The sequence below is a fragment of the Phascolarctos cinereus genome, unplaced genomic scaffold (genome assembly GCF_003287225.1).
Source record: "Phascolarctos cinereus isolate Bilbo 61053 unplaced genomic scaffold, phaCin_HiC Scaffold_2;HRSCAF=192, whole genome shotgun sequence".
Lineage (NCBI taxonomy): Eukaryota > Metazoa > Chordata > Mammalia > Diprotodontia > Phascolarctidae > Phascolarctos > Phascolarctos cinereus.
Window position 1 is genome coordinate 123,242,215 of NW_027555625.1, and position 72,089 is coordinate 123,314,303.

At 39.9% G+C, this 72,089-nt stretch overlaps 1 pseudogene; it reads right to left on the bottom strand.

The window, feature by feature from the left end:
- Positions 1-31,572: 31,572 nt before the first annotated feature.
- On the bottom strand, positions 31,573-42,316 carry LOC110207540 (eukaryotic translation initiation factor 1A, Y-chromosomal-like; annotated as a pseudogene).
- Positions 42,317-72,089: the final 29,773 nt, after the last annotated feature.

Here is a 72,089-nt window from a genome sequence, read left to right on the forward strand (position 1 = left end):
AAATTAGCTGATTCAGCTCCTCTGACTTGAGCCAACTTGGAATCACCAATCTCACTAGGGGAAAGAGAAGAAATGTTTTGAGGCATCATACAAAGCAGAGATTCTCAACCTTTTGTGTATCATGGGCCCTTTGGCCACTAATCACACCACGTATATGGAGCCAATCCTGTTGCTAGAGTTGTCTAAAAATAGGAGGAAATTTCATATTTTTCATCTTTCTCCTTGAATGAGCTGAAAGGCCTCTTCACTGTGCATTCTTCACAATTTTTCTAGGTAAAAAGTTAAAAATAAGAGAAGGAAGGAAGGCAAATGCCTAAGGTTACAAAGCAAGTTAGTGGCAATATCAGATAACTTATTCTCCTTAAATTTTTTCAAGACAGTGAAACTGAGACAAGGGGAAGGAAAAATTACAAGTCAAGGTTCACAGATTTAGCATGGAAAAGAACTTAGCAATGCAACCCTGTCATGTTACAGAAGAAGAAACTGAGGCCCACTGAGGTTAATGACTTGCCCAAATTCCCACAGGAACTAAGAGAGCTAGGATTCAAATCCAGGTCCTCTTCCTCCAAATCCAATACATTTCTCTACTATACCATACTGCTTCCCAATCAGTCAGTCCAAAGACATCAATGGAGTGCTTCCTTCGTGCAAGGCATTGGACTTGAATGCCTATAAAGGATACAAGACAGAATCTGCTTTCTAGGAGTGTACAGTCTAAGTAAGAAGAGGATATACGTGTAAAAAGATGGATAACAACACAAGGGCATTTATAACTTGTGCCAAGTGAGTGATAAAGATGGGCTTGTAGGTATTTAGAGAAGGAAAAAGAAAAATGTGCACTTTGAAATGAGACTCAAAAAGATTCCTGTAAGTGAAGAGAAGGTATCAGGTCATTTCAGGCAGAAGGAGTGGCATGATCCAAGGCAAGCAGTGAATATGTGAATAATCAATTCTGAGAAATTCTGGACAGACCAGATTGAGGTGAGCAAAAGAGTTTTGAGGAGGAATAGTTATAAGGATACTTTCGGTGTTTTCTTTTTTGTTTTGTTTTCTGTTTGTTTCTCCTCCCCCCCTCCCCAGGTGATATACCTAAAGGAGTACCTGATATACAGGGTACTTTAGGACTACGTTGGAGACAAGAACCAAACCAGCCTAGTTTAAGGAGTGACAAGTTCCCTCTTAATCTGATTCACTGAGAGTAGCTTCATGATTCTATCCTGCTGCCTTTAGGAAGACAAACCAATTCCCTGTTAGGGATCTTTCTATCTTAGGAAGCATTAAGATGAGACCCTGCCTACACAAAGGGACAGGTTATGAAGAAGCCTCAGTGGTTCATGCAAGCAGGTGATGGGGGAGAACTTGCAATACTTTGGGAGAAAGGCACCTGTCTCTGTCTAATGGTCTTGCCAATGCTTCTATTCATAGACCCACCAACCTTTCTCAGTAATAACTTTCATGGAGTGAGCAAAGGTAAGTAGCTCAGTAAGAATAGTCTTAGGCCGTACCTGCTCTTGATTTTAATAGGGTCTTGTAAGGAAGACAAAGTCGTCAATTGTGAGGCCTTTCCACCTTCATGGTTCTTGCGACTCTTCACACGGGTGAAGAGTCACTGACCATCGTAGTAAAAGAGGTTGGAAAGGGAGGTTGGGACTAAACTGCTAAGGTTTTGTTTGTGGTGAATGCATCTAGTTTATCAGAGAACATTCCTTTGTTTTCTAAGAAGCGTACAAACCATACGTATAATAATCTGCCTTAGAATTTTGTCAAGGATCTGGAATACATCCATTCTTCCTAATAAAAACTGGGGGGGGGGCAGCTGGGTGGCAGAGTGGATAGAGCTTCATCATCGGAGTCAGGAGGACCTGAGTTCAAATGTGGCCTCAGATACTTGATACTTACTAGCTGTGTGACCCTGGACAAGTCACTTTACCCCAACTGCCTCACCAAAAAAGCAAATAAAAAAATAAAAAATTGGGGGCATTTGCCTGTCTTTGGTCTTCTGACTCCTGTGCATGATTTCTTAAAGGGTGCATACAGTGGTTTTGCAATCACACCTACAATTCCTTTGTTTGCTGAGATACAATCTAGGCTAGAAGACAGAAAACCATGCCTTCCACCATCTAGTGTTAAGTTTCCAGCCTTCTCTCATGCTATCCCTTTCCAGATATTCTTTGCTTCGGAACAATTGGACCACCTGCCATTTCCAAATCCTTTTTAAAATCATTTTCTACCTCTGGACTTTTGTTCATACTATTTCCTGTACTTAGAACACTCCCTTTTCCAATTCCCGACTTTAGTTCTAGAAGAACATCATAGCTATAATGCTGGAAGGGAGCTCACAGGTCCCCTATTCCAACCCCTTCATTTTTTAGATGTGGAAACTGATGCCCAGAGAGGTTAATTTATTGACCCAATGCCATATAGGTAGTAAGTGCCAGTGGTGGGTTTTGAGCTCAGATCCTCTTACTCTATCTAGACCAGTTAAAATCCTGCTTTTTTCTTTAAGATCCAGTCAAATGCCACCTTCTTTGTGACACCTTCAGTAGGAAACTGTTTCTCTTGCCTTAGATGTCACATAGCACTTTGTTTATACTTACATTACATTTTGTATTATAAGTATTTGTACAAGTGTACCACCCCCCTCCTAAATTATAAATTTCATGAGGAAAGAAACCATGTTTAGTTTTGGGTTTTTTTGTCTTTCTGTCTCCCCCCAGGATATGTGGAGGTTGGATGGGAGACAGGACAAGCTTCCTTTCTCTCACTTGGCAGTTCAAAAGAGTTCTTGCCTCATTCAGAGCCAAGTAGAAAATGAATGAGATCAGCCTATCATCCCTTTTGTATGTGAATACAGTTCTGGCTCAGAACCTCTCAAGTCATAAATCTTTTCAGTTCCCTAGCCAATTAGAAGGCTTTTTTTGTCATCACACGTGTGGTGGGTGGGCTTGTTAAGCCTATATATAACCTGTTTTTTGACATTGACCTGAAACAAAGAAAAAGAAGTTTACTTAGCAAGAAATTAAAAAAGGATGTGGTAGCACTTAGTTTCAGTGGCAGACCCTTGCCACCCCTACCCCCCCTCCACTTCCATATGGGAGCTTGTCTAGTAAGCAGGGCCAGGTATGATAATAAGCTGTACCAAGTTTGAAAGACATTGACTTCAGTTGGTGAGCTTTTTTATGCTCTTAATTGACCAAGAGACCACTGGGCCAATCAACTCCATAGACAGTTTTGATGCCTTTGAGAGAAAGAATAGCCTAACCCCATGTTGAAGGCAGAGGGGGAACCCTGAGAGATAGTCCTCCTATCACAACTTAGCACCACCCCCTCAGTCAGGCATGACTGAAAACTGGTTCCCCAAAGTTCCACGTGTTGGACTGGAAACAAACAAGGAATATCTATATATCTATAACCCCTCAGGAAGGGCAAATGTAACAATGATCTTAGGACTGGGCCCTCATTGGCCAACCCCCCCCCACACACACACACACTACACTCCTCACATAGATGCCTAATGAGTGTTGAATTGAATTGGGATCATTTGTGACTGTTTGTTAGAATTTCATTTGGAGAATCTGCCCATTCTTTTTAGAGCTGTCTTCCTTTTTAGAGTCTTAAGTCATGGAATCATTAGTAGGCTCATAGAATCTTAGACTTAGAGCTGAAAAGACCTCAGAGATCATCTAAATCTAACTCCCTTATTTTATAGTCAAGAAGACGGAGGGTGAAAGTGCTGAAGTGACTTGCCCAGAGTTGTGTAGATGGCAAGTACAGAGCCTGTATTCGAACCAAGTCCTAATGCCAAATCCAATGCTTCTTCCCCACACTACCTAGGTCTAGGTTTGCCCAGTAATGCTTAGAATCAAGGTATTTGTTGACTTCAACTGAAAGATGTCAAAAATTCATGAATTTGTCTTTTTCCATGGCAACAGAGTTTGGAGCACCTGCTACAAGTGTCTTCATGGTATTATCTTTGCTCACATTCGTAGTTATTACTACAAAGAGGTAACAAATTGTCCTGAAAACTTGCTTCTGATTGCCTTGGAGAACACAATAAAATCAACTCTATCAGCTGTGCTATTTGTGTTGCTGAGAATCTATGGACTATCTTTTAATTCATCTGCAATTCTTTATGTCATCTAGTTTCATTTGTACTGAGAGTATCAATTACAGGTGTTTTCCTCCAGTGCTGTATCAATTTGCTTATCATTAGACAGAGATCATATCTTAAGAGTACCAATAGTAAACGAATGTAAACAGTTTAATAGCTGTATGATTCCTAGGCTCCCTTTCCAGGGGAAGAAGTAGCAATGCGTTACAAATCATTTTGTATTTTTATCTGCTTCACTGGTCACCATGGCCAAAATAATTAACCACTTGGTGGCCAGCTTCCTGGGGTGAGTCTCTTTGTGCTTGGCTGAACTGTTCCTGGCAGCACACACAGCTTGTAATCAAAGTCTGACCAGCTTGGTACAAATTACCAAGGTTTCTGGCACAGTTTCTAGTTTCCTTTCATTCCAAAATAAGGCACTGGAAGGGAACTTTTGTTCAGAGCTACTGTTCCCAAGATGTGAATAATATGTGTTAGGTTATACAAAAGACATCATGGCACAGGAATAGGATGCATGCAGAACTGGCCTTGGGGTCAGGAAAACTTGGGTTCCAATTCTTTCTCTGACATGTACTGGCTGTGTAATTCTGGGCAAGTTACTTAACCTCTAAGATTATAAGCTGCAGAAAAGGTAATGACTTTCATTGTCAATCACAGGATTGGTGGTTTTATATGGATTTTATATAGAAAATATACATATATGTTATACATGAAAGTGATTTAAAAGTAAATTGGTCTCAGTTAACTTAAATTAATTTTATTTGAGCCAAATCTATCTTATCAGAATTAACCCTCATGTTTTGAACTCTGCTCTTCTAAAATCGAGGGTTAATATTGGGCATCCACTACCATGGCTACTACAACTTTCAAATTAGCATGATCACTTTCTCCCAAGGGTTCCTCTTACTTCCCTGTCCCCATGACATCACCAGGATGAGGATGACATCGTGATCCTAGTAGTGGTAAGGCTTGGGACTACATCATCATGTTTCCTATCACAGTCGTGCCTCTTTATATTTGTGCATCTTATATATGCCAAAGTATGTGCCTTCTGTCCTCTCTAGTCTAGTTGGGGGCATTAAATATTTCCATGGTAAAACTAATTCAATTCCTAGACTAAATATCGAGAGACCAGGGTTCTATTCCTTCCTCCAACACCATGTACTGACATAACTTTGGTGGATTACATAGATTATACTCTTCTTCTTGGTCTGTTGAGACTACGTCATAAAATAAGGGCAAGAAGCCTCTAAGTCATCTCTCCATTGTAAGGAGGGGATAAGGGAAAGGTTGAAGAGAATCTCAAAGCATTTGATAATATCTCATGTTACCCTCCCCATCTACCTCCTGCATTCTTTCACTTTGAGAACCCAAGGAACTCTTCAACATGAAGGCAAACATGAGGCTTTCCAATGAGGGGTCAGTGGTTCTAATATTGCTAAACTCAGACCTATAGGAGAGGGCTACATGGGGCTTATCCCCTAGGCATAAGAGTTCAGTAGAAAAAGTTTATGCCACAGAGGATCAGTTAAAGGAACTAAGAATGATTGAAGAAGACAAGGTGAGACATAATCACTCCTCAGGTATTTATTTGAAGGATTGTCCATGAATGAATCAATGACCTAGAAATTAATTTTTTAAAAGCATTTGTTAAGCACTTACTATGTGTCAAGTACTGTGCTCATAGAAGGACTGCTCCGAAAGGCATAAGTAGGAATGGGTAGATGTTGTAGAGAAGTCAATTTGAGTTTGATATAAGAGAAAACTTCCTAACAATTAGAATAGTGCAAGAGTGGAATGTGATGTGATACTGCAGGTGGTAGCAAATGTCCCATCGCTGGTGGTCTTCAAATAACAGTTGAGTGACCAGTTGTCAGAGATGATGTTGAGGGAATTTGGACTAGGTGGCGAGATTAGATTTAAGGAAACACTTCAAATTGTCAATTGGATTGACAATTTGATTCAGCCAAACAGACATTTTCAAACTTTTCCTTGTTTGGATTTTGAATTTTGAACCTTTTACATATAACCTTTTATCACCATCATCCATTGTTACAATTTCAGACAAATAACTAGACTAACTGTGCTATACTACTAAAAGTTGCTTATTCATGTGGAGCTTTCCATATTAGCAAAGCTTCTTCTTTGGCCAAAGCTTTCCATGGTATACCAAAGCATTATACCACTACTTCTCTCCTTACCAATACCAATACCAATTCCAATTCCAATTCCAATTCTAAAACCTGCTATTCCCCTCCCCCGTTTCAGCCCCCTTGTTGCTCTCTCCATGGTCTCTGCTATAGCTCCCCTCTGATACAACCCCCTGCTGCACCTTATTCTGGCCCCTGAACCTATCTCCAGAACTATCACTCATGGGCTAAATACAAACCATATGCCAAGCAGAATTATACTTCAATCCTCCTCCCCAATCTTCCTTTGGAACCCAACTTCCCTCTGTCTTTTAGTAGTAGTGATGATCCTTCTTTGGTATAATTCTTATGAAAGACTTCTTTCTACTGAACTGCTTCTGTGCAGCCATCTTTTCACTAGCTGAAACTGCCTTCATCCCAAATAACGAGTAATCAGTCTCTAGAATGTTGCTATATGCTCATCCAAGCAAGAGTAGAGGAGGTAACAGAATAGTTATAATATCTTACCTGAAGCCATCAGGTACATTACAAGACTTTATATCTTTGGACCTAAGCATGTTATTATTATTGCCCAAACCCTTCCTCGCTCACACTAGCCTTCCAGCCAATTTAATCCTTTGGCCACTATGACTTAATAAAGCCCCAGGAATCTCTTCATTAGCAGTGTGAAGGAAACTGGTCTAGTTATCCACACTGGAAAATGAAACGGTTAAAAAACATGTATCTATGACCTTATATCATGAAACTAGGAAATCCACTTAAATAATCCATCACTATGTATATTTTGCAAAAGTATTGCTTTATGAATAATAATTGCCTAGAAGATTAGATCAAGTCATACTTGGGAAGTTGTACAATGCTTTAGAAGTTACCAAAAATCTCGTTGCAATAGAAACCTATCTCTTTAACAACAATATTTTGGTGATGCTACATAGCTGTGAATCATGAAATACCATGATCTCAGAAGAATTAAAATTAAAAATAACCTAAAGAGCAATAGAAAGATGCATGATGGCTATATAGCAGCTAGGTGGCACAGTGGATAGAGCGCTAGGCCTGGAATCAGGAAGACCTGAGTTCAAATCCAACCTTAGGCACTCACTGTGTGACCCTGGGCAAGTCACTTAACCTCTGTTTTCCTCAGTTTCATCATCTGCAAAATGGGGATCATAATAGCACTTACCTCTCAAAGTTGCTGTGAGGATAAAATGATATATTGTAAAGCTCTTTGCCAATCTTAAAGTGTTATAGAAATGCTAGTAATTATTGTTGTTATTATTATTATTACTACATGTTAAAACTACAACTTATATAGAAGTGGTATATAACATAGTATTGATGATTTGGGATGAAAGAATCTTATGTGTATGACCAGAATGGAAAATGTATGAGAAAACTGGGGCAAAAATCACAGAGGTTAAGAAAATCAATCTCTTTCAATTGGAGAGAGTAACTACATGGTCAAGTCACTTAACCTCTATGTGCCTCAGTTTCTCTCTCTCTTTTTTTTTGTGGTAAAATGAAGGATTGGCTTAAATGACCTCTCAGGTTCCTTCCCGCTCTAAGTCTGTGATCATAGGATTCTATACCTATGAAATCATATATCTAGATCCCAAACAGATGTGTAAGTAATGCCTGGGTCCCCTGGGGGCCAGCTACATTGGGTTCATAGTTTTCTAGGGCTCTGCACTTCGGAAGCTATAGTTCATGAGTCCCCCTGGCATGTTTGCCTTTAACAGTCAGCCAAAGGACACAACTAACTCAAAGCAAGGCATTTATTCAGGTGGCAGGGTAAGAACGATAGCAATAAAACATTTAACTGGGTGTGTATTCTCCCACAACCATGCAAAGCATCAATGGGAAGAGTGAGCCCACACAGAGTAAGCTAGTAGAGGACCACACTTACAGAACATGGGCAGTGAAGACAAAACATACCTCTAGCCCTGCAAGACCTCAGGTCCTTTTCCCAGGCATATTCTTTGTCCTGGTCAGGTGTCCCAGCTGGCTCTGGGCCTGTTCCTGTCCAAAGCTTAACTTATGGGGCAGCTAGGTGGCACAGTGGATAGAGCTCTGGCTTTGGAGTCAGGAGGATCTTAGTTTAAATCCAGCCTCAGACACATAACACTTACTAGCTGTAAGACCCTGGGCAAGTCACTTAACTCCATTGCCTAGCAAGGGGGAAAAAAAACCCAACAAAGCTCAACTTATAGTGCTCTGGGTTGGTTCTCTTTACTGCCGGAAGTCATACTCCTCAGAGCTGTAGCCTACCTCAAATGATTCCAGGTGATTAGCTTTGCAGCAAGGTGCAATAGCCATGCATTGTCTCATTTGATCCTTACAACCCTGTCAGGTAGGAACTCTTATTATACCCACTTTACAGATGTGGAAACTGAAGCTCGTAAAGGTTGAGTGCCTTGCCTAAAGTCACAGAGCTAGCAAATGTTGAGACAAGTTTTAGAGACAGGCTTTCATTACTCCTAGTCTATCACTCTTTTCAACTAAGCTATGCTGCTCATGAAAGGATTGAAAGACAACAAGGATTCTGAAGGTTAGAGATGTGGAAGGAGTACATACAGAGACAGGCTGTACAAACTTATGGAGGTGAGATTTAGCACACCAAATTTGCGGAATAGCTAGTAGTCCGTGTTGGTTAGAATATACAGTATGTGAAAAAAGTAGTGTGAAATATGGCTGGGAAGGTAGAGTTGAGCTAGACTTTGTAGTCTTTAATGCTAAACTAAGGAGTTTGCATTTTTATCCTAGGGATGGTAGGGAGCCTCTGAAGGTTGCTGAGCAGCGAAGTGATGGTTAGACTTTTATCTTCAGCAGTTTTTTTTTTCATCTCTGTGAAGGATGGAGTGGAGAGGGGAGAAACCAGAGGCAAGGAAGTCAACTAGGGAGCTTTTTAGGTGAGTCCTGATGAAGGTCCAAATGAGGATGGTGTCCATATGAATGGAAAGGATGAAATGGATTGACAGATATGACGGAGGTAAAATCTATTGGTTTTGGCAAATGATAAGATATGGGGGAGGGAGGAAGAGAGGAAGAAGGAAGAATGAAGGGTTCATCTCAGTTAATGAACTTCAGTAACTGGAAGGATGGTAGTGCCCTTCATAGAAATAGAAAAATTAAGACAAAGGGCAGGTTTAGGGGAAAAGAGAATTAATTCCCTTTGTGACATGCTGTAATTGAGGTACTGGCATGACATCCTGGTGTGAGATAATGAACAAGAGAGTAGATACATGGAACATGAATCAAGATTAAAAAAAATTATTAGGGCAGAGATTGAGAGTTGTGAGTCACCTGTGTTGAGATAATTTAACCCATGGTAGCAGATGAGATCACCAAAGGAGGTACCAACAGAGAGAAAAGAAGGCCTAGGACAGTTTGGCGTGACACCCTTGCTTAAGGGGCAGGAAATGAATGATGAACCAGCAAAGAAGACTGAGAAGAAGCTGTCAAACAGGTAAGGGAATAGGGAGGGCAAAGCAGCGTGAAGCCAAGAAAGAAGAAAGTGTCCAGGAAGAGAGGGTGATGAGCAATGTTGGAAGTTACAGAAAAGTCTGAAGATACGGAATAAGAAAAAAGCCTATAGTTTTAGCAGTTAATAGGTCACTGGCAACTTCTGAGACAACAGTCTCAATAAAGTATTGTAGTCAAAAGCCAAATTGTAAGTTTGAGGAATGGGTAGATAGTAGGTGGAGGCAGCTAAGTGGTACAGTGGATAGAGTGGTGGGCCTGGAAGCTGGAAGACTCTTCTTGCTGAGTTCAAATCCAGCCTCAAACATTTACTGACTGTGTGACCCTGGGCAAGTCACTTAACCCTGGTTGCCTCAGTTTTCTCATCTGTAAAATGAGCTGGAAAAGGAAATGGCAAACCACTCTAGTAGCTTTGCCAAGAAAACCTGAAATGGGGTCACAAAGAGTTGAACACGACTGAATAATAACAATAAAGTAGAGGCAATGAATACAAATTACTTTATACATGTACACGTGTTTTATATATAAATGCAGATGGATATCTAGATAGATAGATAGGTAGATAGATAGATACATATATACATACATACATACATACATACATACATACATACATACATACATACATAGACTGGTTCCTCAAATCGTTACTTCTCCAGCAACTTTTTTTGGGGAGAGGGAGGAATAGAGGGAACAGACAAAATGTCAGAGACAGTGAAAGAGACAGAGAGAAAGGGACAGGGACAAAATTATGAAAAGCATCTGTGATTCTGTCAGTATAGAGAACTCTGGGTATAGAAATTCTTTCTACCAACATAGATTTTTTATTTAGTAGAGAAGCCCTAGGGAGTTGTCTCAGACACACAAAGGTAATAATGATTTTCCCAATATTACACAGCTTAGTAACTATGTCAGAGGCAGAATCAGAATTCAGATTGTCCCAACTCTAAACACAGGGCCCTGTATACTATGTCATGTTAAATCTTGGGTTTTTTTTGTTGTTTGTTTGTTTGTTTTTTAGGCAATTGAGGTTATATGACTTGCCCAGGGTCACACGGCTAGTAAGTGTCAAGTGTTTGGTCTGAGACTGGATTTGAACTCAGGTCCTCCTGACTTCAGGGCCAGTACTCTATCCACTGCGTCACCTAGCTGCCCCATCATGTTGCATCTTAATGTATACGTAATATATGAATATATGATACATGAATATATGATATATAAGTTAACGGGCCATTGATCAAGTGATAAGCTTAATTCATATGCATGTATATATGTATATATACATACATAGATACATATAAGGCAAGTGTTGTTTTCATTACAGAGCACTTTAAGGTTCTCTGAATTTCCCTCTTCTGTTTATTAGGTGGCAACACTTACACTTTTTGCTTTATGGAGGTCTTTGATTGAATCTGGGAACAAATGTGACATGACAGAGCAAGGACGACAGTGTAATTTGGAGAGGGCAAGGGAATTAGAGTCAGAAACTCTATTTTCAGATAAACCTAAAACATAGGGAGGGAAGAATAATCTCTAATTTCAGGAAAAATTCATCTAATTGTGAAATAATGTCCCCAAATCCTAAGAAAGTTTCCATGGAACACACTTTGAAAAACCCTGGTATAAGCAGCACTGACATTTTCCTCTAACCCATCTGGGGCTGCGTCCACAGCCTCCTGCTGAGTGATGTCTGAACATGTTTTCTCAGAACAAATTTCTTGCTGATCAAACTGGCATTGCATTCTGCACTTCGTGTGTATGGCCTTTTTGCCGGGTCAGACTATATAGGCTGCTTCAGCTTTAAGAAGCATCTCTGAGGTTTCATAATATCTTGCATAACTGGCTTTGGGTCCACTGGCATTAAGGTTCCAAAATAGGGCTAGATCAGTCTCCTTAATGCCCTCAATTTGTTAGACTGGTGAAACGTGCAGCTGTGCATGTCCTCTGGAATATACTATTCGAGGCTCCCAGAGAGGGGGGTTTTGGAAGGAGGGGGCTAAGACAGTTGGTTTTACCAAAGCTCGTTTCTCTTCAGCTGCCCTTTCTCTGCACTGTAGGAATCCCTTTCTGGGTTGTGCATTCTTGGGATGGGAAAATGTTTCCTTTAGAGCTCAATTTAACTAACCAAAGCACAGGGGCCTCCGGTTGTCACTGCCTTTCCAGTAGTGGAGTGCAGAGTCTACTTTCACTATGAAGTAGGAAAATGATTGCTTTTTATGCTCCCTCCCTCCCTTTTGTTCATGGCTTTCCCTTTCCTCCTCACTTCAGGGCTCTTTTTCCTCCACATACATTCCCCCTAGATATCCAGTATACTCCTGCAAATCCTGGTCCACCAGAAAGAAAAGGGCTGATAAACTTATCCGCCCTAAAGCACTCAGAACTTAATGTGTTATTCCTTGAAGGTAGGGCAGGTCCTCTTACCATTTGGGGGGAATTATCATCTATCATTACTGTGTATATAGATTATTTTTCTACAATAAACTTTTTTTTTCTAGATCAACAATTTCCTCGTCTAGATCTCTGGTGCGGAAATTCCCCTTGCCAATGCAGATTCAATCCATCCTCCGCTTGGCTGTCAAAGTGATTACCCTAAGCTCAGGCCTAACCATGCTGGGTTTGATCATCTCTATGTAGGTGCTTTCCAGATCTCTACATCCAGCATCAACCTCTCTTTTATGCTCCAGTCTTGCATCACCAACTGCCTTGAGGTCATTTCGAGCTGCATGTTCTGTAGGCCTCTTAAACTCATCATACCCAAAAGAGAAGTCTCTGTATTTCTCCTAAAATTCTTTCTTCCTTCAAGCTTCCATTTTTCCGTTGAAGGTGTCATCATCCTTGCAGTCACCCGCGCTTGAAACCTTGGTGTCATCTTTGACCCCTTTCTTGCACTCGCCTCACGTGGCCAGGCTGCCAAGTGTTGCCATTTCCACCTCACTACAGATGCTGAATACATCCCACTATTCCCACTCACACAACTGCCACTCTGTTTTGTGCCTTCACCATCTCACAGCTGGACTGTTGAAATAATCTTCTTGTTGGTTACTACATAATTTGTACTAATGCCAAACTAGCCTTCTTGCTGTTCCTCATACTGCATCTAGCTGCCCCCCATGCCTGGAATGCTCTTCTTCCTCCCTTCTTATAATCCCTGCAGGACTCTGCTCACTCACCATCTTCGGCTTGAGGCCCCAACCGCTAATGCCTTCCCCCTCAACAATGACTACTATGAATTTGCTTTGTGTGTTTTTCATACGTATCTATATATGAGCATATTGTCTCCCTGTTAGAATGTAATCTCCTTGAGGGCATGGACAGTCATTCTTTCTTCTTGATTTGTGTTCCCAACACTTAACACATGGCCTGGAATATTGTAAATGCATAATAAATGTATGCTGACTTGACTTGATTTTTCCTTGGAGGGGAAAAATCAACTTTGTCTCTCCTAAGGGAACCAGGGACTTGTCTAAATTGAGGCCAAAATAGCTAGGTGGTCAGAACACCCCTAGAAACCAGGATTTGCAACTTTCTTATTTCTCTGGACAGAGCCAGGTGAGCTTTATCAGATAATAGTAATGATTTTTAAAATAATAATAATAATAACTAGCATTTATATAGCACCTACTATGTGTCAGGCATGGTACTAAGCATTTTACAAACATTTTCTCATTTGGTCCCCATGACAACTCTGGGAGGTAGGTACTATTATTAGCCTCATTTTGTAGTTGAAGAAACTGAGGCAAAAAAAAAAGTTAAATGATTTGCCCGGGGTCACATAGCTATTAAGTTTCTGAGGCTAGATCAAAGTAAAAAATTTAGATCCAGGAGAACTGGGGACGGCTGCCATTGCTAATCCTTTTTGAAGAGGAATGTTCACTCACACACCTCTAGGATCATTTATATTTTAAAACCCGTGCATCTTTAATCACACTTTCCCTATGGTTGTAATGCTTTCCTTCCTCTTATGCCAGCTAAATACCTGTTCATCCTTTAAAGAGCAATTTGAACACCAACCTCTCCAAGGAATCTTCCTTCCCGTGGTATTGTACTTCGCAAATTTTTAATAGACTGATCATGTAATGTTGTATAGCATAGCTTTCTGCCTTTGCATCTTATTGCCCAAATAGATTGTAAGCTCCTTGGAAACAGGAACCATGTCTTACCATAGAGGTACAAAGAACATTGCTTTTTTAATCAGGCAAGGGACCTGCTGAAAATCCTTCCTCTGCTCCTCCCACCCTTTGTGACATTGTCTCATATCTTAAATAAGGGTGTTATATAAGGGTGTAGATCATCTCTAAGGCCCTTTCTTTTTCTCTGTCCCTATGTGTTACATAGAAAATAGGCACTTAATAATGTTTATTTAACTTAAAAATAAGCCTGGAGGGAGCAATGCTAAACCCAAAGGAATATATCTCTAATGGCAAAATTTCAATCATAGGACATATTAGTGGGAAAGATTTGTGGGAAAAGGGCCTTCCCGGAAACCTTAAAATTATATCACGTAGGCAACAGTTAGCTCCACTTATTACTGAATGAGTTATAACACCTTGTACCTTTCATCTTGTTAATCCAAATGCCAACCTGTGGACTCAGAATAGGCAAAGGTAATATTTAGAAATTTCTACCTTTCTTTAATTCAAGTTGCAATTTCAGTGGTTGCTTTTATCTAGTTATGTGCTCAGACTTTTTGATATGTAAATATTACTAGTAATAATTATTATAATACCTAAACCCTACCATTTATAATTATTGTAATTATCACATAGGAACAATGTAACTAAGTTCCATCATCACTGAAATGGAAAAATCACCTATGAATCATGGAACACTACGATCTCACAAAAATTAAAAAAATAACACAATGGAAAAATGTATGTTGGGCATAAACAGACTAATGCATCTTGTTATCACTTACATACAAATAAACAGTGGCAGGAAAAAAAAAGTTACTGATCATATACCAACAAGAAAAGACAACAGATGAACAGACAACCCAATTGCTATATTGGTATTCTTGAAATATTGAAAAACCCAGAGGAAAGTCTCTAGCAAACAAGGTAAATCTTCTATGGAAGATTTATGGGAAAGTATAGATAACAATCACACACGTTGGGAAGGCACGGAGAGGTTATAACCTATGGAGAAAAGAAAGGCAATCACCAAGGAAATCACAGGTCTACCTAAATGTCAAGGTGAAATGGGAATCCTAGTTTATGTTACCCTGGGATCAGAAATATATATAGTGCAAAGGGCTGAGTTCCTTTTGAGATTGGTCACTCTCTTATCAGCTTCAGCCCCATCCAAGAGTCTTGTCTAATTGCCTTGCAAGGGAGCCTAGGACTGACCTGCAAACAGGCAAGGTTCTCTCCTGTTATCTGCCTATATAAAATCCCAGCTCCAGTACTTACTAGGTAAAAGACCAGGGGCAAGACACTTCCCCTCTTTAAAAGCCTTATTTCTCCTAATCTGTAAAGTGGAAAGAATATCTGTATTACCTACCTCACAGAGTTGCTGGGAGGAAAGCAGTTTATAAGCCTTAAATACTCATATATTCAAACACACCTTTGATCTCACTTATATGGCTTTTCCCACCAACAATGTAGATTGCAACCCATCTATGCCATTCTTATCCATAATCTCCTATGAATTCATCACAGGCAATCAACCCAACCGGCTGGTTGGGATCTTCCTTGCTTTTCTCTCTGTCTCTGTCTCTCTCTCTCTCTCTCTCTCTCTCTCTCTCTCTCTCTCTCTCTCTCTCTCTCTCTCCCTCTTTTTTTTTACCACTGTGAAGATACCAGTGGAGCTCAAAGGCTGACTAGCCCATCTCTTTTTCACATCATTTCTTTGATGAGATGTTTTATTCTGTATTTCCTTTGTAATTCCTTGTTGTTTTTCTGCTTGTTCAAACCTACGATGTACTTTCCCATTCTCCTTTGGGTAATCATCCATTTCAGTTCTTCAGAGGTTGTTATGTCCTATGATTTGCATCTATACAATAACACCAGAAGAAGAATATTGGAATTAAAAAGATAGAATTTCATTTCAGGAATCTCAGAAGACATTCCCAAAGGTAACCCTGCCTGCTGTCCTCCTGATCAATTCTTGGCCTAAGTACTATAGAAATATGAGGAGTTATTATTATCATCATTATCATTCTCAAGCCAGCTGAAATTCTACCCCCCAATAAAGCCTACAAATGTCTCCAGACAGCAAAGATCTCTTTCTTCCCTGATAGCCATAGTATTTTGATACTTGATTGTATTCAGTTTAACACTTATTCTAACTTTTTTATTTTCCCTTGTTTTATTTTCTCTTCATTCCAGTTGTACACGTCTTATCTTCCTTAGGAGGTAAGAAGGAACTTTACAGAATTGCAGAAATCCAGATTTAGAAGAATCATTACTGACAAGGGATCTTTTTTATAATAACTTACAAGTACCCAGCCATTGTTTAGAGATCATCATTCAACTTTGGAATGGCTCTAACTGCTAGTTCCTAATGTGAGTGCAGAGACTCATAGCCTTTTTATCTCCTCATACTACAATTAGGCAGATATCAGGCACTTAATTATTTTTGTTTGAATGAAATTGAATTGACATAGTTGATTCACGTTGGGACTCTGGCCACTAGCCTAACAGGCACAGAAGTTCTTCCATGTAATACCTGGGCAAACATAGTTAAAGGCTGGCATAGACCCCCATGCCTCCAGTGGTAGTAACTATAACTATACAGTAACAACAATAGCAACATAATAGTAGCTAGCATTTACACAGTGCTTTAAAGTTTGCAAAGAGCTTTACAATATTATTTCTTTTGATCCTCACAAAACCCCCGCAAGGTAGATACTATTATCATCCCCATATTATTGAGGAAACTGAGGCTGAAAGTGTTAAATTGACTTGTCCAGGGTTACATAGCTAATGAGTGTCTGAGGTCAAATTTGAACTCAGGATCTTCTCGACTCCTGGCCCAGCACTCTGTGCACCATGGCCCTACCTAGCACTACTGAGCAACCAAGCAGACAGTGTAAATTTAGTATCTGTCTCTGCTGGATGACCCAGACACAGTAGCCCTACTTAGTGATTTCCCTTTCGATGACCTTAAAACCTCTGTTGAGTTTACAAGTCCAATTTTCTCTTTATAACTTTATATTTGATTTTCCAAACAGACAACACTTCACGAAAGACCTTTACAAGTTGAACAAGATCCTGGTTTGTCCTCTGTGTACTTTGAGACCTAAAGCACTAGCTCCTCAGGGGTTGTGAGAGGGACCATGATATGCAGGAGAAACCTGAGAAAACCCTCTAGGGATTAAGAAGTCCTGAACAGGAAATTAAAGGACTTGTGGGCACAGATGGTGTTTTTCATCATTGTTGATGATTGAAGGCATGCACCTTTTTTTTTTTAAAGAGGAAGAGCAATGTTAGAAATGACCAGCTGTCTGAGAAGATGTTCTTGGAGGTCAGGATTTGTTTTTCTGGTCTATGGCCTACTATACAGGAAGAAAAAATTATTGATCAACAATACGTTTCACCCTCCACTTACCTGTTTATCTGTTTTCTTCTAGCTGCAAGCTATGAATCCTTCCACTTTCTCCAAAATTACTCACTTTCTTTCATATTCCAGATTTGGGGGGGGAACAGAATATTACATAGGGACCTCAAAACTATAATTGAGTAAGTATTGTAGAAGTCACATAAACAGCTGTAGGTAAGGAAAAAAATTTGTCCTTTTTAAAATTTAAATTTTTTAAAATTTTCCCAATTCCATGTAAAGACAGTTTTTAACATTCATTTTTTATTAAAAAAAAAAAGAGTTCCAAATTTTCTCCCTGTCTCCCTCCCCTCCCCCTGCCCAAGATGGTAAGAAATTTGATATGGATTATATATGTGCAGTCACATAAAACATATTTCCATATTAGTCATGATGTGAGAGAAAAACAGAATGAAAGGGAAAAAACATGAAAAAAATAAAGTTAAAATAGTATGCTTCAATCTGCATTCGGACTTCATCAGTTCTTTCTCTGGATGTGGATAGAATTTTCCATCTTGAGTCCCTTGGAATTGTCTTGGCTCATGGTATTGCTGAGAAAAGCTGTCAGTTACAGTTGATCATTGCACAATGTTGCTGTCACTATGCACAATGTTCTTCTGGTTCTGCTCACTTCACTTTGTATCAGTTCATGTAAGTCTTTCCAGGTTTTTCTGAAATCTACCTGCTTGTCATTTCTTTTTTTTTTTAGCTTTTATTTAGTATTTTATTTTTCCCCAGTTGCACATAAAACAATTTTTAACATGAGTTTTTAAAACTTTGAGTATCAAATTCTCTCCCTTCCTCCCTCCCCACCCCCTCCTCATTGAGAAGGCAAGCATTTCAATATAGGTTATACATGTGTAGTCACACAACACATATCCATAACAGTCATGTGAAAGAAAACATACACCGAAAAAAAACCCCAAACCCTCAAGAAAAAGAAAGTAAAAAAAGTATGCTTCAATCTGTATTCAGATACCATCTGTTCTTTCTCTGGGGATGAATAGCATTTTTCATCATAAGTCCTTCAGAGTTGTCTTGTATTGTTGTATTGCTGAGAATAGCTAAATCATTGATAGCTGATTGTCTTACAATATTGCTATTACTTTATATGCAATACCTTTCACTTTGCATCAGCCCATGCAATTCTTTCCAGGTTTTTCTGAGAGCATCCTACTTATCATTTCCTATAGTACAATAGTATTCCATCATAATCACATACTAAAACTTGTTCAGCTATTCCCCAGTTGATGGGTATCCCCTCACTTTCCAATTCTTTACCAGAAAAGAGCTGCTATAAATGATCTTTCACATATAGATCCCTTTCCCTTTTGTTTTTTATCTCTTTTGGGATACTGACCCAGCAGTGGCATTGTTAGGTCAAAGGGTTTTATGGTTTTATAGCCCTTTGGGCATAGTTCCAAATTGCTCCATAGAGTGGTTGAATTAGTTCACAACTCCACCAACAGTGCACTAGCGTCTCATTTTTCCACATCCCCTCAACATTTGTCATTTACCTTTTCTGTCCCAGTAGTCAATCTAATAAATATGAGGTAGTATCTCAGAACTGTTTTAATTTGCATTTCTTCAATCAATAGTGCATTAGGGTATTTTTATATGGCTTTGGATAGCTTTGATAATTTTATCTAAAAATTTGTCATATCTTTTGATTAGTATCAATTGTGGAATGACTCTTATTTTTATAAATTTGACTCAGTTCTCTATATGTTTGAAAAATGAGGCCTTTATCAGAGAAACTTGCTTTTTGAAACATTTTTCCAGTTACTATTGCTAATTGTATTTCCATACATCCTATTCCCCCTATTTATTCTATTCTCTCTCTACTTTCACCCTGTCCCTCCTCAAAAGTGTTTTGCTTCTGATTACCCCCTCCCCCAATCTGCCCTCCTTTCTATCACCTCCCCCCCCCCCCCCCCGCTTCTCTTATCCCCTTCCCCTCCTACTTTCCTGTAGGGTAAGATAGATTTCTATACCCAATTGCTTGTGTACGTTATTTCCTCTTTGAGCCAATTCTGATGAAAGTAAGGTTCGCTCACTTCCCCTCATCTCCCCCCTCTTCCCCTCCACTGTAAAAGCTTTTTCTTGCCTCTTTTATTTACCCCATTCTACCTCTCTCTTTCTCTTTCTCCCAGTGTATTTCCTAGTATCACATTTTTTCAGTTTATTTTTTTTATTTTTTCAATTAACAAGCTTTTTAAAAATTAAGTTGTCTCTTCCACTGTCTCCTACTCCCTCAACCATTGAGCAAATTTGAAAAAAAGAAAAGACAGGCAGCTAAGTGGCACAGTGGATAGAGCACCAGATTCAGGAGGACCTGAGCTCAAATTCGGTCTCAGACACATAACACTTAACTATTTGTGTGACCCTGGGCAAGTCACTTAACCCTAACACCTAGCCAAAAGAAAAGAAAAAGAAAAGAAAAGAATGACAGAAAAAGAAAGCCCTCAATACATAGCTGCATAGTTTGGCAAAACAAATTCTCACATTAGCCACGTAAGTCTCTTTTGGCATTTTAAGTTCATTACCTCTCTGTCAAGAGGCAAGTACCATGTTTCATCTTCATATTTTTTTTGGACTCAGTTTCTCATTTCATTGACGAGTATCTGAAGTCTTTCATAGTTGTTTTCTGTGTAATATCATTGTATAAATTGTTCTTCTAGTTCTGCTCATTTTGCCTTGCATCAATTCACAGAGGCCTTCCCAGTGTTCTCTGAAACTGTCTATTTCATTATTTGTTATGAAAGAGTAACATTCCTTTACATTCCTATGCCACAATTTGTTTAGTCATTCCCCAACAGGAAGATACCCTCTTAGATTCTCATTTTTGGCTACCATGGAAGAGTTGACATAAATATTTTTGGATAGCAGATCACATACTTCTCAGAGCTATGGAGATGAATTCCCATCAAACAAGAAATAGAGATAATTACAAAAAATAAAATAAATAACTTTGATTACATGAAACTGAAAAGCTTCTACAATGACAAAATTAATATACCTAGGATAAGAAGGATAGTGGTCAAATAGGAAAAAAATTTTCTATCAAATTTCTCTGAGAAGGATTTACTATCAATGATATAGAAACAATTAACAAACACATAAGACAGGGCAGTTCAGTCTTATTAGCACTACAAGCAAAGACTTACTGATCACTTGTTGGGTTCATTGTAGAATGGACTGGATGCCTCTGAGATCCCTTCTATTGAAGATTCTGTGATGCTTGTGCAAGGAACTTTGATACAAGCTAGAAATATGATGATAGAATGATATAAACCCTGCCCTCAAAGAGCTTCTATTCTTCTTAGTAGTTGGAAATACTAGTATGACACTTCAAAGAAAGGTCAAGATTGAAGATAAGTTTAGGAGAAATGATAGTTACGGAAATCAGGTATCTACGTACAAAGGATGGGTGATAAAATGAAATTTAGGTTTAACTTAATGATCATAGGACTTCAAATGTATCATTAAATCTCTATGAGATGGGAAGAATAATTCTTTCAAAAGAAGTAGACCTCTAATGGGGCAAGAGGACAGATTAGGACTGTTGGTCATGAAGACAAGCAAATCTTGGAAATAATGAAACTGAGGGAAAAGTGTGGTAGAAAACATTTGGGTAAGATTCAAAACAGGGAAAAATAAACTCACGTATTTAGGGAATATACTCCAGGCTGTTTAGCTAAATAAAGGAAATAGAAATAGTATTAAGTTCATGATACAGATTACAAGGCTGGAACAGAGATAAGATATCCTTATGATGAGAAACAGCTACCGTTCAGACATATTGGAGGACCCTCCACTAAAAGCAGAGAATCTTGTACTCTTTTTTCCTTTCCTTTCATTCATCATTCGCTGAACAAACATTTATTAAACACCACATACCAGGAACTTATATGGTAGCCCAACTGCATGGTAGCCAGCAATGTCCATGTTTGCACCAGTCTTTCTGTCTGGCATCTCCCATGGGAGTGATCTGGGCATGTGCCACTCATTACACTGATGATTTCCTTTTTGGAGGGGAGGAGGGAGGAGATGTAAAGTAAAAGACCAGGAATGCCATTATAGTTGTCATCCAGGATTAATGGGACTCTGATAGAAGAGGGATTAGATTAGTTTTGCCTATTCCCAGGGAGTATAACAAAGGATAGTGGATTAAAGTTAGGCTTTATGTGAAGAAAAACCTTTTTCAGTTAGAATTCTCCAAAAGTAGAAATGAGTCATCTTGAAGCATAGTGAATTCCCCTTTACTGGGCTCCAAGTAAAAGCTAAATGTCCGCTTGTCCAGGATGTGATGGAGAGGATGCCTGTGTTCAGGAATGGTTTGGACAAGATGACCTCCAGGGTCCCCTCAAGGTTAGAGACTCTGATTATGCGCTGGTGGTTTCGTTGGTGCTGCGTCTCCTGTTGGGTGTTATCTATTGGGTGCATGCAGTTGGTCACGTACCATGCAGGAGCTTATAAATTTAGGCTCAGGAGTGCAGCAGACGCGAAAGGGAAAAAGCCCAGAGGGACATCCACAGCAGAGAAGTCCCCAAAGCAGCTGGTTAGCAAGTGACATGTGGGTCTGTGTTGGGTGACATCCAGAGGGCAAAGCATAGCAACCAATGTAGGCCAGAAGCATTAAGGATGAGGAGACATGAATTTGCATTCCCTCCAGACTTTTAAGAAAGCAAAGAACTAAAAATGCCAAAAGCCACCCTTCACATCCTGTTTGATTTTTGAATCCAGTGAGCTGTAAATTTGAAATAGTCACTTCGCAAGAGAATTCAGCTCAGGAGTTCGGTTTTTTGAAAGCTTTTGGCTACTTACCACTGGGCTTCCTTTCACCATATACAAGTCATTTTTACTGCTCAAGGCCTGTTTCCTCATGTATTAAATAGGAATAATAGTATCGCTATACCTTGGAGGGATTTTACAAAGATAGTAAGAGATAATGAAGGTAAAATTACTTTGAAAGGTTAAAAGTCCTATACATATGGATATTATTCTGTCCCCACTGACTTCATTATCATTTAAGACATGCATTTAGAAATGTGTCTTTAGAAATAATCTTCAACTAGCAGATTTTTGTAACCCTTTGGCTTCCTGCTTCTCAATAATGGTAGCTCACATTTCTACAGAACTTTAAGGTTTACAAAGCATCTTCTCCATAACAAATCTATGAAGGAGGTAATGCAGATATCATAATTGCCTATTTTATAGCTGAGCTAGCAGAGGTGAAGAATTTGTCCAGCAAACATTGAAGGGTATTAGGGGGGATGGCCGTTAAAGGAAACTTGTGGGAAAATCAGTTTGCAAGTAAAAAATTCTTTCATTATATTCCTATCATGAAATATTTACCTATTTTCATAAATACCTGCAGTTAACTCCCTGTTTTAACAATTAAACAACAGTAACCTGGTATATTTGATTTTCACCTATAGAAAAACAAGCACAACCTGACTCAGCGTCACCTATACATTGCCCCTGGTCCTCAATTTCCCTGTAGCCTGAGATCTGCAAGGATGCTTACCTTTCCATTAGCTGGAGCCACCACTATGAAGATGTGTGCCTGCAGTGCAGTATTTAACCATGTTTAATTATGGACATCAGACTAGTTAGGGGGTCAGTCAAAAGACATTTTTAGGATACAAAAAAAGGCAAAAACCCCAGCCTCAAGGAACACGCATTGGGAGAGACAATATGTAAATAACTACAGAAGTGTATATATATATACATATATATACACACACACACATCTATATACATAGATATATAGATAGAGATAAAATAAATAATGTAATTATGTATAGTACACATATTAAATTTAAACATTATATACATTATATACAACTTCCGTATTAAAAATACATATGTGTAAAATTTATTTGCATGTTGTCTCCCATTAGAGTGTGTGTGTATGTGTGTGTGTGTGTGTGTGTGTGTGTGTGTATACACTAATTGTATCAAATAATAATAATCAATGGAAATAGTTCAGAAGGAAATGGCAAACCACTTTGGTATCTTTGCCAAGAAAACCCCAGATGGGGTCACCAAGAGTCAGACATGACTGAAATGACTCAACAATGACAATAATCAATGGAGGGAAACACCAGTGGAAGCCTACAGTCATGAGAAAGCTACTTGCTCCCTTTCCGCCTCTCCCCAGTGCCTTAGGTCTCTTAGACCCCGGAAGGGAGGAATGGTAGTTCCTCTCTGGGGACATCTCTTTTGGGGGACTGAGATCAGAATCTTTGTTTACATAAATATGCAAGGTCAGGAATGCAGTTAGAAAAGAGATAGACAGTGATTTTGCCCTCTAGGGATATAACTAGTTCAAATAATTTAATTATGATATTATTGTTATTCATTATTATAATTGAATAATTAATTAATTAGCTTACTAAGAAGTATAGCAATAAACAGTTTCTCCAATTAAACTGGGGTAAACTCCTCCACAAATATATATACTTTTAGTGTGAAAAGTGGATGTAAGGAGGGAACACAGGTCATCAGAATGCATGTATGGAGGAGGCAACTCATGCCTCGTTACTTTCACAGCTGCTTCCTTCTGAGTCTGTTATTTTGCTGCTCCTATTGGGCCTGGTTCCCACTGGTCTCAAATGGGGCACATGGATGTGTAGTCTCTGTTGGACTGAGTTGCTTCCTGCTGACTTCACATGGCTGTTGCTTAGAGTTGCTTCACTGGTCCAATGGCCAAAGCATCAAAGGCTCATGCATGAGTTATAGTTTTAAGTAGAAGCAGACCTACAAGGAACCCTGAACCTAGATGTCTTTGTCTGATGTACCCATATGGGTTGGAGGCTGTCCGCAGGTCCTATATATAAAGAAATTAAGACTCAGAGAGTTTAAGTCAAGGTCATATAGGTGGTACATAGCAGAGGACTTGGGTCTTCTGACTACAAATCCAGGTCTCTGTCCCTGTGTCTTTCTACATGAAACCTTCTCTGATACCTCTTGCCAGTAATGGTCTCTCTCCTCAGATCTTATATGTATAGCACTTTTGTTGTGCACCTCCCTACCATACTTACAATGTAATATTATACTTCTGAATGTTTGTTGAATTTAATCTGCATTTGTATCTTATTCCCCTACTAGACTGTACTATAAGCTCTCTAAGGGCAGGGGTTGAATCTTACTTGAGTTCTGTATCTCTCTTATCAACTAGCAGAGGGATCTAAGTATAGTAGACATTTAATATATGTTTGTTGAGTGAGTGAATGAATGAATGGATGAATGAATCTGATTTTATGGGAAGGCAGGTACTCAAAAAGGTGCCTAAGGCTTTTTAGGACTTGGGCTGAATCAGAATCCATTTAATTCAATAAAAATGTATTAAGTTATGTGCCAGGCACTATGCTAAGCTCTGGGGATACAAAAAAGAAGCAAAATACAGTCCCCACCCTCAGGGCTTACAATCTAACAACATATGAATCAGACAAAAACATTATCTTAAAGGTCCTGACATAAAACTTTTTTATCTACTCTTCTATCCATAGTTCTGATAGAAAATGTCATGGGGGGGGGAAAGGTTATCCTATTATTCAACCAGGCTAAAGCCTAGGAGATGGATCTGAAGAGAAACAAGTTGTGAATAGGAGGACACCCATCAATCAACAAGCATTTAGTACCTAGTATGTGACAAGGGCTGTGCTGGATACTGGATCAATCAGTCTGTAAGTCAGCAAACATTTATTAAACACCTACTATATGCCAGGCATTGTGCTAAGTGTCAGAGATACAAAGAGAGTAAAAAGTCCCTTCTCTCAAGGAGTTCACAGTCTAATGGGAGAGACAATATACAAACAATTCTGTAAGAACAAGGTATGTGCAGGATAAATCAGAGATAATCAAGAGAGGGAAGGCCCTAGCATTGGGCAGATTGGGAAAGGCTTTCTGCAGGATATAAAATTCAAAGAATGAAACAATTCCTATTTTCTAGGATCTGACATAGGCCCTTTAGCCCTGTTACCAAATCCATGTGAACTCATGGGAGACCTTCTGGCTAGGAAAGAGAACACAAGTATATGGTCATTGAGGTGCTCAGTTCTGATCCTAGTGGTTTTGCCTTTCTTTATATTCCCATAAATGGTGGGGAGGGGAGCCAAGATGGCAGAATAAAGAAAGACACTTGCTTGAGCTCTCCCAAAATTTCCTCCAAACAACTTTAATGCCTTAAAACAAATTCTGGTGCAGCAGAGCCAACAAAAAGATAGGGTGAAACAAATTTCCAGTCCAAGACAACCTAGAAGGTAGGTAGGAAGGCCAAGCATAGTCCAGTGGAGTCCTATACAGGCAGCAGCTTCCAGAACTCTCAGCACCCAGAGGGTGAGGGCGTCAGATAACTCATCAGAAGGAGATTAAAAGGGAGCCTTTACTGGCATCGGGCGCTAGACTCCGTTATGTTGTCTATATACAGTTCAGGGTTACAAGGAGGAACACTAGCGCGCTAGAGCGTGTAGGCATAGGGAAGCAAGGACCCTAGTCACAGGTCCAGGGAGTAAAAGAATGCTTGTTGTCCCTCATGGACCAGAGCAGAGGCCAGGAGAGCAATGATCACACCTCTCCGAAGATAATACCCCCTTGGAAGAACTAAAAACTTACAGCCCTCAGAACTAGCTCTGAATATAGCAGCACCAAAAATGTGAAGCTTGGGACAGTGCCCGAGCCCAAATTTAACATCAAGTTAAAGTCAAGAAATAGGCTGGGAAAAAATGAGTAAACAACAACAGCAAAAGAACCTTATCATCGAAATTTATTACGGTGACAGGGAAGATCAAAACACAAACTCAGAAGAAAACAAAAAAGCATATTCTCATCGATTAGCACAGTGTCTAGCACATAGAAGGTACTTAATAAAAGCTTGATGACTTGCCATAATCCATCACCATAGGGACCTGTTGGTTATCTAAAGGCATTAGGCGTGTAGTAGAAACTCCTTTGACACATTCAGAGGGCCATGAGGGATTGTGCTTTACCCCATCAGAGGAATTAAATCCTCATTTAGTGAGTAAGCATTTACTGTATGGTCATCGCTTTTAAGCATAATGGGAGAATTGAAAAAGAAATGGGGGTGCAGGTATAGCTCCAGACTGGGAATTCTTCTTCCATTATAGAAAGAATGCTGGAGTTAGAATGCTGGCTTTAAATCCTCTGATACTTCCCAGCTGTGTAACTTCGTGAAAATCATTTAACCTCTCTTGGCCTCAGTTTTATCATCTGTAAAATAGAGAAAATGACATGTGTGATATCTACCTCTCATGGGTGTTGTGAGGTGAAACAAAATTTGAGGGGAAGGGTCCAGATTCATGATTTCACTACCATAAAGAATTGCAATAAGAAAAATTCCTCTACACAGGCCAAATGGCAACAGTTCTGTGACTTATAGTCTTATAGAGTTAGCTACTGAGAAGTGAAGTGACTTTGCCTGGGGTCACAGAGCCACTGTGTGCCCAACCCAGATCCTCCTAAATCTGAGCTCTCTTCTCTTGAGGTATTACCCATGAAACATTTTATAAACCTTAAAGAGCTATATCAATACCAATTATTATTTATTGTTTTTATTGTTATGGTTGCACAGTACTGGCTCCAAACAAGGTCTCAGGCATCTGCAATTATATTTCACCACCATTTTTTGTATATATATTAAAGATGGGATTTCACATTCATATGGCTCAGAGACAATGGTAACAGACCACACACTAAGCTTGACATGATCTTGTGGCTTCTGAGATAGCCAGTCTTCAGTCACCTGCTACTTCTAGGCCATTCCTCTAAACTGAGATTCCTGTGGTCTTAATAACCTTCTAGCGTCTGTGGTTTGCTACCACACTGTCCTGCTGATAATTCATTATAATTTACATGTCTAAACAGGGGGGAGGGATAGATTTCTTGAGATTCCTTCTACTTCTACAAAGTGTGGTTCTATTGATCATGTGTATATCATTTAACATCTGTAGGTCTATTTCCTCATCTGTGAAATAAGAGTCATTTGAACTGTTATCCTCTCTTCCTCACAAATTAATTAGATAAGACCTACAAAATATATATATTTTTTTTACTTTTTAGAGGAAGGAAGGAAGGAAGCATTTATTAATCACCTACTATGTGCTAGGCACTATGCTAAGCCCTTGACAAATATTATCTCATTTGAGCCTCACAACAATTCTGGGAAGTAGGTGCTATTATTATCCCCATTTTACAGATGATGAAATTGAGGCAGACAGGGATTAAATTACTTGCCTAGGGTCATATAGCCAATAAGTATCTAAGGCTAGATTTGAACTCATCTGCCTGAGTCCAGGTCTAACGCTGTATCCACTACACCACCTAGTTATCTCTAGGTACAATATGAATTAAAGCAGTGCTGTCAAACCTGCTAGCTGCATACAGCCCAAGTGCTATGAACCAGATTAAAATGCAATTTGGAAATATTTAACAACATACTTTAAAATACAATAAAATATAAGTAATGTTAATATGTGGCTTTCTGCATCAATATGCATCTGGCAAAGATCCTTACATACAGTTTATTGTCTCCTGTTTCTATTTGAGTCTGATACCACCCAACTAAAGGATTATTTCCACAATGCTGTTTTTTTTTAACTCTCAGTGTGTGACATGACATAACATGATAGGAGTGAGCTGCTTATTAGTGACCTGCTATAATATGCTGTGTGTCTTGAAAACTGTATACTGACCAGCAGCAAGATGATAGGTGATATGTGATCATCTCTTACAACGAATGTTTTCCCATGGTCCTCAAACTACATGAATCAAACAAGCCAAAGTCAAAAGGTAGCTCTGCTGGCCATACCTGATATAAGAGGGATTTATTAGTCATACAGCATTGCTTCATCCTGTAAAATTCTTAGTTCGTAAGCCAACAGGTTTACAATTAAAATAATACAGGTGAGGGCAGCCTTTGGAAATCCCTAGAAAAATCCCTTAAAAAATTTCTTTCTTATTAGTAAGATTTGGCCAGGGAACATGGGTGCCATCATCTGGGCAAGAGATATGGAGGGGATCTTACAACACAGAATGATAAAACAAAGAGCCCAGGGTTCTCGGCCTTTGTCCTGGAAGATCCAGGCAAAGCAAGGCAACAGGCATTTATTAAACTCATGCTCTGTGCCAAGCAGTGTGCTAACTGCTTGGGTTACAAATGCGAGCAGAAAGAAGATAGTCCCTGCCCTCAAGGAGTTTACATCCTAACTAGGGAAGACATGTAGACCATGATGTCAAAGTTTAGAAAGTCAGAAACAGAGGTAAGAAGGGAATGGAACAGGGGTTTGGAAGGAAGAGACTTCAGATTTAGAACAATACATAAAATGTTTAAGTTGAACTGGACCTGGAGGGGTCTTAAACTTCAATCCTCTTATTTCACAGATGAGAAAACTGAGGCCAAGAGACATGAAGCGATTTGCCCAAGGTCACTCAGGTAGTTAGCAGCAAAGCCTGGATTAAACCCAGGTGCTCTGAGTCTAAATTCAGTGCCCTTTTAACAATGTCACATTGCTGTGTGCTGATTGTTATCATTCCTGGGCCTTAGCCTAGGTTGTCCTTCAACCATGAACTCTGTGCTGGGTCATGACCTGGACACAAGGCATACAGGCTGTGGCGAAGAGGTAATGTAGAGCAGATCTGAAACCTCTATTGCTCAGCCTGATTCCCATTTATTAAAAGCTTTGCTTCAGCTAATGGCAAGAATCCTAAGGCTTCTGTCTAATATGCCTATTGGGTAATCCATCACTATTCATGTCTTGCCTCCTCTCTTCCCAGGATTGGACCAAGAGTCTAAAGCAGAGCCAAACCTATAGACTGAGTTTCATTAGCCCCAGATATGAAGTTAGGGAGTTTCAGTGCACAGAGCCCAGCAAAAGGTAAAGTAATGTTCATTGGATTTGCTTATTTTCTCCTGCTAGAGAAGAGGCTTCAAAGGTAGAAAAACTCATTTATCTTGCCGATTTATAGAATCACTGCAGTGCCATCCCATGTTCATAGGATAGACAAGACTAAGTTTATTCCATTAAAATGGACTTTCTAGAAAAAATGAAATGGATGATTTGTAAGAATTGTGTTGAATATGTATACTCTAAATGATAAGAAACCAAACGTGCTGCAGGATATCTGCTGGGGGACTGTGCTAACAAAAGAGCAGCTAAATGATTATTGATTTGACTTGCTAATAATTTCATTATTCAGAAGGTAGAAGAAGCAATGAATTGAAGGATACCTGGATGTAAGTATCCTACATGTCAATAATGGTCATAGTCAGATACATGTCCATGACTTTAGAAAAACATTTTAAAGTGTTCAGATAAAAAATAGATAGGACCCTATGACTTAAGACACTAAAAGGAAAAATAAGTTAGATGGATAATTCCTCACTATTTTGCCCTCAAAGACAAACCCTCTGCTGGAACAAATCTTTCTCTTTTGTTGAATGCAGTCTTCAACACAGAAGGGAAGACTTCCCCAGTTTTTAGTCTCCTATAAGAGATGCAGTTTTCCCTTATTGCAAGGGATGAGATGGCAAACTGGTGATTTGCCCATCTGAGGCTATCTCCCTTTTTCCACTAACGTCTGGTGACGTCTGGAATCAATCATGTTCTCCTAAGGAAGGGAGCAAGGCTTTGCTATTTTCCTTCTCTTCAAGAATAACCATCAGCAGCTCCAGGTTGAGATATGGTAACTAAAAATATCAATGTCCTTTCTTCTTCTGACTCGTGAGAAGGGAGTTCTCCACCTGAGAACTTACTACCTGTGTAGCTGGGAGCTTATAAAGCTTTCCATTTCCTCCCTAAATCTCTCTCTTAAATTCCAAACAATCAGTCTGAACCAAGGGGATGAGATTATTCAAATCATTTTTAACTGTTACTGGCTTTAACTAATATGGAAAATGCAAATGAGAGAATTTTCCTGTTCCTTTAGTGTCATTCTGTGAACAGGAGAGGAGGAAAGGTCCCAGTACCATATACATAGGCAAATGCCCTGATTTTCAAAAGGGGAGGTAGATTTTTCAAATGATAGCCTATTGAGCTTCACTATGATTCCTGAAAACAGTATACCATACGGTAATTTTTGAATGCTGGGGAAGGGAATTAGTAATCACTAGGAACTTATTAAGAACAAGTCATACCAAATTTCATTCCCCCTTTTGACATGGTTACTTGACTAATATGTCACAGAGAATATATCCTCAGAGTCAATTTGGATTTCATTGAGGCATTTGACAATGTTAAATGTGGGCTAAATAATAGTACAGTTAAGTGGGTTCAGACCTAACTGAAGGATAAAAGCCAAAGAGTAAGTGACTAATAGATAAATTTCAACCAGTCTCCAATGGAATATCCCAGGGATCTATCCTTTGCCCTGTTTTGTTGAACATTTTTTCACTTGTATAAAAGCATATATGGTGTATTTATCAAATTTGTTAGCAAATACAAAGATGGGAAGGATAACTAAGCATGTTTGATGAAAGAATTGGGGTCCAAAAATTATCTTGGATCAAATCAGATGATATTTAATAAAGATAAATGTAGTCTTGCACTCGGGTTCAAAAATCAACTATTATAAGTACAGAATGGGAAAGGTATGGCTTCATATAAAAAACAGAGCAGGGTTAAGGGTAATGAACTAAAAGTTCAATGTAAGTCAATAAAAATATGATGTAGCAGTCAAAAAAATTAATATGATCTTGGACTGAAATGTTAGAAATATAGTAACCAGATAAGGAAGGTGATTATCTTATTGTATTTTTTCCTGACATATTGGGTAGGTAAATGAACAGAGACTGCAATATTCTCAATACTTACCACATATATTCTATTGCCATAATGCTTATAAATTTCTTTTTTAAAGAATTATAATCTATGATAATCATAGGGCAATTTATTCAAAACATCAATTTGCTGGAAGTGAGGTGGTCAAAATAGGAAAGGCAGTAATGCATTTAAAACAACCACAATAACAACAACAACAACCAACCAACCAAATAGATGTTATGGGTCTTTACCCAAACTTTGAAGATCTAATTCATCAGAGACAAAATGGGCTTAACATTTTGCTTAAGGTAATCCAGCATTATCGGTTTTTTTAAAAAAATATAAATATTTTTTAAAAACATTGAAAATAAATCACTCAGGTTGAACAAGCTGTACTCATGCTAATGAAGTTTCATTCTTCTTAACAGGATGGGACTTAGCCAAAACTCCAAATGAAAATATCAAAGTAGAACAATCCTCAGAAAATTGGAATGTCAATGTGGAATTCAGTTTAGATAACATCAATGTCTTCATCATCATCTCCAGAATCATCAAACTGGATTTCATCGTCATTCCCAGGACCAAAGGTGTCTATTTTGTTGGTTTCGGCACGCTCTTGAAGTTCTCTATATGCCTTTAAACTTCCTGCTTCATCTGCATTGTACTTCAGTATGACATCAGCTTTGTTAACCTGGTAGTCTCAGAAATCAACCAATGTAACCTCCGATGTATTTATCCAAACCTTTTTTCTTAATTTTCTTATGATGTGATGTAACCTCTTCACAACATCAAAAAACAGATTGCTTCTAATCATCCATTTCCCAGGATTTTGATCACCTGGACATATATTCTTGTTCGTCTTCCTTGAAAATCAGCTTTTTTTTTTTCAGATTCATTTTCATTCTTTCTTATGCGCCTAATTTTTTTTTTTACCTCCCTTACCTTTATGCTTGGGTATGGCTGTGGCAGCCTCTGAGGGGTCTCAGGGCCAGGTAGAAGGGATTCACTTCACAGGGGAAGCAGAGAGTGAGCTCTAGGTCATGAGCTGGACGCTCTGGAGGGCACAGAGTGTGTCTATAACTTTCAAATATTCATTTTGACCTATAGGGAAAATTCCATGTAGGGATTTGTTCCAAATTAATTAACCAACACCTGCCTTTGAGAATTCAGTCACCTGATTGACAAAGAAAGGTTGAACTGTATCAACAAATAGGCAAAGGTCCAATCTGTTATTGCCTTAGCCCTAGGAAAACTCTAAGACTCAGTTCCATAGAGTAATGAGGTAACCATTCACCAAGCTATCACTGGCTTTTGTAATGTCTGATCTTAAAATCCCTGCAGTCCCATGCTAACTGCAGCTCCAGAGATTTGTGAGCTTGAGTCCAGAATGTCTGGGGAAGAATTCTTTCAAGAGCTTTTTGAGATAAAAAGACCATCAGCCCAGTGGCAAGAGCCCCTACTTTACGCTATGAACTGTATCTTTTCAACGTCACTAAAACTGCACATTTGTTTTATTGCATCCCTCTTTGTATAAAAAGCTTCTCAATACCTCATCAATGTATGTTTATTTTCCTATAGCCTCTAAAGATCAGGAACTTCTCCATTGCACAAATGTTGCATACTTGTTTCGCTATAGCCTTTACAAACCAAAAAACAAGTGAAGCTTTTCAGCACCAAATGAACGGGCAGGCTAATTAAATAAAAAGCACTTAGTTTGTGCCAGGCTATACTAAGTACTGAGGATTAAAATACAGGCAAGCAAGACAGCTCCTGCCCTCAAGGAGTATGTATTCGAATAAGGAAGACTACATAGCTGGAGGAGGAAATGGCAAACTACTTCAGTATCTTTGCCAAGAAAATCCCAAATGGGGTTAGAAAGAGTTAGACACACCTGAAACTGAACAACACATGCATATGGGAGTGGTAGCCAGGAAGAAAAGTATTTTTGATAGGGAAGTCAGAGAGATTGGCATTAGAATGATAGAACAATTGTTTGGGATATCCTTGCCAGGAATGGAATATGGATTTCATCTGAAGATAACTGGAGGGCAGAATGATGGGTCTGGATCTTGGCAAGACAGGGTGAAATCTTGCCAATCCAGGGTCCAGTATCCCAGGGAGGAAGGTGGTCTGCCAGAGTGAAGGGAGCCTGGCATAAAGAGAGCAAGAGAGCAGCACATGTTTCATTATAAGCCTGAAGATGTAACTGTAGCTATATGTATGTTTGTTTGTTTATATTTTTGTCACTAATGAATGGTTTGGAGATTTGCAAGTGAGTCTGCCCATTATTTTCAAATTAGAAACAAAAATAATAGCGAGTGAACTCTTGGTTAGACACCTCATCAGATCACATCTGGAGTATTGTATTCAATTACAGGTGCCATATTTTAGGAAAGACAGTGACATGTTGTATCCAGAGAAGGGGAATATGATGGTGAGGGAATTGGGACCTGCCTTTGAACTATCCATTTTAAAAAGTAGGAATGTTTAGCATGGAGGAAAACAAGACCCAGAGGGTATTTAATAATTAATATCTACACAAGGCTTTAGGGTTAGGAAAGAATTTTGCATAAATTATTTCATTAGAGCCTGGCAATAACCCTGAAAGGGAGGTATAGCTAGCTATGTATTCTACAGATGAGGAAACCTAAGGTCAGAGAGGTTAAGTGATCTGTCCAGAGTCACACAGCCAGTAAGTATCAGGGGTGAAATTCGACCTCAGGTCTTTGTAGCTCCAATGCTGCCTTTCCAGAATGTGATAGCTGAGACATGACTCTTAGCTAACTAGAGCATTCATTAAGTAATTACTATGTGCCAGGCACTGTGCTATGAGGGCTCTCTCCCTCCTCAAATTATCCTGTACTTAGGTTATATGTGTACGTATTAGTATCCCCATTCCACCACACTTCCTGACTGAAAGGTCTGATTTTCAGTTTTATCTTTGCGTCTCTAGTACCTAGCACAGCACCTTGCACGTAGTAGGTACTTAAATATTTGGTGGATTGGATTGAATTGGGTGGGACTATATTTATAAGCTAGGACAGCTAGGTGGCACAGTGGATAGAGCGCCAGGACTAGAGTCAAGAAGACTCATCATCCTGAGTTAAACTCTAACCTCAGACACTCACTGGCTGTGTGACCCTCGGCAAGTCACTTAACCTTGCTGGCTTCAGTTTCCTCATCTGTAAAATGAACTGGAGAAAGAAATGGCAGATCACTCCAGTTCTTTGCCAAGAAAACCCCAAATGGGGCCATGAAGAGTTAGACATGGCTGGAAAACAACCCAACTATTTGTAATCTACCAGATTATCCTAAGATACCCAGGGATCTTTGTCTCCCTTTCCTTCCCCCTTGCCCTACGTACAAAAATTCCTTCTAAAGACTCTGAGAAAATAAGATTCACACTAAACAATTGGATGATAGTTCAAGGCAGCATATGACAGGTACTGAAATATGCAATAAAATTAAGTACTATAGGAAGCCAGAGAAGTTGGACCAGAACGGTCAGAGATGTCATCATGAAAAGGGGTTCACTTAAATTGGGCCTTTTAAGAATAGAGAGATTTAGCTGAAGAGAACTTCTAGTAGTATGATATTTTTTCATAAGCAAAGGTATGGAAGTGGTTTGAACATGGAGTCTAGGGCATGGTAAGGTGGTGATTGGTCTAATTATAGCAAAAAATAACAGTAAAAATTGTCATTTCTTATTGCTTCATATACATATATATACATATGTATATATACATATATATATATACATTTTTTTTTTACATATCATCTCATGTAAGACCAACACCAGTTGCATGAGGTAGATACCAAGAGTTTTATTATTCCCATTTTATAGGTAAGGAAACAGACTTAGAGAAATTAAGTGATTTACTCTTGGTCATGCAGCTAGGATGTAATGATATGTAAATGATATAGAAATGAATTCCCTGTTACCAGAACAAAACTATTTCTTTTTTATACTCCCTGCAGAGTGTGGGTGGTGCTAGGTGTACAGTGATTAATAGAAAGGTCAGAGGTCTTCAAGGGAATTCTGCTTCTGCTCAAAAATGCTGGGGTTGCCTCACAGACTTTGTGATTGGGTCTAGAACGGTGGAATGAGCCTCGACTGGGAGTCAGGGCTGCTGTGTTCTAGTTCTGACTTTGCTCCAAATGCTCCTGTGTTACCTCGGGCAATTCATGCTACTTGTCTGAGCCTCAGTTTCTTCATGTCACAGTGGAAATCCTCATCTGCACTCTCGCTACCTCACAGGACTATAAGATAATGGATGTAAAAATTCTATAAATTATAAAATATAAGTTGGAAAATTGTTCGGATTCTTTGGCCCAGTAGCCCAGTTACTTTCTTGAAAGGAAGAAAAAACCTACTTAGGAAGAAATACTCATCATAGCACTCTCTATTTGTACGAGCAAAAGGTCAGGAAACCCCATATGCACAACAATCCAGGAAGGGCTGAATAAACAGCGTGGCTTGGATACAATTGGAATGTTGTTGTGCTATAAAGAATAAAGAATTTAGAGATTTATGGGAAAACTGGTGCAAAATGATATAGTGAAGAAACTGAGACACCGAGGATAAATATGATATGGAAAGAACATAGGATTTGGATTCAATGGGCCTGAGTTCACTTCGTCTCCATGATAAAACAAAAGCTTATTGAAGGCAAGGGTTATTTAATTTTACCTTTGTATCCTCAGTAGTCATTTAACAAATGCTTATTTGATAGACTATATGACCTTGAGCAAGTTGTTTAGCTTCTTTGTTATCAGTTTTATCATCTGTAAAATGAAAGGGTTGCATCAGATGATTTTTAAGATCCTTTTCTAGCAATGTTAAATCCTAGATACTGTGTGAATCTAAGTCAAGTATTAACCTCCCTCCTTGCCTGTCCTATGCTTAACTGATCCATTGGCAGGTCAATATTTATCTCTCTGTGGTAGGCGATGAAGAGGTCAAATAGGTCAGACACTGGCCTTGTAGTCAGAAGAGATCTGGGCTTAAATCCTCTTTTCTTTCTTTTTTTTTTTTTTGCTAGGCAATGGGGTTGAGTGACTTGCCCAGGGTCACACAGTAAGTGTTATGTGTCTGAGGCAGGATTTGAACTCAGGTCCTCCTGAATCCAGAGCCAGTACTCTATCTACTGAACTTCCTAGCTGCCCCTTAAATCCTAACTCTTGACACTTACTAAGTGTACAATACTGGACAAATCACTTAACGTTTCTGAGTTTTAGTTTCCTCATCTATAAGATGGGAAATTTTGATAATTATGATTCTCATAACTGAAATGGTCTGCCTTAGGAAACATTGGGTTTCCCCTGCCTGGAGGTATTTAAGTAGAGGGTGGATGACCTCTTCATGGACATGCTGTAGGGGGATTCTTTTCCCCATATGGATTGTATTAGTTGACTGCTATAGCCCTTGCTGGGGCAGCTAGGTGGTGAAATGGATAGAGTACTGGGCTTGGAATCAGGAAGACTCATTCCCCTGAGTTCAATTCTGGCTTCAGACACTTACCAGCTGTGTGATCCTGGGCAAGTCACTTCACCCTGTTTGCCTCAGTTTCCTCATCTATAAAATGAACTAGAGAAGGAAATGGCAAACCACTCCAATATCTTTGCCAAGAAAACCCCAAATGACCCTATTTGCTTAGCATAGTGTCTGGAACATAGCTGGTGGTTTGACCCCATGGACCATAGCATGCCAAAACCCTCTATCCCTTTATTACCTCCCGAAGTCTGTTCAAACTCGTATTTGTTGCTTCCATGATACTGTCTCATCCTCTGCCATCCCCTTTTCCTTTTGCCTTCAATCTTTCCCAACATCAAGGTCTTTTCCAATGAATCCCATCTTCTCATTATAGGGCCAAAGTATTTAGGATTCAGCTTCAGTATTTGACCTTCCAGTGAATAGTCTGAATTAAACTTTTTAACTATTGATTGATATGATCTCCTTCCTATACAAAGGACTCTCAAAAGTCTTCTGCAGCACCGTAATTCAAAAGTGTCAATTCTGCTGCACTCAGCTTTCCTTATAGTCCAACTCTCACAACTGTACAGTGCTACTGGAAAAACCATAGCTTTGACTGTATGGACCTTTATCAGCAAGGTGATATCTCTGCTATTTAGTATGCTATCCAGATTTGCCATAGCTTTCCTTTCAAGGAGCAAGTCTTTTTATTTCATGGCTGAAGTCACTGTCTGCAGTGATCTTTGAGCCCAAGAATATAAAATCTGATGGTGCTTTCATTTCTTCTTCTATTTGCCAGGAAATAATGGGACCAGTTGCCAAAATCTTTTTTTTTTTTAACGATAAGCTTTAAGCCAGCTTTTACACTCTCCTCTTTCACCCTTATCAAGAGGTTTCTTAATTCATCTTCACTTTCTGCCATCAGACTGGAAACATCTGCCTGAGACTGTTGATATTTCTCCTAGCAACTTTAATTCTGGCTTTTGATTCATCTAGCCTGGCATTTCACATGATGTACTCTGTATATAAGTTAAATAAATAAGGTAACAATATACAGCTTTGTCGTACTCCCTTTCCAATCAGTTGTTCCAAGTTTTGTTCTAAATGTGGCTTCTTGGCCTGCATACAGGTTCCCCAGAAAACAGGTAAGATGATCTGGTATTCCCATCTCTTTGAGGACTTGCCACATAGTCAAAGGTTTTAGTGAAGTCAATGAAGCAGAAGGAGATGTTTTTCTGGAATTCCCTTGCTTTCTCCATAATCCACCAAATATTGGCAATTTTGTCTCTAGTTCCTCTGCCTCTTCAAAAACTAGACTGCTCTACTGGCAATTCTCAGTTCACATATTGCTGAAGCCTAGCTTGCAGAATCTTAAGCATAACCTTGCAGTATGTGAACTGAGTACAATTCTTCAGTAACTTGACCCCACAGACCATAGCATGCCAAGACCCTTTATCCCCCTATTACCTCCCAAAATCTGTCCAAAGTCATATTTGCTGCTTCCATGATACTGTCTCATTCTCTGCCATCCCCTTTTCCTTTTACCTTCAATCTTTCCCAACATCAAGATCTTTTCCAATGAGTCCTATCTTCTCATTATGAGACCAAAATATTTAGGCTTCAGCTTCTTCTTTAGGATTGAGATGTGAACTGATCTTTTCCAATCCAGTGACCACTGTTGAGTTTTCCAAATTTGCTGGTATATTGAGTGCAGCACTTTAATAGCATCATCTTTTAGAGTTTTAAATAGCTCAGCTGGAATTCTATCACCTCCACTAACCTTATTATTAGCATGCTTCTAAGGCCCACTTGGCTTCATTCTCCAGGATGTATGGCTCTGGATCAGTAACCACATTATCACAGTTATCAGTGATGTTAAGATGTTTCTTGTATAGTTCTATTGTGTATTCTTGCCATCTCTTCTTAATCTCTTCTACTTCTGTTAAATCCCTACCATTTTTGTCTTCTATCATGTCCATTTTTGCATGAAACATTCCCTTGTTATCTCTAACTTTCTTGAAGAGATCTTGTCTTTCCCATTCTATTGTGTTCTATTTCTTTGCATTGCTCTTTTAAGAAAACTGCTTATCTCTCCTTGCTATTCTCTGGAATTCTGCATTCAATTTAGTACACCTTCCTAAAATTGGTTTTCCAATAACCAGCTCAAGCATCAGGAACCCATAATTCAACCAAAACTTCAGAGACTTTAAGTTTTCCCATACTTCTTGCAATTTCTATCTTTATCTAAACTCAGCAGTGGATAGAGCACCGGTTCTGAAGTCAGGAGTACTTAAGTTCAAATCTGACCTCAGACCAAACACTTGACACTTACTAGCTGTGTGACCCTGGGCAAGTCACTTAACCCCAATTGCCTAAAAATTAAAAATAAATAAATAAATGTAAACTCGGACCTGATATGAATATTGCCAATAGCAGGCTGAAGGAAGAATCTTAAAAAAGAAATCCATGAGGGTCTGTCTTGTAAAAATGAGCATTTCTGTTTCCCTTATCAAAACAGAAAAATAATTTTGCTTTCTTGACAATCATCAATTTTATGTCACTAAGTTTATAGATTTGGGAAATGTTGCAAACACCATCTGGATTTCCATAAGGCATTTAACAAGGTCTCCCTGATTCTCCTGTGAACAAGAATGAGAGTTATTGGCTTGATGATTCTACAATTTGGTGGATTATTGCTAATTGAATGACCATAGGAGTGTTGATTAATCATTTGACAGCAACTGAGGAGTATCTACTTGAAATCCTGTCAAGTATTATTAGTGGTTACTTGGATGAAGTCATCCAAGGTGTACTTTTTAAGAACTTAATAGGGATAAGTATAAATTCTTGCACTGAAGTTAAAAAAACAACTGTAAGAATGCAGGAGGTAAGACATGGCTAGACAGCAATTCAGGTGAATAAGACTTAGAGGTTTTATTGAACTACAAGCTTAATATTAGTCAACTATGTGACAATTCGCTAAAGAAGCTGATGGGATTTTAGTCTTCATTAAGAGATATAATAGACAGGAAACAGTGATTAGGGTGTGGAAGATATTTCAAAATCAGTATCATTGACTGGTCAGAGCACATGTCAAAATCAATACCAAATTGAAAGAAAGGACAGAGATGAAATAATACTGTATATAATTATAGCAGCTTGACCTGAACCAACCTGATCTGTCTGCATAGGCTGTGAGCTTTTAAAACAAAAACAAAAGCAAAAGCAAAAACAACAAAAAACAAAACAAGAAATAGGCAGAAGGAAGGGTATTGAAGGGCAGCCGGTTGGACTTGGAGATGAGAGAGATCTCAGTTCAAATCCTATTGCTGACACCTACTAGTTGTATGAACTTACATAGTGTGATGTATAAAAAGTTTGACAGACATAGTTTCTGGGTAATTAATCATTTTATTAATCATGCTAACAGATAACGAAAGGGGTCAGTGGTACTCTTGAGTGCTAAAGACCCCTTGTCGAACCCACTCAATGCTTTATATGCCCTTAGAAGAGTGAGTGTTCCTAAGGGTAGCAACCAACTCTGATTGGTTAACAGTTAATGAACAGAATGAATATTATGATGAGAGGTGTACCCATTCTACTGAGGAGCTGGGGGACTTGACTTTGCGCTCGCGCTCTCGCTCTCTCTCTCTCTCTCTCTCTCTCTCTCTCTCTCTCTCTCTCTCTCTCTCTCTCTCTCTCCCTCTCCCTGTCTCCCTCTCCCCCCTCCCTCCCTCTCTCTCTCTTTTTCCCTCTCTCCCTCCTTCTCCCCTAGACCACCTCTAGCCTCACAATCTAGGCAAAAGATCTACCCCCACCCAATCCTGACTAGAACACAATGGTCCAAATTTACCTTAAATTCTTTGTAAGGTTCACTAGTTGGGTGGGGTCTCCCGCCCAGGATGAAAAGCTTATACTTGAGGATTTGGGCAATCTCATCCATCAACTGCGTCCTTCAGTTCAATGTCCTAAACAACCTACAGGTTTCTGAAAAATTCCTGGTCCTAATTCAATAGTTGATAATTAATATAAATAAGAAATAATAATTTCTCTCAATAGGCAAGTCACTTCATGAAACTTACCCTTAACTTCTTCAACCATAAAATAGGGGTATCTGTAGTAGAAATTAGGTAGAGATACTGGACCCAACCAAATATACACACAAGATATCCATGCTAGAAAAAAACATAATTTTCAAGGTATTAATTTTTAAGAATTTTAAGATTTTTAAGAATCCTTAAAGATGGAAAGATTTCAGAAGACTGGGGGGAAAGCTATTATTCAAAAAAGATAACCAAGAATATATTACCCAATAACCCATATGCCTACTTTCTTATTTCTATAAAATCTAGTCTATTTGTGTTCATATGGACTTCTTCATAAATATGAATCTACTACTGGCCATATGCCTGCAGAGGAAATTGGAAGAAAGTTTCCATATACTGAAATATTTATAGCAGCATTCTTTGTGGTAGTAAAACACTGGAAACAGAGTGGGGATGCATTGATGGAATAGTAATTAGGAAGTGACAATGTTAGAAAAAATAAAAAGTGTCAATAAACCAGTGTTTAAAAAAAATAGTCATCTATACAGCAAGGATACCCATGAAGTAAATGGTAGATGGGAAAGCAACAGGCAGGATTTTGCCCAGTTTTTTGTAACAAAAAACACTTATATAATAAAAATGATGGTACCATCTAAGCTGGAGTTGCAGATCCATAACACCAAACTATCAAGTGAATACTTCATAGAGCTGGACAAAAGTATTTATTTGGAGGAATAATGGGTCTAGAATTTTAAATAGGAATAAAGGGGGAAGAGCACTATCAGACCTCAAATTATGCTGCATAAGCAGACTGGTACCAGCTTAAAAGACAGAAAAGGGGAGCAGTGGAACAAAAGGCACTTGAATTCTATCCCAGTGTTTGTTAAACCAAAGAACATAAGTTATTGGAGGAAGAACTCCCTATTTGATGAAAACCGTCAAGAATTCTGGAAAGCAAATTAGCAGAAATTAGTTTTAAGCCATTTTATACCCTATATTATAATAAGTTCAAAATGGATACATGACATGAATATTAAAAGTCACACCGGATGGAATTCTATTGTGCTATAAGAAATGATGAGCAGGATGGTTTCTGAAAAACCCGGGAAGACTTGTATGAACTGATGCCGAGTAAAGTGAGTAGAACCAGTAGAACATTGTACACAGTAACCGCAATATTTTAACGATGATCAATTGTAAAAGATTTGGCTACTTTGTTCAATACAATGATCCAAAAGATTTCCAAAGGACCCATGATGACAAATACTATGTGCAGATTGAAGTATGATTTTTTTTACTTTCTTTATTATTCTTGCTTTTTTTTTGTAACACTGCTAATCTGGAAATATGTTTTGCGTGGTTTCACATGTATAATTGAAATCATATTGCTTGCCTTTTCATTGGGTAGGGAGGGAGGGAGAGAATTCAGAACTCAATATTTTTAAATGAATATTGAAAATAAATAATAAATAGCTAATAAGAATGATAATAGCTTAAAAATCACACCATAAAAAAATTAGAGGAGAACCAGATCAGGTATGTTTCGTAGCTATGGCTAGAAGACAAGGAAAAACTGCAATCACAAAAGATAAAATAGATTACTTTCATTACATGAAATTGAATAGCTTTCGCACAATGAAAATTTATGCAACTAAGATATGGAGGGATACAATGGGGAAAATATCTTTGTCTCAATTACCTTTGGTAAAAGTCTGATAACGAACTAGAGCATACATCTTTACAGTTATTCAATAGACTGAGAGGTATAACTGTGTCTATTACTTATTGGTTTTTTTAAAATGTCACAGACAAGTATGAGAACTATCCTGCCTTTTTGCTTGTCTTCTGCTTATACCTTTGGGAGGAGGAAGAAGGCACAGGCAGAGAGTGTTGCATCTATAGAAAACCTTTCCCAGAATGCCAGAGATGCACAGCAGAAAGGACCAAGTGGAGTATCTGGGAAAGGAAAAACAAGGCTGGGAGGAAGAAAGAAGTGAGTAGAAGAACCAAAAGAGAGAAAGATAAGTGCTTCTGCATCATGCTGACAGCATGACATCAAAGAGACCTTGCTAGGGAATGGCTATCGAGCTATAGCAGCAGATGGAAGGCGGTTGTAGCAATGGCAATACATAGCAACAACTAAGCGTGATGGGTGGCAACTATGGAAGGAGAGATAGTAGTGAACAAGGAGAGTGGCCTGCAAGTGGGGAAACTCTCTATGGAACCAATGATTCGAGTGCACTCAAGTTGCTGGAACTTCGCTATTGACGCTGTTTATTTTATGTCTGAGAACCATGTAGTTCTTAGCTGTTTTAAGTAATAAACATTTCCATTCAAACTTTTCACTAGTTGCCTTTATTGTGAAGAGATGAACTGACTTGAATACCATAGGGAAGCAAGACAAATTCTGGTGTTCCCAGGCAAACACTGGGTCAGAGTGTTAGCCATGTGGAGATGTTATTATGGATAAGCCTCCAAGATGGAACCTGGTACTCCTCCATTTGCAATTTAAAAGTCTTCACAATGTGGATCCAACCCATCTCTTCAGGCTGATTACACATGTAGTCTACATTCCAGACAAACTGGTCTGCTTGTTCCCCATACACAATTTTACACCTCCCTCCTCTTTGCCTTTCCACAGGCTATACCCCATACATAAAATACTGTCTGTCCTCACTTCTGCCTTTTATAACCCTTAGCTCCTTTCAAGGTTTAGCTCAAGTTCTACCTCCTTCAAGATGCCTTTTTAAAAATTCTATCAGCTGTATGTGTGTATGTATACACACACACACACACGCACACACACGAGAGAGAGAGAGAGAGAGATACACATAGATAGATGTAGATGGAAATGTGATATCTTTCTTCAAATCTCTAAAGGACTGTCATGTGGACAAGGGATTAGACTTCTCTGCATCATCAAGCACATGTATGACTTATGAAGGAGGTAGGCTAATAATTGCCTTTTCTTTCATTCAGTCGTCTTATGGAAGATATTTAAGTTGAGGAAAGTCTATAAGGCTGAATTTTCTGAGTCAAATTCTTTTGGTAATTAGTTCATTGAGGACTAATGGATTAAGTACTGAGGGCTAGGGGCACAGATATGACAGAGAGATAGCTCCCAACAAACCTACAGGGGATGTAACATATTCATAGATAAATAAATATCTATCGGAGCCAATTTGTTTCTTACTATATATAATTTATACTATTCCCTTTTGGTGTTTCAGATTAGAAAGTCTTTTTTTAATTTTTTTTAATCTTTATGCAATTGGGGTTAAGTGACTTGCCCAGGGTCACACAGCTAGTTATGTGTCAAGTGTTTGTGTCTGAGGTGGGATTTGAACTCAGGTCCTCCTGACTCCAGGGCCGATGCTCTATCCACTGTGCCACCTAGCTGCCCGAGATTAGAAAGTCTTGAGGTAAAGAGTGGAACCATAGGAAAATTGATTGACATGACCTTTCCAAGAATGAAAGTGTTGATTTGATTACTGCTCCCAAAGCTAGATGTAAAAAGGGGTTCAAGAAGAACTAGGTAGAACTTGTTCAGAGGGCTCAGCATACATGAAAATGGCTGTAAAGCAGCAATGTGTGAGAGTGGGCTAGTTATAGAGAACTCTCACCAGAGAACAAGGCCTCCGGGCAAGAGATAGTGAACCCTATAGGAAGCAGAAAGCATGGCAAGAAGATAGAGTGCAGCAGCTTAACAAACTTGTTAGATCCCATAAATATTGATTCCAGTATAATTTTAATCTTAGAAAATAATGAGTTTTTAATGTAGTTTTTCCTTCTTCATGCCCCACCCCCATATCGTATAGATCATAAAAATTTATATGACAAATGTAACCATAGAGATGACTTTGTTCAATGATCAGTTGAATATCAGATCAAACAAGGCCTCAAATAGGGAGATATTCTCACCAAAGGTGTTCACCATTGTCATGGAGGATATCCAAATAGAAGAATGATTCTAAATTGATGGAGAAGTACTACAATTGAACCTGTTTTCAGATGCCACTGTGTTGGTTGCAGTGGTCCCTTTACCGAACAGAGCACCCTCACTGAGATTTATGGTCAATCAGAACACAGCAGTCTAGTCATCAAAAAGGAAGAAATAAAAAGGCATATTGCATATGTTATGATAAGAAGCTGTATGGGCAGCCCATCGAAGTAATCAATCAGTACATCTATCCTGGATAAGCACTGGAACTGCATAGTCAACTAGGCTCTGAAAGAAATAAGAAGAGAAAAATGGACTGGATGACATTTGGGAAATTGTATAGCATTTTCAGTGGCCTTGAGATCTTCCCAGCTTAAAACAAAACAAAACAAAACAAAAAACAAAACACATTTTCAATAGCAACATTCTCCTGATGAAATGATAGGGCTATTAATCACAACTGTCATGATTTCAGAAGAACTATAATTACAGATGACTCAAAAAGCAATAGAAACAATGGGAAGACAAATGGTGAGTATAAGCAGGCTGCAACATGCTACCAGTGATGACCTACGTGTGAAAAAATATTTTGCATAGCCTTTTGTGATCTACAGTATTACTGAAATACAAATGTTATGGCTAATAGTTATGTGTTATGGCTAATAATCTATTCTAGTCAAGTGACATCTGTTCAACTCTAGGGCCTACACTTCAAGAAATATTCACAAAGTGGAATATATCCAGGGAAGGGTGAACAGGGTGGCAAAATCATATGAGTCAATCAGTAAACATTTATTAAACACCTACTATGTGCTAGACTGTGCTAAATACTAAGGATACAGAGAAAAGCCAAGGACAATCCCTACTTTCAAGGAGTTCACAATCTAGTGGAAGAGACAATACATAAAAGGAAAAGGAGGAGGAGGAGGATTGGTTGAGAGGAACGATGGGAAAATGATCAAATGGCTGCACTAGGACCCCTTCTTCCCTGAAGTCCACTCTCCACCATCTCCAATCAGAGGGAGGGACCAGGGGCAAGGAGCACTGAGGAGGTGTAAGTTTCTGAGTTGATGGAGATCATATGAGAAGTGGTTGAAGGAACTGAGAAAAGAAGATGTAGGTGGAAATGAATTATCTTCCTTCGAATCTTTGAAGGGCTATCATGTAGACAAGGGATTAGACTTGTGTCATCCAGAACACGTATGACTGATAAAGGAGGTAAGTCAATTATGTATTGAAAACAAAAAGTAATAGATGGATAACATAAGATGGATATTGACTTAGATTTCGATCTTCAGCCCCTCCCCTCCTTCTTTCTGCATAGTCTTCCCTCAAAAAAAATTTCTTTTTTCATTTTTCTTAGGCAATTGGAGTTAAGTGACTTGCCCAGGGTCACACAGCTAGTAAATGTCAAGTGTTTGGTCTGAGGTCCTCCTGACTTTAGGGCTGGTGCTCTATCCACTGCGCCACCAGCTGACCCCCAAAAGAAGTTTTAATAGCTTAAAACTGCACTTAGACTTTTGGGACATCCTCTATTGTACTGTTATCCAAGAAATACTGGGGAAGGAAGAAACCAGAAGTCTGAACTTAGCCCAGCTAGCCATAGCAAAAAGATTGAATCTGTAAGCTACTTTCCCTTATCTGGGTCTCTATTTCAATTATGCTGAAGAACACCACAAACCAAACTATGAGTTTTCTCTACTTAAAAGAAATCAAAGCTGCTTTTCCCATAATTTCAAAACTACCATCATCTCAGAAATTCTCTTGATTATCTGAGGATTGACATAAAGGAAGCTCACAATGGCCAAAACAAGGGAAGAATCCACCATTTCAGGGCAAACATGATGAATTCACATTGTAGCAATCAAAAGAAAAGGCAATTATTATGTTTTCTTTTTCCCTCTAATACAAATCAGACAAGCTGGCACTCCTTCCAAAATGGATATCTCAAAGTTAAACTCCAAAAAGCGTATTTTACATTAAAAATTAATTGGAATTCCAAGATTCTAGGCTCCCGATTCTTCTCAATACATTGTAGATACTGTGTGTGTATATGTAGTATCATTAGATTGTGACCTTGAAAGCATGTGCCTTTTTTTGTACCATCAGTGCTTACCACAGTGCCTAATATACAGTAGGTGCTTAAGAGCTGTTTATTGACCAACTGATATGTATGTGGCAATTTTAATTATGTTAAAAAGGATTTATTATGAAAACCATTATATAAGTATCCCAATAGTGAAACATTAGGAGGTGAGGGGACCAAAAGTTAGGCCTCCCTCCAAATACTATCTCCCCCCAAAAGAGAAGAAAACAAAAGAAAAGCCAGAAAAAATCACAAATGAGCAGGACAGTTTTGAAAGTTACATTTTGAACTTTACAGCTTTGTGCAGTGGTAGCATCATAGCCAATGAGTTTTATCTGAGGTATTATTTCTAAATCTCTAATTTAAAAGAAAATTAAACGCTACATAATGGAGAGTTACAGTTTCATTTATAATCCTCTCCTCTGTTCTACAATGCAAATAGAAATGTTCATTTTATTCACTGTTTGTTAAGTACAGAATAAAAATAAAATGAAATTTTAAAAAGAGAGACATTAACAAATGGTAGCATGTCCGCAAAAAGGGTGACCAGGGTAACGAATTGTCTAGAGATCACATCACAAGAGAGAAGTGATTGAAGGAAGTATAGAAAGGATTTTGGTGGGAAAAAAAATTACATCTTTTCAAATCTCTGAAGGGCGATATTGTAGGAGAGGGATTAGATTTATTCTGCATGGCTTCATAGGGCAGAAAACAGAATAATGGGTGGAAGTTATAAGGAGACAGATTTTAGTTATTTTTTTAAATTATTTGCTTTTTTTTGGTGAGGCAATCGGTGTTAAGTGACTTGCCCAGGGTCACACAGCTAGTAAGTGTCAAGTGTTTAGTCTGAGGCCAAATTTCAACTCAGGTCCTCCTGACTCCAGGGCCAGTACTCTATCCACTGTACCACCTAGCTGCCCCTATGGACCAGATTTTAGTTCTTTAAAAAGAAACTTTCTAAAAAAAAAAATACATCTATCCAACAATGAAATGAGCTAACTTGTGTAATTAGGTCCCCATCAATGGAAGGGTTGAGAAGAGTCTAGATGACAAGCTGTAAGGGATATTCTGAGACTCCTGGGGGAAAAAAAAAAGACTCCTGAAAGGGGGAGGAGGTTTGACTAGATGACTTCTAAGACCTCTTTCTACTTGAATATTTCTATAAAATTTTATACAACAGCAACTACAGTTGTGAAATGCTTTAAGATCTTTAGAGACAGGAGATTATTATAAGGGTTCTGGCTTAATTTCAAAGGAAGACTAAAACAAAATTTTCTGAGGGCATTTCCTACAGTCAACTCCATGTGGATTTAGATTTTATTATGTTTTAAAGGCCACAGCTGAACTTCTGCCAATTATCAATTCAGAGATACGACATGGATTTGAAGTAGGAAAAAAAGAAAAAGAAAAAGCACTAGAACCAGGTAATCTGGATTCTACTTTCAGCTCTTCTACTTACTTTCTCTGTAATCTCATGCAGGCCCCTTTCCTTTCTCTGGGCCTTACTTTCCCCATCTGTAAAATGACTTGGCTGGAAGCTCCAGCATGCACAACACAACTGTCCATTTACTCTGTGTATATCTTATATGTCTGTAGTTACTTACATACTATCTCCTCTGACAGAATCTGAGTTCCTTGAAGACAGGGTCAATTTTTTGCCTTTTTAAAAAAAAATCCTCAGTGCTTACCATAATGCCTGGCATATAGCAAAGGCTTAATAAATGCTTGTTCATTGGTTAATTGATCTTTATTACCTGTGTGACCTTAAACAAATCTCTTAAATGCCCCCAGCCTTGGTTTCCTCATCTGTAAATTTTTGAGGGTTGGAGGGATTGGCCTCTGAGGTCCCTTTCAGCTCAAAATCCTACAGTGTTAAGAAGATATAGACAAATTCCCTAAATAATTCTAACAGCTAGATTTTTAATGAAGACCAGAACCAGACTTTCCTTGATAAAGAAGAGAATGTTTCCTCCCCTACAATAGAAAGTGTTATTGAGATCTTTAAATTTAGGGGCAATTGATACCCTCTGTAGCTGGGCATGTACAGATCGGATACATATAGACCACAAGTAAGCATAAAACCATATTCCCTTTGGCCTTTTGACACTCAGGGGGACTATCATTTAAATGGAACATTATATATACAATATAATTGAGTATTTAATTGAATCAGGAGACCAGGTTTTAATTCTGCCTCTTCTGATACTTAACGTGGTCACTTCCCTTTCTCTGACCTCAATTTTGGCACCTGTCAAATGAGGAGTTTGGATTAAATGGTTCCTCCCAGTTTTGACATTCTATGATTCTATATTACAATAACTCAAATGTCTAAGTTGCTTTAAGCTATATAAACAACCGTGTGAGGTATTATTATACCTGTACTTATTTTATACTGGAGGAAACCAATGGAGAGGATCAAAGCAACATGCCCAGGGTTAGAGAGCTAATAAATAAATGTGAGAGCTCAGACTTTACCCCAGGCCTCCTGCTTGGGAGCAAGTGAACTCTTTATTGCAAAAGGGAGGGAGGAAGAGTAAATGAGAGACAGGGGAAACGGTGTGGGGTGGGGGTGAGGGGAGAGAGAGAAGAAGAGAGGGAGAGAGAGAAGGTAAGAAAAAGAGGGAGAGGGAATGAGAGAGAGAGAGAGAGAGAGAGAGAGAGAGAGAGAGAGAGAGAGAGAGAGAGAGAGAGAAAGTGGAGAGGGAGAGAAAGGAGAGAGAAGACGAGGAGGGGAGGGAGGAGAGGAGGAGAGAGAAGACAAAGAGACTGAAAGAGAACTGAATTTGGAAAGGGTAGACCTGTGTTCAAATTCTGATTTATGACTTTGTGACCATAAACATAAACGTCCCTCAGTATTTCTAGCTTTTTAAAATAAGGAGATTAGACTAAATGGTCCCAAAAGTTTCCCTTTGGCTCTTCATCCTAAATCACTAAATTCCCTTTTCCTGGGGGTGTTTTCCTTGCGGTGTGTAAAGCTTTTCTAGAGAGAGTAAGAAAAGGCTGGAACTGGGGAAAAGGTGCCAAATTCCGGGAATAATGGCTAGCATTTATACCGTATAGTGCTTTAAGGTTTGCAAAGTACTGCCCATATGCCATCTCATTCCCTCAAACCACACAATTGCTTACTCCCATTTACTCCCAAGGTGGACCCTGCGGAAGTATTCTCTCCATAGCTTTCGGTGGAGAATTGTTGCCGGACAGTTCAGGGTTAAACCGAAGCCCCAACCCCAGCCCCGGGCTGCTGGGTTGAAAAGGGTTTAATCCCATCTCCAGCCCTGCCTCGCCCGCTGCTGCTTGAGTCACTGCCTCTGAGGGAGGGAGAGCTGCGTTACTGAAAGTCCACTGACTCTGCCTTGAAATTCTTTGGGTTTTTTCTTCTTCTTCTTCCTTAAAAAAAAAAAAATCAAAAATAGATTCTCTTGACTAATGTAGATTTCTGTGAGCCACATTTCAGGATGGAAGTTGACAGTAATGGAAATAAAGATGATCGATTAATGAAGGAGGGCCCAGCCTTTCAGAGAAGTTAGAATTTGGATGATAAAAGAACAAGTAAGGAATTTAGAGGTTCATTAGTTGCCTAAATCTACGAGCCTGATCCAGCCTTCCACATTTCGTAACTGGCGAGACTAGAGGGCGAAGAGGTTTGGTGATTTGTCCCAGATCACACAGCCTGTAAATGTTGGAAGTGGAATATAAACACTGGTCCTGACTCTTAGAAATAATGCCTGAAAGCTGTCTTCTCTGAGGGCCGCTACTGACAATTACTCCTGCTCCTCTCGCCCTCCGGGAGTAGGTCCCGGTGACTGAGCAATGAAACGCGCTGTCCCCTCACTTCCCTCATTGTACCCTCCCCCTCATTAGAGCCCTTTCTTCAGCGTCTGGGGAAGGAGGGAGTAGGCAAAAAGAAGGGGAGGAGGAGGTGCTCCCCTTCCTTTGCCCTTCCCCCCTGCTCACATTGAATGATCGACAGATCAGAATAGAAGACCCTCCTTGGAGACCAAGATCTCTCTTCACAGTCCCCATCTTGTAGATAATGCTCAGGCAGCCAGATTTTAGCCTCCTCAGATTTCATTCCTGGGGAGAAAACTGTCACTCATTTTCAGTCTGTTCCCCACCCCATTCTTAACTCATTCCAGAGAGGTGCCAGTCACCCTCACAGAGAGATTCAGGAACACTTCCTAAGGAGAGTTAGTAAATAGAGTGTGGGGACTTGGAGTCAGCGTCCTGGGTGCAAAATCTACTGCCTCAGCTGCTTAACTGTGTGACCCTGGGCAAGTCACAATCTCTCAGAACGTGTATTTCCTTCTCCACAGAGTTGTTGTGAGACTCAAAATGAGATCACCAATGTAAAGCTTCTTCTAAACTTTGAAGGGCTATAGTAAATGTCAGTTTGGAGGAGTGCTCTCAGAAATATTTGTTGATGGGTTGTTTGAATTATCTTGGAGAAAAAGAAGAGTATGGTATGGTGAAAAGAACCCTGTGCAACCAACCCCTGGCCATTCACTTGGCCTGCCTGGATTTGATCCCCTCATCCATAAAATTGGAATAGCAGTGCTTGCAGCCCCTACCTCAAAGAGTTGTGAGGAAAGCACCTTCGAGGTCGAAAATAAATATAAAATGTGGTATTACCATACTTTTTTTTTAAGGACCTGAGGTTTTGTTGGTGAGCCCCTCTCCCATCCTAAAACCTCTTAGTAGATAGTCTTAGAAAGCTGCTGTGGCCAGAAATATTCATCACCCCACAGCCAGACCAGAGACAAGTGTTGCTGAACTTAGCTAGGCTGTCTCTCCATACCTAAAGTTTTTCCAGTTGCCCAGTACCTTCCAGAGGTCTGGGCTACAAGTACTCAGGCATGAGTACATGGCATGGATGCCATGATGCATTATCAGAGTAGGATTTTAGTGGGAAAAATATTATTGCTGCTGTTGTCATCACCACCCATAAAAATGAAGGAGAGTTGGACTGAATGAACTCTAAAGTACCTTCTAGCTTTAAAGGTCTAGAGATCCATGAGTTCAGCCCATCCTCACTGAGGCTGTGGCTGCCATCTATATCCCCTTCTTAAATGACTGAAGAGCTTCTTCCTGACCAGGAAAAAAAAAGGCAACAGTGATACTAAGAGTTCATATTTATGTGACAACTCCCATCTTCTTCCTTACCATAGCCCTATGAGGTACAGAAGTAATAGGCATTACAAATATTAGAGAGAGATAAGTGGGTAGTAGATTTATGGAATTATTAAATGCTTACTATGTTCTAGGCGTTGTGCTAAGTGCTGGGGATACAAAAACAGACCAAACGGTCCCTACCCTCAAGGAGTCTACATTTTAACAGAGGGGAGAAAAGGGTGTACATACAGAGTAGATACAAGAAGACCTTAGAGGAGAAGGCATTTATTAACAGCTGAGAGATCCAGGAAAGGCCTTCTGCAGAAAATGGTGCTTGAACTGATGGTTTTTGAAGAAACCCACAGATTTCAAGAGGTGGAGGTAAGGAGAGAGAATATTCCAGGTAATGGGGAAAGCCGGTGCAGAGGCACAAAGGTAGGCGACTAAGCGTCCTGTGTAAGGAACCGCAAGTAGGCCAGTAGGGCTGAACCACTGAGTATATGATGGGAAGTAATACAGAAGAAGGCTGAAAAGATAGGAAGGGGCCAGGTAGCAAAAAGCTTTAAATGCCAAACAAAAGAGTTTGTGTTTGATCCTAGCAGTAATAGGGAGACACTGGAATTTGTCGAGTGGGGATCTGATATGGTCAGACCTACAATTTAAGAAAATCACTTTGGAAGTTGTGTGGAAGATGAAGGAAGGAGACGGTTAATGTAGGGTAGTCTAGGTGAGAGATCATCATTTCTGAACTAAGATAATGGCTTTTATGGCAGAAAGAAGGAAGCATATGTAAGAGATAGTGGTAAGATAAAAAATCCAAGGCTCTTTCTACTATATTAGTTTAAGCTACTATTAAAAACAAACAAACAAACAAACAACTGAAGCTGATGATATCAAACCTTGCTTTTTCCATTTATGGCCAGCACTATTTTTTAAATTGCCAGAACTGAGCTAACAGTCAATTCAACTCAACTAAATTAATGTCAAGGAATTTACTAAGTATCTACTATATTATCTAGTCCTGTGCTAGACACTTTGGCAAATTTTAAAAAGAAAAAAGATGCATTCTCTGACCTTAAAAAAAAATCTAGTCTAATCGGAGAGCCTGATATACATGAAACAACGAGAAAGATAATGAATGATAATGTGATACGGTACTAAACTAAACACGATCATGCCCTTTAATCTACTATAAAGACCATGAGTGATTTGGCGACTAGGGAAGAGAAAGAATCCATTCAACCCACTTTTACTAAATGCCAGGTGGTGGGTATACAGGACAGTAGTCCTGCCCTCAAGGAGTTTATAGTCCAGCAGACTGGCTAGGTGTTGCGATGGGTAGAGTGTTGGGCCTAGAGTCAGGAAGACTCATCTTCCTGAGTTCAAATCTGGCCTCAGACACTAGCTACATGATCCTGGGCAAGTTACTTAAACCTGTTTGCCTCTGTTTCCCTATCTGTAAAATGAGCTGAAGAAGGAAGTGGTAAACCACTCCAGTGTTTTTGCCAAGAAAACCCCAAATAGAATCATGAAGAGTTAGATACAACTGAAAACAATTGAACAATAAGGGGGATTCTTGGAAGGAATGAGCCTTGAAATGATATTTGAGGTCTTGGTTGAAATTGACTAGGTAGAAAGGAGGGCATTCCATTAACTGTTTTCCCTTTTTGTAGAGAGGCTGAACTATTGCTCAGCATCTCAGTGAAGAGACAGCATGGTAAAGTGGAAAGAATACAGGATTTGTAGTCAGTGAACCCAGGTCCAAATTCTGGTTCTGATACTACCTGTTTGTATATATGTATATGCATGTGTATATGTGTGTACATACCCATATATATACATATACATACATATGTGTGTGTATGTGTATATGTGTGTATATATATATTATATATATATACACACATCATATACACACGTGTACATACAGTCAGGATGCCTGCTCCCCTGGAAGATTCCTCTGCAGCCACCTTCTCCCATTGGTGAGTTCCTCCTGGAACCTCTGGGAGAGTCCTGGATGGCCATGGTCACTCCTTTGCTCATTCTTCTCCTAACTCTCAGATTTCTCCATCTTCCCCCCTCCCCACTTTCTTTCCTCAGCATCATATAGACCCCTCCTCACTCACACACACACACACACACACACACACACACACACACACACACACACTTCAGCTCTTTTATTGTCTTCTTCCATTAGACTGTAAACTCTTTGAGGGCAAGAACTGTCTTTTTTTTCCTCTTGCTTCTATTTGAATTCCCTGTATTTAACACAATGCTTCATACATAGCAAGAACTTCATAAATGTTTGTTGACTTATGAGACCTTGGGCACATCACTTAAGCTCATTTTCTTTGTGAAATGAATGGTCTGGACAAGATGATCCCTCAGGTTCCTTCCAGATCTGGGACTTATGATTAATAAAACTTAAATCTTAGTTCCTCTGTCTGCCCCACCCCTGCTGTGGACATTCCCAAAGATATCAGTCTTTCTCCTCAGTCCCTGAGTACTCACTTTGACAAATCCTCTCTGACCTCAGTGTTGAATAGAAGATCCTTTAAAGGAAAATCTTAACTTATGTGAGTTTATCCCAACCAGGGTGAGTACAGAGTCTATTCTTTACTCTCCTTTCAGCATTTAATTCTGCTGCTTGACTCTTGCTGAGCTCATTGTCTCTGTAATTTGCCTGCTGAAAAGGACTGGCCCTAAAGTGTACTATCAATGCCAAATGGATTCCAAAGTCAGGGAGAAGGGAGCCCCAGTGCCAGCCTAGTGCACCTGCCACAGACAGTAGCTGAGGTGACTGTTGAAACTCTGTGCCAGGAAGACATGAACAGGGCAGGGACACAGGATCCCAGCTGCCAGTAATAACTTTCCTGAATACCTCACTGACATGCTCTTGACTTTTACGCATGTATATGTGTGTGATGTTCCTAAAATTACTCCTGGGTGGGGTTCAGGCAACTGGTACTATTTCTCAGGGAGTCACTCGTCTGTAAGGTCAGCTGAGAATCATGTGGCTTCATCCATGGTCTGGTGTCAAAGGCATCATCCTCACCAGGCAGTTGTGAGCTAGAACTCACAACCTCGTCCCAGAAGGACAGGGGAGGCTCAGAAGAGTATGGATCATAAGACAGAGCTGGAAGGAAATGTGGAAATCTAGACGTAGAAAGGAGTTCAGAGGCTATGTAGTCTAACCCCTTCATTTTATGAATATGAAGCCTGGGGTTTGGCCAAATGAGTTGCCTAAGATTTCCATTAGAATTGAAATTTGATCCCAGGTCCTCTGATTCCATAACCAGTATTCTTTTTAACATGCTTCTCCATACAGTCCAACCTTGTCATTTTACAGAAGAAGAAACTGAGAAGTAGAAATAGATGAAAAGAAGTAGAAATCTACCTAGTGAGAAGCAGAGCCAGAATTCCAACGAAGGTCTTCTGCCTCCAGACCTAATATTCTTTCCACAACCCTTGCATTCTTCCTAACCTGACGCCAAACTGCCTTCAGAAAGCACATTGCCAGGGGCAGCTAGGTGGCACAGTGGATAGAACAACGCCCCTGGAGTCAAGAGGACCTGAGTTCAAATCTGACCTCAGACCAAACACTTGACACTTACTAGCTGTGTGATCCTGGGCAAGTTGTTAACCCCAATTGCCGAGAGAGAGAGAGAGAGAGAGAGAGAGAGAGAAAGAAAGAAAACACATTGCCTAAACAAACACAGGACTGCAAAGAAACAAAACTCAGGTTAAATATGAAGGACTAGGCCCAGATCATATGAGAAAATAGCAAGTGTATGTGTCACAGTCATGCACACAGTCATGCAGCTTGGCTTAACTTTTCATGAAAAGCACTTTGAATGTGGGATTGGGTGTTTGTTGAGAAGTGTCTACTGTGTCTAAACATTGGACTTGGAGGGTGGAACTCCCTCCACTTCTACAGATCACTAATGCTTTTTCTCCTCACCTCCACCTCCTAGTTTCCCTGGCTTCCTTAGAGATTTATTTCAAATCCTACCAAAGGGCATGAGGCCTTTCCCAGTCCCAATTAAAGTCTTTAGACACTCAATTAAAGTCTTTGAGATAATCAGATAAATGATGCTATAATAACAAATCACATTTCCATGATTTTTTTTAAGTTTGTAAAATATTTTGCTCATATGGCCCTGTGGGATGGGTAGTGCAGGTTATATTATTCTCATTTGACAGATGAAGAAACTGAGAGGGGTAAGGGAGTTACGTTATCACATGGCTAGCAAATGTCAGAGCTGGATCTCAACTTAGATCTTTTGACTCCAAGACCTGAACATTTTCCATTAAATTATACTATCTTCATAGCTTTCTGGCTCCTCTTCCAATTTGTAACATCCTGAGCCCAGCAGGGAAGCTGTAGATGGTACAATGGATAGTGTGGGGCCTGGAGTCAGAAAGACTCATCTTCCTGAGCAGATAGAGCACTAGGCTTGGAATCAGGAAGACTCCTCTTCCCGAGTTCAAATGTGATCTCAAGCACTCAGTAGCTGTGTGACCCCGGGCAAGTCACTTAACCCTGTTTCCCTCAGTTTCTTCATAAAGTGGAGAAGGAAATGGCAAACCATTCCAATATCTTTGACAAAAAAACTCCAAATGGGGTCACAGAAAGTCCATCATAACTGAAAAAAGACAGAACATCAACAACAGTCCCATGATTCTCCCCAGACCAAAGGGTTCTTAACCTTCTTTCAGTCATGGACTCCTTTGACAGTCTGGTAAAGTCTATGGACCCCTTGTCAGAATTATTTTTAGATGTATAAAATAAACTATATAAGATTTAAAAAAAAAAACAATTATTTGGAATCAGGGGGACCCAAGTTCAAATCTGGCCTCAGACACTTGACACTCACTAGCTATGTGAACAAGTCACTTAACCCCAATTACCTCACCAAAAAACCAACCAAACAAAAAAATTGTTGTTGAAATATACTTATCAAAAAACAAAAATTAAAAGAAAAAACAGTTCACAGGTTAAGAAAACCTGGTGAACTTTAAGGTTCTTGCCACTTCTAAATACCAAGACATAGCTACTCAGCATCAGAGGCAGAGCTTGAACTTGGGTATTCTGACTGCAATTCCACTATTACTAGTCTGTCTCTGAAAGGTATTTGTCTTGTACTTTAAAATGCATCTGTCCTATCCTCAGATGATATCTGAGTAATGAAGTGACTCCACTATGCATGCATAGAATTCCTTCTGATAGGTATAATACCTGTAGCTTCCCAAAGTGCTTTTAAATACATATCATTTTATCTTATATCCTACAATATACATTTATATATAAATGCATAGTCACTTGGCTATTACTTTTATTTTTACAGTGCCTTTCCTCCAAAGAACACAAGGTTCTGAATACATCGCTTTCCTAATGAACATTTCTATACACCCTAAGTTTCTAAAAGAATGAAAATTACTTTCTAGCCTAGCAACCGTGTAGGGAAAACAAGGTTATTTGTAGTGGTAAAAGCAAAGAACTTCCAGCCAGAAGTTTTTAGCTCAAGTCCTGGCTATGCCACTAGCTGCTCATTCGACTTAAAGCAAGTCACTCCCTCTCTCTGAGCCTATGTTTCCTCATCTTTAAAATCAGGGAGTGTAGATTATCTCCAAAGTTCTTTCCAGCTCTGACATTCAGAGATACTCTGACATGAGAAAGCAGGATTTGAAATTTCCCAGTACATAGAAACTAGCAATAGTGTTTTCTTTGGTGATTTCAGAGCAAACCTGTAAATGCATGTTGGATTTCCTGAGCCTGGATTTTCCCCTAAGGGATACTGTAATAGGATTTTTATCTGGAAGGGACCTTGGAGATCATCTAGCCAACCCCCTTATTTTACAGGTGGGAAAAAATGAGGTTCAGGGGAGGGGGTAAGGGATTTGTCAAAAGTTACACTGGTTGTAAGCAGCAGAGCCCTGATTAGTGTTCCTATTTTCAGTACACCAGGTTTTTATCTCCAAGGAGAAGCAGTTATTATGTCTATCTAGTGAGTTGTTAGATTTTTGACTATTTCAGAAAGAAACAAGTTCTTAAGCTCATGACATTCATTGATTGGTCTGGAAAAAAAAATTGGGGCAGGTGTGTGACTCTGAGAGGAAGTTTTGGGGAAAAGAAATGAATGCAATCCCAGACAGGTGCTGGTTCTAACATCCCCCTCAAGGACTTCCTGTGAGGCAGGTTCTTGTCTCATTGCTTTGAAGATGCTCCAACTTCTGTCAACCTCTCCTCACACCTGCCTTGTCCCTTCCTCTCTCCCCTCCCATCACACACCTTGCTGATCCAAATGTATTTCCCTCATAGGAGCCTAAGATTTAGAACCTGAGGAAGCACTGGTGGCTGTCTAGTCCAATATCCTTCTTTTACAGAGGAAATTTAGGCATAGAGACAGAATGGAGACTTACTTACTTGTCACAGAGGAAATCAGTAGTAGTGTCCTGGGGAAAAAAGTGTTTTAAAGAAGGCATACAGAAGTTTGATAAACTAACTTTTTTTCTGTGGGGAATATATTTTTTAATCAGCTTTGCTTGGGATTTTGTTGAGAGGTGCCTGCTATGTCCCAACAAAATATATCCAGATTTTTTTCTAAAGAGGGTATGCTTCTCTGCTAGTCATATACCCCAAGTCAGTCATTGATAAAAAGAAAGGTCTATATGTGCCAAAATATTCACAGAAGTAGGTTTTGTGGCAGCAACAAAGTAAATGCCCATGGATTTAAGGAATGGCTGACAAATTATGGTGTACAAATATAATGGAATATTATTTGCCATAATAAAAGATGAATATGAAGGATTTAGAGAAAGGAAAAATATACTCTATAGTTATAGATTATATTAAGAAGGTCCCACCCAATTCTAGTCTGTGACCCTATGATTCCCTGATCCAAAGTGATGTAGACCTCTAAAGAGGGAACTGATGAACTCTAAGTACAAATTGAAGCATACTTTCTTAAAATTTTTCTTTATTTTTCTTGCTTTTTTTTTTAACATGGCTAATATGGAAATATACTTTGTATGATTTCACGTTTCATCAAGATATATTGCTTGCCTTCTCAATGGGTGGGTGAGGGACAGAAGCAAGGAAAGAATTTGGAACTCAAAATATTATTAAGAAGGTCAAAAATAAATATTTTTTTGGGAAAAAAAGCTGATATAGAGTAAAAAACAAAACAAGGAAAATAACATATGCAATGACTACAACAATATATCTTGAAAAAACATCTTTGAATTTGAGAAATCTACAATGACATCCAGTTTGAGGTATCTGAAACAGAGTTGGAGGTGCAAAACTAGAAGTCAGCAGAGAATTTAGGGCTAGACCAATAGATTTGAGAATCAACAGCATAGAGATGTTAACCAATCCTTGGAACAGCTGCTTAGATCACCAAGTTAAGTAGTATCAAAGGAGAAGAGAAGAGGGCCCAGGACAGAGCCCTGTGTTTAGGGGGCATGACCTGAATGAGGTTCTAGCAAAGGAGACTGAGAAAGAGCTGTCTGATAAACAGGAAAAGAATTGGGACAGAATGGTGTCCCAAAAACCTAGAGAAATTTAATAGCAAGGAAAAGAAAATGATTGACAGTGTCAAAGGCCACAGAGAGGTCAAGAATGAGGATTGAGAAAAGACCAATGGATTAGGCAATAATAAGATTATGATTAACTTCCAGGTGTTGGTAATTTAGGACCAGGGAGAAAAGAGACAATAGTCAACCTCCCTGCTCTCTATAAAAAGAGTTTTGATGAAACAATGAAGTCAGAAGCCAAACTGTATGAGGTTAAGAAGAGGGAGAGGAAGTGGAAACATTGATTATTAGACTGCTTTCTCAAGGAATTTGGTCACAAAAAACAGGAGATATAGGATGATAATTAGTGGGGATGGAAGGGTCAAGTGAGGATTTTTTCAGGGTGGGAGAGACGTGGGCATGTTTGTAAACAGTAGGAAAGAAGCCAGTAGACAGGGAGAAATTGAAGATAAATGAAGAAGTGGGGTTATCATAAGGGGCAATCTTTTGGAGGAGATGGGATGGAATGTGATCACTTGTAAAGGTAGAGGGGTTTGCCTTGGCAAGGAGTAGGGCCATCTCTTCATGTGAAACCAGAGTGAAGGAGAAAATAGCAGCAGAAGGCAACTGAGTGATATGAGATGAGGATCAGGGGAAAAGAAGAAGCTCTCTATGAATGGCTTCAATTTTTTTTTTGATAAAATATGAGGCAAGATTCTCAGCTGAGAAGGTAGGAAGAGGGAGAGCCATGGTAGGTATGAGGAGGGATGGAAAGGTTGAGAAGAGCTCTCGTGGAGAGGAGAGAGTAAACTGATAAGGGAGATGTAAAAGGATTGCCTAACAGCAGTGAGAGACCAGATGAGGCTGTATAACATAAATTTGGGGTGAACCCAGTCAGAATGGTTGCATATTTTTCTCTACCTTCATTTAGCAGCTCATGTGTAGGAACAAAGGTAGCAAATGGTGGAAATGACCTAAAGTTGAGGCTTGGCAGGGTGTAATAATATGATTAAAGGATGCCTCAATAAAGGCATAGTATCAATAGAGAAGATAGTGATGATACTGTTGTCCTCTGCTCCTGTCAGCCAGATCCAGGCAATAGTCTAATTCCTGGTGCCACACTCTTTAAGAAAGATAATGATAAAGCTAGGGTGTGTCTAAGGGAAGACCATGATAGTGTGTGGGATGCCACTCAAATTTAAAAACACAGAGGTATCCAAGGAGAAACAGAAAGTTAATTTATTATTATTTCAAATCTCAAGATTTGGGTGTCCCTCCACCAGTATGCTCTGATGAGGGGAAGCAGAGTACAAGAGCTAAGAACCAGATTAAATAGCCCTAATGGGCAAATCCCCCCTCCCACCAACTGGCCAATATTTTGGCTCACTGTCTATGGAAACAGAAAACAAGACAAAGAGAACAATATACATGTCTGTATTTAGCCCCTTAGTTTGCTGAGGTAATACCAAAGAAGCAATTAAGGATGTGCAGTCAAGCTAGACACTGTACTGTACAGCCAGGTCACCATGACCGAAATATAGCAACAGGTGCAACAAGACACAGGGTGCTTCTTCAGGAGTTTCAGGCTTGGCAAACTTTAACTACTGAACAATGGCATGGGGGGGGGGTACTTGGGGTTGAATTCCCATAAATCAGATGATTTCTAGTAAATCGAAACTTAGGTCTGTCGGGCTGCTATGCCTGCCTTGTGTCTAATACAATTTCTATTTATTCTTCTAAGAAGTTTTCATGGGACCCCTCATCCCACTCAGCCTTATCCCAAACCTTAATTACACTGAGGAGTCTTCACTGGGACATCCCATTCAATAGTAAGCGTACCCGTCAATATGCCAAAGGATATTTGTTTGAAAGAAGGAAGCATATTTAGCCTGCATGGGAAAAGACTTAGAGGGGATGTGATTAGTCATTAAGAATTCAAGAAGAATTAGATTTGTTCTGCTTAACTATAAGGGGAGAAGTAGGGCCAATAGACAGTGACTTGTCCTCCTTGCTATTCCTTGGATAAGACATTGCATCTCCTGACTCCAGGAATTTTCACTGGCTATCCCCCATTTCTGGAATTTTCTCCCTCTTCATGTCTCCCTCCTGGCTTATTCAGCTTTCTCCAAGTCCCACATAATATTCTATCTTCTATTGGAAGCCTTTCCTGATCCCCCTTAATGCTAATGCCTTCCCTCGACTGATTATGTCCAACTTATCCTGCATATATCTTATCTGTATATAGTTGTTCATATGTTGTCTTCCCCATTAGACTATGAGCTCCTTGAGAGTGGTGTCTTTTGGGCCTTTTTTTATTTTAATCTTCAGTGCTTAGCACATAGGCACTTAATAAATGTTGACTAAAGAAGCTAAAGGGAGGCAGATTTTGCACAATGTAAGAGCTTTCTTATTAGAGAAAGCTGTCCCAAAACGGAACAGGTTGTCTTCAAAGTTAGGGAATTTTCTGTTGCTAGATGTGTGCAAATGGAAACTGGATGAAATCAAAAGACAGGTTTGAATCCTGGTTCTGCTACCTACAGCAATCATTTAATTTCCCTCACTTCAGTTTCCTTATCTTTAAAGTGATGGGATCAGAGTTAGTGATCTCTAATGTTGCTACCAGCTCCAATCTCATGATACTCTCACCTTCCTGGGTTGCTGCATAGAGGGAGTTCCTTTCCAGGTAAAGGTTTGGCTAGATGCCTCCTTCTAACTGTAAGATGCTATGATTTCGTGAACTTTCTCCTTTATGGAAAGCCCAGCCTGAACTCCAGTTAAAGAGGGCTGGACATCTTCCCCCAGCTACTTCCCATTTCCTTGAGGCAAAACCCCACCTCTTCCTTCCTTCTCCTGTCTACTAGGGAGGGGATTGACCATTGTCTCTTTTCCCCCTGATCCTAAGGCACCAAGAAGGACAGGCTGCCCTTCTGGAAAGGGCACACAGGCACCTAAGCTCCCAGTGCCACATTCCCTCTGGCAGAAGCCATGTCATGCACGCACACTGGCAGAGGGCAGGGCCCCAGGGCTTTCTCGAAGCAAATGCTACTTCCCTTCCTGTCCTGTGTGCTCAGCTGTCTGTAAGGGTTGTGTAAAGTAGCTGCCCTGGCCCCTCCTCACTTGGGTATCCACACCCACTCCCTAAGCAAACACACCCACACACACACACACACACACACACACACACACACACACACACACACACACACACAGAGACACACACACTCTGACTCAGACACCTATGATGGTTTTTAGCTTCTGAATGATGACTCAACTTTGGGAAGGAACCACCACTGGTTGGGATTAGCCCAGAGGCTACTTTTAGGAACCCTGACTACCACCACACTGCCTTCCCCTTTTTCAGGGCTCTTCCAAGACCAGGCTGGAAAGAGGGAAAGTCAGTTTGCAGGTTCTTTCCCCCTTCTGTAGCCCTTCTCCCCGCTTTAGGAACCCAGGGCATCCTCCCCATCCCTCCCTTCCCAACACATCCCACTTAGGTTCATCTTCCCTGAATCATAGAATTTAGCATTGGAAAGGACTTTAGAGATCGTCTAGTCCTACTGACTCATTTTCCAGGGATGGGAAGGAACTTGCCCAAGATCACATACGGAGTAAAAGCAGCCTGGTCATATTTCAGACCCAGGTTTTTTTGGACTCCAAATCCAGTCCTCTTGCCTACCAAAGGGTATTATTCCAGTTCTTCATTTGGGACCCACAGATGTTCAACAGGCAGATGGATTTCAGAGGGTTTCTGTGAATTTGGATGGGGAAAAAAATTACACCCGTTTTCATGAACCACTAAATGAAATTTAGCATTTCCTTCAGCTATTTAAAAACATTATTCCTAGAAGAAGTATTTCATTAGTTTCGCCAGACTACCAGAAGGGTCCATGGCACTACAAAGGTTAAGGACTCTTTTACCAAGGGGCAGCTAGGTGGTGCAGTGGATAAAGCACTGGCCTTGGAGTCGGGAGAACCTGAGTTCAAATCTGACCTCAGAACAAACACTTGACACTTACTAGCCATGTGACCCTGGGCAAGTCACTTAACCCCATTGCCTAGCAAAAAAAAAAAGTCCTTCACCAAACAAAATGTTGTGTCCTGTGCTGTGGTTCAGCCACAGGATCATAGATGAAAATCTAGAAGAAACTTTAGTGGTCATATAGTCCTGCCCCTTCATTTCACAGATGAAGAAACTGAGGAAATGTGAGGCCCAAAGAGGTTGAACAACACGCCTAAAGTCACACAGGAAGCAAGGATTGTGTAAGATGGAAGACAAAGTCAAGGCTACAGTAATAGTTCACTCCCAAGGTAATAAGGCTTGAGCTAATGTAGTGACAGTTTCAGTAGAAAGAAAGGAAAAGAAGTAAGAAATGTGGAGGGAGAATTGAGAAGACTTGGAAACTGATTGGATATGATGACTCTGAGGTCATCAACCTGAGTGACTGAAAGTATGATGGTACCCACAGCAGAATGAGAAACTGAGGAAGATGGAATGTTTTAGAGAGAGACTTCTTCACTTGAGGTCTATGAACTTTATCCATCTCTCTCTCTCTCTGTGTGTCTATCTATATGTGTAATATGAATATACAAATGATAACTGTATTTCAATATAATTGATTTCCTTTTTCATCTTCAATATTTTATTTTATGCATTTAAAAACATTATTCTGAGAAGGGGTTCATAGGCTTCAGCGAACTGTTAAAAACGTCCGTGACACACAAAAAGTCAAGAACTTCTGAGGGAAAGATAAGAGAGTTTCATTTTGGGATGTGTTGAATTCCAAATGCCCAGGGAACATCCAGGAAACAATGTCGAATAGACAGATGGGGATAATCTTTATCTGTATTCTGTCACGTAACATATTTGCTCTCCTTCCCAGCTTTGTGTCATAGGTAGATTTGAAGTTATCTGTGTCTTCATCTAAATCACTGATGCAAATGTTGGAAACACAGCCAGAGAGAGCCTTGGGGCATTCAGGTCAACTTGGTTCATCCAGGTCAAGAATTCTTACCAGGGGTCCATGAGCTTGTTTTAATTTGTGATAACTGTATTTCAATAAAATTGATTTCCTTTATGTATCATTCTATATATTTTATACATTTCGAAATATATTGCCTCCCCCTCCTCCCAGAAGTCTATAGACTGCCAAAGGAATCCATGACACAAAAAAGGTTGAGCCCTTAACATCACCTTTGTTTGAGTTCAATCCACCCAGGTTCAATAGGCTCTGAATTTACCTAATAGAGCTAGAATTCTCTTTCTTGGCTACAAGGATATGGAGAGATTTTATAGGATCGTGCAATTTAAAGCTGGAAGAAATCTTAGCACCCCTCTAGCTCAACCTCTTCATTTTACAAGTAACGAATCCCAGGCCCAGAAAAGAAAAGTTACTTGTACAACATCACAGAGCTAGGACCTAAGGAAGGTTTTCTGATGTTAAATTTGATATTCTTTCCACCATACCATGCAGCCTCTCAAACCAAATATCTAGTTGAAACTTCTAAATACCACGTCTAGACCATTTCCCTCATCTGTCAATCTAGAAGTCTTTGGGAAAAAAAAGACATTAGTCTGGCTTAAGTTATTTTAGTGACCCTATGTTGGCTCATAGCGATTACTGATTACCTTTCTAAATACCTTCAAATCATCCCTTTAATATCATTATAATTCTAATATTTTATCAGTAATCAATGACAGTTTCACTGACCTAGAGTTTTTGGAATCCATTATGTTGTGGCACTTGAAAATTGGGACATTTGCCCATCTCCAGATGTGATAGTACCTCTCCCAATTCTCTATAAATCCTCAAATACTGACAATGATCCAGCAATCACATCTTCAAATCTTTTCAGTCCTGGGACATAATTATAAACACTTACTCTAACAACCATGAAGAATCACCCAGCATAAGTGGTGTCAGGAAGTTATTAACAGAGAAATCTATGGCTGGAAAAGTGAGAGGGACCCTCATGTTGAAAATTCAAAGGCTACAGATGGAGAGCCCAGTGGTCTGTTGGTTTCATCATCGTGTCAAGGAATCTAAAAAAGATTTAAAAGTACCAAAGGATGAAAAAGAATGGATGGGTTGAATTATCCTTCAAGAAAACAACCTGCAGCTTCTCCAGGAGCCTGTGGTAAGTTACCAAAGATAGCTGGGATGCATGTTGAGAAACCCTGATTTTCATGTCTTTCAATTCAATCCAAAAATTTTTAGCTAAACACTTAATTCACAGTACTCACACAGCACTGTGCTAGGCACTGGGGGTAATACAAATAATACAGATAAAATACATAGTCTCTACTTTTGAGAACCTCTTAGTTTAGTGGGACTGAACAGATTTACTGAAATTCCACCCACTAGAAGAAAAGGAATTCCTGAGCTTAGAAATAGGTTGCAAAGGAACTCAGAAAATTTACATTTCACCAGAGTTCCCCCAGGGCATAGAATTCTCAGCTCTTCGCTTTGGAAGACCAGGGAAAGTGCTCGAGATGTGGATTAGCCAAATGCCTTAAGGGTCCTTTGGAGGGTAGTCCTTCCTAGTAGTAATTGTTATGGATATCTTTGGGCATAGCTAGTTTCTGCAAGATTAAAGAAGGAGGCAGGAGTTGATTCTTGTCAGCTTTCTGCCTTTCCTGTTTCCTATAGACTCCTCACTCTGGCCACCCACCACCAGACTAATTTTGTTAGCTCCTAGGATTAAGCATTGGGAGGGAAAACCATCTTAGAGATCAGTTTATACAAAAGCCTCATTTTTCAGGTGAGGAAACTAAAGCCCAGAGAGAGGAAGAGATTTGCCCAAGGTTACCCTGTTGGAAAGTAGCAGGGGTAGGATTCCTGCTCAAAAGCAGCTGAGACCCATGGCAAGTATTTCTTTCCTTCTAGACTGACTGGGTGGGTGAATGAAGATCAGCTATAGTCAGGGTGTGTGGAAAGAAGCTGGAAACCTTCTCAGGGCCACAAAGGTAGAGGGAATGTATCCTTGGCTTACAGTATAAACACAACCCCAGCTGAACAAATGTATGCTCTAGCTCTTGTGGCCTCACCTCACTGTGTGGCAGGGAGGAGATAGAAAAAGGAAGAGCAGTACTGCCTACCACAGTCAGTCTGGTAGGGGAGGCATGCACCTAACCCTGACATGTGGCTAATGAGCCAATTTCTTCCTCCCATGCTTCGGGAGGCCTGGTGATGACCAAAAGAGCTGCCTCAAGAGGGGGGTGGAAACATGACAGTGATGCCCTCCATACCAATTAGATTCCCCTTCCCACTCCACTCCAACCTGGTCAGGATGTTTTTGTTCTTTGCATCCTTCTCTGGTTTTGACCCTCCTCAGTCTAAGCTTCCCTTCCATGGGCTGTGGTCAGAGGCAGGATAGAAAGGGTTGTAGTGAAGCCACTCCACAATTAGTCCTTGTGCTCTTATCTAAGGACTTTCATATCATTCCCATACTCACACTTTTTTCCCTAGCCCATGCTTTGGCAAGAGTTGCTTGGCTCCAACTTCCATATGCCACGGTGGATAAGCAGTGACAGTCCATGGCAGGGGTGATCCCTTCCTAGGGCTTGTAGGTGTTGGACAGTGGTGGTATATGGTGGTGCTCCCATTCATTGGAGCAGCCCGAGGTATTGATGCCCTCCCTCACTGGCTACAGCAACAATGCCCATGCCTACAGGGGGTGGGGTGGAGTGGAAGATAGGTTAGCTTTTGTTGCAGCTGTTAAAATTCAGCAGCACCTAGAAAAAGCCCTGGTGCCCAACCTTGATTATGGTTCCAGCTACCACTTTCTGCCATCTTCCAGTCACTTTAAATGATGTATGCAGTACTTCCCCCTTAAATCATTTCTTGCCCTATGGGCCTCAGGAAAAGGTTCTCCCAGCTTCTCAGGATTAAGCTAGACTATTAGACCCAGCCTAATAAAGTAGGGATGACTAGACAGCAGTACATGTCAAAAAGCCCTGGGGTTTGAGTGGACTTCAACAACAATATGAAACAAGAGTGACATAAAGGCCCAGAAAATGAGTTTTATTTCCCGATAAATTTATAGAGGCATTGTGTTCCAAAGCAAAGGAGATAGGTAGCCACATTTCAAATTTCTCAAATCTGGCCCTCCCACATCTGAAGAATTGTGTTTAATTTGGGGCAGCACATTTTATGAAAGGCATTGTCCAGCTAGAGTGTGTCCAAAGAAAGAGCAAAGGGGAATGATGAGATAACTGGAACCCCTTAGAGAGTACGGGACAGGAGATAGTGAGCCTGGGGAGAAGCCCGAGGAGGTCATTTTAAAGCACTTGATGCTGAAGAGGGATTGGTTTTGTTTTACCTGGCTGTAAGGGCGGAACTGAAGAAATTGGGAGATGTGACAGAGGAGATTTCAGGTTAACATAAGAAAAAAGTTATTGTTCGAAAGTAAAACAGGTTGTCTCAAGAGGTGTTCAGACCTCCCAATTGGGGCTGACCTTCTAAAGGAAGCTGGATTACCCCTTGTCAAAGATATAGAGAGGAACCCAAATGGGACAAGGACCAGGCTGGACAACTTCTGAAGTCCCTTCCCAGGCTGAATTTCTATATTCTGAGTTGTTAGATGTGAAGAGCTATGAAGATATGAGTTATCATCATTTTGATTGATAATTAATACTATGGCTCAGTGGATAGAGCTCTGGACCTGGAGTTAGAGTTAAAATCCCGCCTTAGGGACTTCCTAGTTGTGTGACCTTGGACAAGTCACTTGACCTCTGCCTCAGTTTCCTCATCTATAAAATGAGGATATAGCACCTACCTCCCAGTGTGTGTGTGTGTGTGTGTGTATAGACATAGATATAGATATATAGATATAGATAGATATAGATATTTGCAAAGTGCTTTGCAAACCTTAGAGCACTATATAAATGCTAGCTATTATAATTAATCCTCCACTAAGGCCCTACTTTGATGTCCATTCTAGCATAGAAAAAAGCTAAAGCCCCAGCTGTATCCACCAAGCACGAAAGAGTCTGACTATGAGTTCCTTGATGGCCTGTTGCCCAAGAACCTGACTAGCTAAATTCAGAGTCTCACTGAGCTAGCTCACAATGGGACAGCTAGGTGGCGCAATGGATAGAACTCTGGCCTTGGAGTCAGGAGAGCCTGAGTTCAAACATGGCCTCAGACAGTTGACACTTACTAGCTGTGTGACCGTTGGCAAGTCACTTAACCCCATTTGCCTCACTAAAACAAAAAAAAAAAGAGTACATAAGGTGATGAATATTTTGATAATCATAATTTTTATTTTTAGAGGGAATGTCTGCATCAATCTGAGCTCTTTGAAGTATTTGAAGATTCTTAACATTAGCTCCAAAGTTCTCTTCTCATACCTTACCACGGCATGAGTTGTATCAATAGAATACCACTCTGGGAGGTGCTGCCCAGCTGACTTTTCTGGCAGGGGCCCAGCAAGTGCCAAGAAGGAACAGGAAACCAGAAATATTTGTACAGCTCTTATTCAAGGACTAGCCTAGGTAAGTATTCCAGGAGGGGCTGTAGATCTGGTATAATAAACCAGGAGGAGCCCGAGGATTCAGATACACAAATACTTTACTAAAAACTTAACTTATCACAGGGGTGGAATAAGAGCAGAATTCCTCAAGGGGGTCCCTGAGGTCTTAGAAGTCTACCAGTTAGGACCTAAAGTGGTCCTTACATACTCCTTGTCCGACGACCCGCAGCTGGGTTTCAGGTTACTAGACTTGAGGGTAAATTTAACTCAAATTATCTTTAGTCTATTTTATGATATCCTGGTTCACAGCTGCTCTTCAGTGGAAAGTAGGGCAGAGTTAACTCAGACTGCCCTGAGCCATATCATAGATAGCATCCTATGTGGCAAGGGAGGTGGGAGCTGGGTAAAAGGGAGTTAACTCAAGCTGCTCCGATTCTGTATCATAGAATCTAGGCCTATACATAGTACGCTGGCTAGCAAAGCTGGTCCTCACCCAATTAACTACAATGGAACGAAGATTGAACACTGAGATGTACAGGGGTGGTAATTTGTGTTGGTGCAGGGAGCACACTCACCAACAAAACCACAAGTGCTTAAAGTATTGAAGAAACACTATTATTAATCAAAGTGTTCAGCTATGGCCTATCAAGTGAGGGGATGCCAGTGCTAGGTCATGGCCTGCTGCCCAAGCAGAGTGAGGAGCCAGGACTGGAAGAGTCCAATACAGACCAAGGGTTGGAGACACAGCCCCCTAAACAGGCAGCAGGGAAAGTGGGATAGGCCAAGGAGGCCAGGAGTCAACCACAGAGTAGATGGGCAGGCAACAGGAAACCACAGTGATGCTATGAGAGGGAACAAGGCATGAGGGTGATCCAAGGCCCAAGGCAATTGGTTAAAGGGCCAGGGGGGCAGGAGGGGAAGAGACACCATAAGAAAAAGTGACCACAAATATTGAGAACTGACCAGTGCAGGGGGTTTCTACACTTTTGCTTCTGGACTTTTCATGAAACATTAGAGATTATCTAGTACAATTCTCGCATTTGGCAGAGGAGGAAACTGAGGCCCAGAGAGGTTAAGTAACTTGCCCAGGATAACACAGGCACCAAGTAGGAGAGCTAAAATTTGAACCTAGGCCCTTTGCCTCTAGAACAAGTGCTCCACCACTTCACATGGGAGAGAAGTAAGTAGCACCAGTTGTCTGTACAAGTGGCGCCAGGAATACTAGGCACCAGGGCTTTGCAGCAGCCTGCCCTGATCGTGGATATAGGTGATTCTCTGTCACAAGACAGATAATGCTTGTCAGCTCTCCTGTGGCTCATATATCAGTGTTAGAAATCAGGAGACCCCAAAGCAGCCAACATGGCAGCATCTTTCACTTGGCCTGGCTGTTGTCCTCTCAGAGGATTCGTTTGTTGGTAACATTAATCCTAGGCAGCTAGGTAGCTCAGTGGATAGAGCACTGGGCCTGGAGTTAGAAAGACCTGAGTTCAAATCCAACCTCAGACACTTACTAGAAACGTTACCCTGGGTCAGTCACTTAACCCTGTTTGCCTCAGTTTCCTCATCTGTAAAATGAACTAGAAAAGAAAATGGCAAACCACTGCAGCATCTTTGCCAAGAAAACCCCTATTGGAGTCAGACACAACTGAACAACAACATTAATCCTAACTCCACTGTACCAATCTGTCCTCTATATATTACTGTCCCTTTCTCTCTTGTTTTACATGTGCATTGAGGCAGCTAGGTAACAAAGGATAGAGAGCCAGGCCTGAAGTCAGAAAGAAGTGGGTTCAAATCCAGCCTCAGATTCTTACTAGCTGTGTACCTTGGGTAAATCATTTAACCTCTGTTTGCCTCACTTTCCTCATCTGTAAAATGGGGATAATAATACCACCTACCTCCTGTGATTGTTATGAGGATAAAATGAGAAGGTGATTATAAAGGGCTAAGCATAGTGTCTGGAATATAGTAAGTGCTACATAAATGTTAGCTATTATTATTAAATGAGATTATAATTGTAAAGCCCTTAGGGTAGTACCTAACATATATGTAGTAGGTGTTATATAAATATTAGCTATTATGATGATTATTTCAAATGTTCAAATGAACCTATGATCTCATCACTTGAAGCCAGGAAGACCAGAGTTCAAAACCTGCCTTAGACACTCACTTAGCAAAAGTGACCACAAACATTAAGAGTTGATCAGCTACAGGGGTTTCAAACCATTGTTTCTGGCCTTTGCAAGGCATTGGGAGAGAGTTCAGAGATTACCTAGTAAATACAACCCTTCATTTGGCAGAGGAGGAAAACTGAGGCCCAGAGAGCTTCACTGCCTGTGTAACTTGCCCAGGACCACATAGCAGGAATAGCAAGCTAGGGTTTGAACCCAGGCCTTCTGACTTCAGAACAAGTGTTTTGGGCAGGTCACTTAGCTGCTCTCAATCTCATCTGTAAAATGGGGGTTAAAAGAACACCTCCCTGAGAGAGTTGTTTTTGAGCTCCAAGGAGGTGACATGTAAATGCTTTGCAAACCTTAAAGCGCTGTCTGTGTCAATGCTCACCCAGTAACGTCAGCACAGCAGCTCCTAACCCATCCCTAACCCAACACTGGCCTCTGATGTGTCCAACTGTTCCCATATGTTTGTCTCAATGGATCTGCTTGGAGTCCTTGTTTTCTCTTGATGATGTGAGGATACCAAGGGCTTGCTCTCATCACCTAGCCATTCTATCTCTCCTTTGACATACATACCTTTCTTTGATAATATCGTTTATCACAATTCTATGTGATTCTTGATTTGTTACGTGTTACAGCCAGCTCACATCTGTAATTTGCCTCTCCAGGGCTCTGGGGGTGATCATTCTTTTTATTCTTCAGAGATCTTGCATGTCCACTTGCTTTAATTAGATTAGCCTGGCACCAGTGCCTTGCACATAGTAGATATTTAACATTGGTTGAATCAAATTGAATTTGTGGAACTCCAAGCTAGTAAAAACGTTTTTACCCAGTTCTCCCCTCTTCATATGCTATCATTCCCACCATCAACCCCACCCCCACTGGGACCGGCAAAATGCCTGATACAGAAGAGAGGATGGATTGATTGACAGATTAGGATGGGATAGGTGTACTATCTCCATGTTGGCACTTTTTAATGGGCTGCCTTACATGTGCACAGCATGTGAGCAGAACTAGTGAAGGAGAATTTTTTTTGTTGGTTTTTTTTTTTAAGTTGAGCAGTGGGGGTTAAGTGACTTGCCCAGGGTCACACAGCTAGTAAGTGTTATGTGTCTGAGGCCAGATTTGGACTCAGGTCCTCCTGAATCCAGAGCCAGTGCTCTATTCACTGCGCCACCTAGCTGCCCCCCATAATTTTTTTTTTTGAT